The sequence below is a fragment of the Xyrauchen texanus genome, chromosome 1 (assembly GCF_025860055.1).
Source record: "Xyrauchen texanus isolate HMW12.3.18 chromosome 1, RBS_HiC_50CHRs, whole genome shotgun sequence".
NCBI lineage: Eukaryota > Metazoa > Chordata > Actinopteri > Cypriniformes > Catostomidae > Xyrauchen > Xyrauchen texanus.
The window spans coordinates 9095313-9167401 of NC_068276.1; the positions used below are offsets into that span (position 1 = coordinate 9095313).

Genomic DNA, 72089 nt, shown 5'->3' on the forward strand with positions numbered 1-72089 from the left:
GCATGGTAGCTTATGCACATATGGTGGAAAAATATTTTATTTAAAGATGGCTGTTTTTGAGCTATTTAACAAAATTATTTGTGGTCAGAACTGCAGTAGTCTTGTCAAGCTCGTTTAAGATGGTTAGTATCTTAATTAAAATGTTAAGATGAAAAATGTGATTTAAAATTATCTAGTAATGTGTGCTTTCTGTGTTTATCTGAATATAATTCAGTTGTTTATCTAACACACAGACACGGACAGGACAACATCATATCTCTCCACACCCAAATGACTACAAAGGTGATCGTTGACAATCATCAATCACATCAACAGCACCATGAATGGAGCAGGTCAAGATCACGGAGTTGCTTAGTATCCACATCACAGATGACCCATCTTGGTCTATCGACACCACCAACAGAACCTGGCCAAGAAAGTCCAAAAACCTCTGCACTTCCTCCCACAGTTGAGGAAGGCTCATCTCCCACAAATCCATCCTCTTAACTTTCTATAGGGGAATCATAGAGAGCCTCTTCCTTCCACCCCCACCCTCCAATAATCTAAGGGCAGCTGATTGACTCTTGCACAAATACACTGGTAGTTTACACTATGATGCTGCTACATTGGTTTATTTTTTTTATTTTTAAATTTGCTATGAACATTTGACCCCACTTACACACATATTGCACTGCCTTTTGCGACTTGTCATGTCATCCACTTGCACTGAAATACTATATTAATTAGGGATAAGTCACGATTTTCGAATATTCGATTAGTTGATTTTATTATAGAATATTGTGCGGGATGATTGTCTTTAAAAAATCCCCATGTTTTAGTTGTGGTTATAAGTTGCAATCCTAAATTCACATAATATTTTTATACATTTTATAAATATATTCTTAATATTTGTTGTTTTTGTTTCTATGTTTGAGCTTATATATCTCAATATTAATAACAGTCTGGTTAATTTTGAGTTTTGAAATGTAAACTCTCAAGGGTTGGCTTTCTAAATATACGTTGGTTATGTGTATATTCAGAATGACTTCTGAGCAGCAACCTTTTTATTTTGGGGATGTCATGAATGCATCACTTGCCAAAATTGGGGCTGACTAGTAAGGGGTTAAACGTATATAAATGAAACGTTTTATATAACAATTATACATTTGATACAAACCTTCACTGTTGTTAGCTGCATTTTCTATCTTCTTACGTGCTCTTCTTATGTGTTCTTTGTTGGTGAAGAGCATGTAGCATTCTCTGTGAAATCCAACATTAGCCGGCACATCTTGGACGTCTTCGGAATTTAAGTTAAATGCCAATACGGCTTTTTCAGCTACTGTACTCTCTGTGGTTTGCAGGTTCTCACATACATTTGTACATTGAACAATCTTTGCCCAACTTGTCTGGGAAAGGGGGGTTACAGGGCTTTTTACATTTGAGGCTAAATGGATAAAACACCTCATTTTTACCTCAGTATTACTGAACTACAGAACTAAATTTACATTTTTAATGATTTACAGCAAAATTGTAATTTCAAGAACGCAGCTTTCGGGTCATCTGTGTTCATTATTTACATTGGTTGTCAAGGAAACGGGAGGTTTTCTAACGTTATGATTAGTACTCCTGCTTATTTGCCGGTTTAAAAAAGTAAAAGTTTGTAAAGACATTTTGCGTCAAATGTGCAAACAACAAAGTTGGAAACAATGTCTGTAGTACTTATACGATTTTATTACATGACCTCAGCAAAAAAAGACTTACACAGCTGTGAGGTAAGTATTAAATTCATAATTTCGAGGTCCGGCCCAACGCCTACTTTCACCAGGAGTTCACTTTTGATGAGGTCCACAGGTGCTCAGTTCCTTGTCTCTGTCCACGCAGCGGTCATCAGTGAAAACACTCTCTCCACGAACGCGTTGGTAACAGCTCAAACCAAAGATATCAGACCAAAGATATTTTTATAGTGATTTTGTAATTAAAGGACGATGAAATAAAATGATGCCGAAATAATAATAAAGATAAAAAATTATGACTTACGGGACGCGGGACAACGCTTCCAATTTCAGGGCTGTCCCGCAAAATGCGGGAAAGGTGGTCACCCTACCATAAGACCTGCGCCAGACATGCTTGTGTCGCGTCTCGGGTGTGTTGCGTCATAAAAATAAAGTGTTTAGGTCAATGTGTCAAGTTAAATATAGTTTAATACTCAATCTTTAAACACATATTGAGATCCCTAGTTGGCATTTGAACCCTTAGTAACGCATATGTGTTGTTTTCTTCACTGTAACTCTGTGTTGCTCACACAGCTGAAATTTCACTTACTGCCCTCTGGAGTATACAGGTGGTACTACAAGCATGCGATTAATGTGTTATTTTTTTTAACGCGTTATTTTTTTGTATAATTAATCGCGCGATATTAACGCGTTAACTCGACAGCCCTAATATATATATATATATATATATATATATATATATATATATATATATATATATATATATTCTTGCATTTCGTGGTTGCCTAGCATTTGTAACTACAGTACCTCTTTACAAAGCTGATCCTGTTCAGAATGAGGTCTTTTATGCCACTTGCATTGAGCCGCTAATGTAATGAGTTGTTATGTCATTGTCTCCATGCCAACCTGAGGCTTGGGAGTTTATTGTTTATTTTTCATTTTCCCCAAACACTCTTTATCTGTGTTATTTAATTAATGTGCATGAGGACACAGGGAAGTGGGGTAGACTGCTAACCAGAATAAATTGCTTACTGTGCCTCTTGATTATATTGCTTAACTACATTATGTTCCTGGCTGTAACCAGATTGTTTGTCTTCAGCTGCAGCCTTATCAAAGAATGTTCTGTCATTTATTTTATTTTCTGTAACATTTCTCCTTTCTCTTCATATTGTTTAATGTAATATTTTTTTAATGAAACTATAAAACCTGTGTGATGTTACACATAATATACTTCTGTTCATTAACATGGATGAGTTCATTAAATAAATGTTTTTCTGGCATTTCTCCAGGGAACTTTTTTTTAGTTAAAGGCATACAGCAGGCGAGTAAAGAAGTGGAAGAATGGTACGTGGATTGGGGTTTAAAGTTTTCATTATCAAAATACACAATAAATGATATTCACAAAGAAAAAGCAGATTGACCATTTAACATTGAAATTATATGATCAATCATTAGAAAGAGTACCAGTGTTTAAGTACCTTGGCTTATGATTTGACAAAAAGTTGACTTGGAAGTGGCATATAAGTAAAATCGAAACAAAATGTAAAAAGATCACAAGTTGTATGCATACAGTTGCAGATACAATTGAAGAGCTAGTTGTAATTCATTGTTGTGTATATATCAAGCTCTAATACGTTCTTGTTTTGATTATGGTTGCATTGTATATAGATCGGCAACCAAGTCTTTAATGGAAAGACTAGATATTATACAGTATAGGGCATTAAGAAAGTTGTGGAGCAATAGAATCATCCATTACAGTTGCAACTGGGGTAGAAATGGGAGAGATGTCTCTAAATTTTTTAGGAAAAAATTGACAAAGACATTCTGGGTAAATCTTCAAGGATCAGCGAGTAATCATCGTACACACTAAGTACTGGAGGATTGGTAGGAGTATACAGGTGATGGAGGAAATAGTTTTGGGTGGAAGTACAGAGAGTGGGCCAAGGAATGTGACATTGACAATAAGAGTTTCTCTTCTAATGTGCCTCTTTCTGCTGCTATACCATGGAAGGTTCCAGAACTGCTCGTAGACTTGAGTTTAATAGAGGCCTGTGAAATGCCCAAAGAAGGATATAGTGGGAATGAGGTAAATGCTTTTCTGAATGAGAAATTTTATTCAGTATTGCAAATATTTACAGATGGTTCTAAAAAACATACCAGCCAAAGGTTGGAGTAGGGGTATTTGTTCCTAAATGTAAAATAGGAATGAGTTTGAAATTGCCCTATGATCTGTCTCTGTACACTGCAGAATGAACTGTGATAATAGTAGGACTGCAATGGATTGAGAAAGTCAGACTGAACAAGGTGGTAAAATGCTCGGATTCTTCTTTAGCCTTAGTAAGTATACTACATGCAAGATCAGACAGAGAAGACTAATTAATGGAAATATATTCATCGTTACACAGATTGAAAGAGGTTGGTATCATGGTGTATTTTTGTTGGGTGCCGTGCATGTTGGGGTATTTGGGAGTGAGGTTGCTGACAAACTAGCAAAAAAAAGCACAAAATAAAAGGGAGGAGGATGTCAAAGTACCTATTGGAAAGAAAGAGGCAAAATTGGTAATAAAGGAGTTAATAAACAAATGGCAAATAAGATGGGAAAATATTAATACACAAAGGTGGTGTTATAATATCATACAGTCAGTAGGATAGTAAACTGTCAGGGAGAAAACAGAAGGGAAGAAGTATTATCATCTAGATTAAGACTGGGACATACATATGAAGATACATTTGGTGCAAATCAAATGAGCACCTGTGACAGTGTTGTTTGTAGTTGTAGAGATTAGCCACACATGTGTATCAGTAAATTTGAAGTCACAGAGAAGAGTTGCAAGCTTGTAGATTTTTTCTCTCTCCCACAAACACAACACAACAGTTACACCTTGTCAAATTCTTCATTGCAGGTGCACAAATCCTTTTCTACAAATCACAAATTAAGAAACTCATACGCTCACATTTTTGCTACAGTTGTTCCAGTAAATATGGTGTAAAACACATTCACACACCCGCATCAAAAAATGTGAAGTCATGGACAAATTTTGCTCATCTGCAAATCAGTATGTGAATTCATCCAACAAGAGCTGCACACTTGTAGAATATTTTCTCATAAATAATGTTTTTTCTTTGATATTTTTCTCGCACAAACACAAGTACAAAACTGCTTGAATCTGCTGCTACAAGTATCAAACACTGTTTTTCGCATGCTCTCCCTTCTGCACCACATGTCTGCGTAAAATATGGAGCAAAAGTGATTTGTGCATCTGTAGAGGCAGCAGGCTGTACATACAACTGTACAGAGATCAGAGAATTTTGGCCAATCAGAAGAGCTAGTTTGGGCACCTCTCCATTGGCGGAACATGACGCCAATGGAGACTTCAAATTTACTGATACACATGTGTGGCTAATCTCTACAAATACAAATAACACTGTCACAGGTGCTCATTTGATTTGCACCAAATGTATCTTCATACATACAGGATTGAAATCAATGTTGGCATTTATGGGTTTGCACGAAAACCCATATGACGCTACAGAGGTTGGTTCACGTATGACGCTACAGAGGTTGGTTCACTCTCCGTCTCTGTTGTGGATGTAACCCGATCATTCCGACAGGTGAACATCCGTAAAGCCGCGGGTCCAGATGCCATTCCGGGCCATGTCATCAGAGCGTGCGCGAATCAACTGGCTGGTGTTTTTACGGACATTTTCAATCTGTCCCTCTCCCTGTCTGTTGTCCCCACATGCTATAAAACATCAATCATTGTGCCTGTACCGAAGCAAGCTATAATCACTTGCTTAAATGACTGGCGTCCTGTTGCTCTGACCCCCATCATCAGCAAATGCTTCGAGAGGTTAATCAGAGATTACATCTGCACTGTTCTGCCCACCTCTTTGGACCCATTGCAGTTTGCCTACCGCAACAACCGCTCCACTGATGATGCCATTGCATCTACAATACACACTGCTCTCTCCCATCTGGCAAAAAGGAACACATATGTGAGAATGCTGTTTGTAGACTACAGCTCAGCATTCAACACCATAGTGCCCTCCAAGCTTGATGAGAAACTCCGGGCTCTGGGTTTAAACAGCTCGCTGTGCAGCTGGATCCTGGATTTCCTGTCAGGCAGACGTCAGGTGGTTAGAATGGGCAGCAACACCTCCTCATCACTGACCCTCAACACTGGAGCCCCGCAGGGCTGTGTTCTCAGCCTACTCCTGTATTCCCTGTACACACATGACTGTGTGGCAACACATAGCTCCAATACCATCATTAAGTTTGCTGTCGATACAACGGTGGTAGGTCTGATCACTGACAATGATGAAAGAGCCTACAGAGAGGAGGTGCACACTCTGACACGCTGGTGTCGGGAGCACAACCTCTCCCTCAACGTCAGTAAGACCAAGGAGCTTGTAGTGGACTTCAGGAAGAAAGACGGAGAACACAGCCCCAATCACCATTAACGGAGCACCGGTAGAGAGAGTCAGCAGTTTCAAGTTCCTCGGTGTCCACATTACTAAGGAACTCACATGGTCCGTCCACACTGAGGCCGTTGTGAAGAAGGTTCACCAGCGCCTCTTCTTCCTGAGACGGCTGAGGAAGTTTGGAATGAACCAACACATCCTCACACGGTTCTACACTAGTACTGTAGAGAGCATCCTCACTGGCTGCATCACCGCCTGGTACGGCAATAGCACCGCCCACAACTGCAAAGCCCTGCAAAGGGTGGTGCGAACTGCCAGAAACATCATCGGAGGTGAGCTTCCCTCCCTCCAGGACATATATACAAGGCGGTGTGTGAAAAAAGCTCGGAGGATCATCAGAGACTCCAGCCACCCGAGTCATGGTCTGTTCTCACTGCTACCATCAGGCAGGCGGTATCGCAGCATCAGGACCCGCACCAGCCGACTACATGACAGCTTCTTCCCCCGAGCAATCAGACTGTTGAACACTTGATCTATCAGGATCAAGAATTAGCACTGCACTTTATTCATCTATAATCTCACACTGGACTGTCAACATATTCTCCTCAATACAACTACTATATATATTTCATATATTCTTACTTATTGTATATTGTGTATTCTATATTGTGCGTATTGTCTACTGTACATTGTATATAATTATTGTGTTGTGTAAGTATGTGTACATTTGATATGTAAATTGTGTTGTGTATGTTGTTTACTGTAATTGGTATATGTCTCGTCACTGTCATGACTGCTATGTTGCTCGGAACTGCACACAAGAATTTCACCTACTGTTGCACTTGTGTACGTAGTGTGACAATAAAGTGATTTGATTTGATTTGAAATGGGTTATGTGATGTATTTGGTGTATCTGAAACTGTATATCATGTGTTTTTTTTTTTATATGTAGTAACTATAAAGTGCATCATGGTTGTTATTAAGTAGTTTTAAGAATAAGCCAGTGAGGATTGATAATATCTTGGGAACAGGTTTGAAGGACAGACAGGTATATAGCAATGGCGTTGTTAGGCCTGGGCTTCCGGGTCTTCTGCAAGGTTTCCAATTATATATTTGTACTTTGATTATTTACCTGTATATATTTGCTGCACGATTATATACAGACATCTACTTGCGTGTCTTGCAATCATATGAATTTGATCATATTAATTCGCACGACTCCTCCCCTGAACCCCACCCCCCCACCCCACCCCCCATTGTTGATGCTGTTTGGGTGAGACTTCATGTTTAATTGTTTTAAACCATTAATATAGTAGATAATCTGAATAGTGCATAATCTATAAATAAACTGGAGTGAAATTCCAGGGATAACATTAAAGTAATAAAATATTCAATATTTTTATGCATTACAGGATTCCTAAAGTTAACATTTTCTTAATATGTTTAACGTATTTATCCTCATATAGATTCAATGTGGAACTTGTGCAAGATGGTTTCACATACAGTGCCTTGGAATGACAGCAGCACAAATGCCAAACAAAGGTATCACTTGGTATTGTGTGTTGAGCAACAGCCCTAACATAAGAGGACGTAGGAGAGTTTGGTTATCTAACTAGAGTTAGTGAACATTTTCGGCCCTATAAACATTTCCCAGGATTATGCAAAGGCATTTTTTTTCCAACTAAGTGTTGTAGTATAACCAGCAGGAGACCACTGATGTGTGAACTGAATTTGGTGACACTACAATGTGTAACAGTGAAGTTATTGAATATTTTTCCTAATAAAAAAAATCCTCAAAATTATGCAAAATATTTTTTTTCAAAACTAAGTGTTGTAGTATAACCAGCAGGAGACCATTGATGTGTGAACTGAATTTGGGGCCACTACAATCTGTAACAGTGAATTTATTGAATATTTTTGTGGTATCTCTTTTCGGTTTTGCCCTTAGTAGAGGGTCCCTGCGGACTTGTATCTCAGCCGGCTGCATGTAGAGATTAGTGTAATTGGTCCAGCTCGGAGGAAGGCTCGTTTTGATAAAAATGAGGTTGTAGCTCGTTGTCTACATTAATACAGTTGGAAAGAAGTGACTTTACCAGACTCCTAGCTAGAACTTTATATCACTGATGGTTAGTGTATGTACTCACACGTCAAGAAAGTTTTGTTTAAATCTAAAACGGTTTCCATTTAATGATAAAATGTTTTCATATAAACATATGTATATTATTTTTAAATAATATAACTCAAATCACGTATTCAAATCACAAATATTTTGTTTTCTATCATTAACACTAGAACTACCGGAATTCTGTATCTACTAGAATGGTAGATTTTGACTGCTAGATTCTAAACTCTATAATAGTCTCAATTGAAAAAATAAAAAATTGAGAGATTTCATTCAGTTCAGACACTTCTATTTTATTCAACCATTGTACTGATCAGCCAATTTAATCTAGCAATTTGTATATGTGAGCAAATAAGCGATAGCACTCTAGACCGCTAGCAACGTTTCTTTGGCAGAGACGTCCTGTGCTGTGCTGGTAGTTATAGGTATAATTGATCATTATTTTCTTTGTCTTTTGTGCAATATATATATATATATATATATATATATATATATATATATATATATATATATATATATATATATATAAACATTATAAATGAAATTACAGACACTTTTAGGAAAAGTCAGGCACCAGCAGGATTGTATTTTTTTATTTGACAAAGTTATTACTAAAATAATATTTTCATAATATGCAAAAGCATAAACATTTTACTTGGTTCCTTAGGCTCTGCATTTAACTTTAATTGAAAGAAGCAGAGGCAGAATAAATTATTCTATCAGTAGCCTATACAGTATAGTACCTACTGACATGTTGCATTTTTACTTTGCAGATGTGACAAGAGTGAGGGCAGATGATAACAGCAGGCCAATTAAAGACCTAGAGCAGCAGCAGGTGGGGCAACTGTTCAGACCATTACTGATTTAGGAGACACGGACACAGGCCATAAATAAGTAAAGCTACCTCAATATCCCGTTTTGGATGGCAAAACAGGGCCTTTCAACAAAAGTGGTTTGAAATCTTTTATTGGCTTGAATACTCGATCGAGAGGAATTCAGTATTAATTGTCAGTAATGCATTTAGCTGTATTTTGTGCTTGAGGTACGGTGGGTCTGTGTCTGGGCTAAGCCCCTAGTCTCTTCAAACTCTAAAAACACCCCTGGTTATAGGGCACTATTTAAATTTGTATATGGCTCAGATTTAGGATCTAGATTATAGTGTGTATGAATGGGGATGCTCTACCTGATCTGGAGCATGAGGAAATCAGTGTGGATACTAGATGAGCTGAACACGCAGCGCTAGCTGGAGCCTGGGTTCTGATTTGTCCAGGGATATGGGTGGAGTATGACACATCCCAACAGAATTTAATTCAGATGCATCACCCATTTAAGAAATATGGTAATTTGACCAGTTCAGTAGGTGGCGATAATGCTCTTAAAGAGTGGATCGCCATTAAACAAGAAGAAGACGAAGCCTACACTGATGTCTCTTCACGATCCAGCACAGGAGGTGGCGGTATGCACCTAAAGCTGGTTTGCAACACGCCATTTAATTCACTAAAGGAGAAGAGGAAACTCCATGTTGGCGGCAGCGTGTTTTGTTTGAGTGGGAGTATATTGATCTGAGGTCCAAACTAGTGTTTCATAAATTATTCCTCTCAACGGTCAACATGGTGAAGCTGACAGCTGAGTTAATTGAGCAGGCGGCGCAGTACACGAATCCTGTTCGGGACAGAGAGTTAGATCTACGCGGTGAGTACAATACAGGCCCATAATCAACTCATTACACTACATCGGGTGTTCTTAAACTTTCTTGGCCCAGGGTACAAACAATACAATTTGTGTTTACCTGAGACACGCACTTACAAAACCGTGCAATATTCTGTAATTGCTATATGGGTACATTTTGTACTTCTAATAAGTCTACGTTTGAACTGAACTAAACTTAACCCGGTATTTTCAGCTAACTTCTGAAAACATGTACCATTGCAACCATAGTTTCGGCACAAAAATACCACAGTTACAACAGGTATTTAAAAGACAATAACAGCGCGGTAAAGTTTGTTATAGGTTAGATAAATATCTTGTTGGATGTTTTTTTCCTTTTATCCGATGCTACAATCTTACCAAGCACATTTAATTTAAAGAGTATATAACTATAATTTGCTGGTATAAACCATTGTACTCAAAACAGTCGACGTGTGTTGTAACGGCATAATTATGTCTGAAAATGCTCCAATGTAGTGATGTGTTGTCGACTCTAAAAGAGTCGATTCCTCGACTCTGACTCGTCCTAAAATTGGAGTCGACTCTTGATACAGGAATCGATTCTTTTGTTCGACTCCGTAACTTTGCGAACAGGACGTTGTAATTTGCTCAAAATAATGAATTTGCGTTCTTGAAAAACAATCACAAACACCACCTGGTTGGTGGGACACCACCTCATTTATCGTATGTGTTTAAGAGATAATTGTGTGTGTGTGTGTGTGTGTGTGTGTGTGTGTGTGTGTGTGTCTTTGTCTGTGCAAGAGAGAGGGGGTGTGAGCGATTTTAAAATTTTCGGTTGGATAAGTGGATTCTCCCAATTTGTCTAGTTTCTAGATGACACTACGTTTCCATCCAAGGATTTTTTTGCGAACAAAGTTCTCTTACGAGAGGTTCTCTTGTATTGCGTAAGCTAGCTTACGCTACGGGAAAGATTAATCTTTTCTGAGATATTGAAGCCAAAAAATTATCCTTAATTTTGTATCCATTGTCAACGCAGTGCAGCAGCTGCATACCTTGAGCGGGCTAGCTAGCGAGCTCATTGGTTGCTCTGCGGCAATTGCTGCAGCCTATTCGCTATGTGCACAGGTGACGCGACGAATGTTCGAAATCTGTGTGGTGGGCGGGGGGACTTCCGGTTTAGGTTACTACCGGTATTTCCGATGTAGATGTTGTGGAAGAGTGAGTGGCAAGCTATCAGTGAGTACCGTATGTAAAATGTTAACAGTAAATAAGAGACGTCTTACATATCAGTATCAAATTGGCAACTCTAAATTACATTGTAGTGTTCCTCGATGTACCGTTTCATCGAGGTATAATTCTGAAGTTTTCATCGTTTTCCGCATCAGCCTGAGGTACGAGCTCAGTGGCTAGTCAAGATAAGACGCGAGAACTTCACTCCTACCGATAACACCCAGGTATGCAGTCGACATTTTAAGCTAGATTTCATCATAACCACAGGACGCCGACAACTTGTTGAAGGAGCTGTGCCATGTCTATTTGAGTGGAACAATTTTTGTTTACCAGCGCCAAGGACTGTATTTTTCTCTATGAGCTTCCATATACTGCTTATATATTTTGTAATTTACTATGCTGTTTGTTTTTTGTATCTTGTGATATACCTTTCAGAAAATTGTCTGAAATATTGACAATGTTTACATTTGTCATTTATTGTCTTTTACACTGCCAGGAGGAACACAAATACATGAGTTAATTCAGACATTTATTATACAAAGACACAAGCTGTCATACTACACTCAACAATAACATGGCTCCTATAATTGTAACATTGTGATGCAACGTTTGACATTTTGTATGAGTTAGTAAATAACTAGTCCACATAACTGCACATAATACAGTACTCAACAGTACTTTAATGCTTCTTTGCACTTCTGGTTGTATGTCAACTGCATTTCATTGGCTCTGTACCTGTACTCTGCTAAATGACAATAAAATTTAATGTAATCTAATAACTACTAACACTGAATTCATAATAACAAAAGGTACCTTGTATAGGTTTGTTGTTTATGTATATACATGTGCATTTCTTAAAGAGAACTATTTACATTGATTTTCACACAAACATGTTTTGTACAGTCTGATACAGTAATGCAACATTATGATTGCATAAGGCTCTGCCAGCCACACAGGAGCACTCGACCTCATAGAGCTGAACAGGGGTGGAGTCTTCAAGGACAATCTTTTAAAAAACAAAAAAGTGTGTTATAATCAGCAGAGATCACAAACTGATCAGATATCTCAAAGTCAAAAGTGCATTTTGCATTAGTTTTCAAGTTAGCTACTATGAGTTAGAGAATGAGGTTACTTTAGGGTTAGTAAGAAAGTAAGTAAGTAAGTTAAACAAAACACAATATAAACAGCAAAGCAACTGTCTCAACAACCAGCTTCTGGGGTTTCATATAGGAATGGTAGGTCTACTAGAACACTAATAGGGCAGGCAAGTGTCATCATAGTGTTACCTACTTCAAACGTTTGGCTAGCTAGTTAGAAAATAACTGGAACAGAACTGGTTGGATCAGACGAACAACTGAACTGTCTTTCATCCTACTCTGATGGTGTGAGGTTTCTCATGTTTCCTCAAAGATCTATGACAGGTAGCACGGATGCTGACTCTCCCTGTCTGTCTTTACTTGATACTGGGGATAACCAAATACTCTCAATACATGTAACTGAACAACACAAGTCATTAGTATATGGGTGATTCTTAGAATATGGGCACTTTTATGTACTTTGTAACCAAAAATGTCATTTTTTAAAAATATGACCAAAGTACAATTGATATGGATTGCAAGAGTAGATTTGTGTAATACTTTTTATATTATAATATTATAATACATTATAATACTTTTTATATTTAGATTATAATATTATTTTTATTTCTAAATTATACTTTTATATTAATTGATTTCATTTAGATGAATGAAAATTCGATTTTGTTGCATCATTTATTGCTTATATTTTTGCCTTGCCATAAGTTGTGTCAGTTATTTACAGTATGCACTGTAACCGTTCATCTGTGAGACAAATCAGTTGTATACATCAAACTCAGCACTACACTAAAAACAGTTGTGGTTATGTTTAATGACTTTGTGAATTGAGTTTACTGAGTGTGATGAGTTTAATTGTTTTTCTAATAAACATCTCCACTGTTTCTCTACATTCACGTTAATTCATTGTCATTTCCATCACCACCCACATTTTTTAAAAATATTTAAAAAGTTCTCATCACACATTAAAAATGTATCCACAATTTACGAGATCATGCTCTACTTAATATAAAAATGCAAGTCATTTATTTTCTAATAAGCTCTTGCCTAAACCAATATTACATTTCAGAGTGTGAGAGGTGTACTGTTCACCGTTTGGTCCTTAGGGCAGTTAATTTATCTCATTGACAAATGTATAATTATTGTACATTGTGGAAAAACTGATAAAACTAGTTACAAAAATGATCCTAGACAATTCTTGACTGACATAAGTTATTCTGTTTTTAAATAACGGCATTGAGATGTGGTGGAAGTGACATTTCACTGCTGTTATCTAAAAACAGAATAACTCATAACTTCTTAGTTATGAGACTAACACAGTCTCATAACTTCTCTTGTAATCTAAGTTTGTCCTCTTACAGACCTTAAAACTAGACAGATTATTTAAATTTATGAGACGGTGTTACGTGACTTTTGAACAAGTTTTTTTATTCAACTTCACAAACCTAAAAGTGCCCCTTGTTGAAGAAACGCCCATACATTTATTCAATGTCAGATAGTAAAATGAACATATAATAAACCACATGTGACCAACAACTAAAATTAATCGTTTAAGTATTTTGTAAAGGTTACTTTCTAGCCTAACGTCACCTAGCATCATCGCTAACGTTAGGGCTACAGCTAGCTAAAGACATAGCATAACTTACCTTCATAATTGTCAATGAATGAAGAGACGTATATCTTGAAACCCTTTTCCCTCTTGCTCTTGGAAGCCGATGATGACGCTTGAATTATTCGGTGTAAGTCATTTATCGTTATCCTTGGCAGATGTTGAAGGGATCTGGTGTAGAAAGCCATGTTTATCTGGTCCTAGTCTTACCTGACAGTTACCGGCGTCGTCGATGAACCTAACGTAGCGTTAGACCGGAAATATCATCGCCCACCAGTGACGTCTGACAATCATGGAACGTTCGTAAAATCAACTAGCCAATAGACGAACTTGAGTGAACTCGCGTCCAATGAGAGGCGCTCGCGCCGTCACTGTATCAAAGCCCGCCAGAATGGGCGTGGCTAGAGTGAATATAAGCGTAAGTTCGTAGGCTGGAACCCTGGTTTTCATTGAATGAAGCGAAAGTCGCTCGTGGCGCGAGCACGGCCGGCTACGCAATACTCGTTCCCTCATCTAGAGAGAACCAAGGTTACGTCAGGCTCCCAAGCCGCCTCCTCAGCCCAGGAATCCAGCAGGACCCGCGCCGGAGTCGAAGAAGAACAAACGCGCCTCCTCACACAGGCCGTCGACCGCCTCGGGCTCGATTGGTCACCGCCCTCTGAGCAGGCGCCCAACAGACTCGACGGCTGCTTTCTTCAGAGCCGTCGCCGCGCCCGCGGCCCGGGACGCTCCCTTCCTGCCGGAAGTAGATGCCCTCAGCTGACAGCTTCATTGAATTCTACCTGCTCAACACCAGTTTTATGTACAACCGTAAATAGAAGACTCAGGGTTGCAGGCCTTATGGGAAGAATTGTAAAGGAAAAGACACTTTTGAAACGGAAATAGAAAAGGTTAGAGTGGGCAAAGAAACCCCTACATTGGACAGCAATATTTTGGAAAAGTGTGTTATTGATCTTAACCTTTTGGTACGCAATTTCACCGCACTCGGGAGTGACATCACTCTGCTTACATTTACAATATAATTTACAATACAGCCACATCTATGGCAAGTGCTAAAGGAAGCGTGGGGTGAAATGTCACCCGAGTATCTGGATAAAGTGACAGCTAGAATGCCAAGGATCTGCATGTAGATGATTTTTTTTTTTTTTTTTTATGAGAACCCTTTGAAGTAGTTTAAGAAGTTTTGCATTTGTTTTCAAATAGTAATTTTTCAAGTTATTAATGTCCTGACTATACATTGTAATCAGTTGAATGTCACTTTTGTGAATAAAAGTATCAATTTCCTTCCATAAGAACAAAATCTGTACGTTATTCCAAACTTTTGGCCGCCAGTGTATATTCATGTAGATATTATGTTATAAGCTTATAATTAGCTTTATTTGAGAAAGATAAACAACACTCTTTTATATTAAAATGATTGTTTTTTTTATCCACTACACGATACACATTTATGTTTGTTTGTAATCTCAATTTAAGAGGTGAAACTTGTGAAATGGCCGATACGAGTTCAATTGGTACATTGGTACAATTAAACACTATCAGGGTTTTTCCTGGGTGGTGGCTGACGTTCATCACGATGCAGTTTTATTAAAAAAAATTTAATACGTAATTGCAATTAATTTTTAAAATATGTTGTTGCTTTTCATGTTTGTAATGAATATTTATTTTTGATCACCTGCATGTATCTGGAAACAGTTTTCCCTAACATTAAAATTCTCTATTTACTCACCCTCTTGCCATCCCAGATGTGTATGACTCTTTCATCTGCTGAACTCAAATAAAGATTATTATTATAATTTTTTTTTTAAGAATTTCTCAGCTCTTTTGGTCCATTGTGAAAAATCGCTAATCGGCATGAAAGTAGCCTAATTTATATGACTCCAGTGGTTAAATCAACATCTGTAATTGTGTTTTGTTTGGCTTACTGGGCTTTTTAATGTAGTTTTAGTCAATGAAAACTGTAAACATTTTAGCCATAAGAGTATTATTGATAAGCATTTGTCAATCTTGTCTATCCAAAACCTATATATATATATATATATATATATATATTTGATCTTATCAAATGACAGTTGACAGAATGACAGTTTTGGAGTTTGTGCTTATTTACATGTCTCGCTCCCGTATTATATGAACTTTAAGGATGAAATAAAGATGTATTGCCAAGCTGTGATCGGTGTTATATTTCCTGGCCACCAGTTCAGTGCTGATTTCCACGCTGCACACCAGAAACTAACATGACATGACTGCATGTGCCACTCCCTAAACTGAGACTGACTGGTCATCTTTTTATTAGTAGTGTAGAAAATGGGCAAACAGCTCTCAGAGAGAATGGGCTGTCACGTCCATACCTGCAGTTTTTTATTTATTTAATAAAATCGCAGCATTTTGCCGTCATATAATCGCACAGGCTGACATCGCGATTGCGATATGATTAATCGTGCAGCACTACTTCTAATTTGTTTTCTCCTGTTTTCTTTGTCAGTGCTCTTTAGAATGTGGGGCTGTTTGTTTTAAGCTAGTTTCATCACCAAGACAAGAGTTTTGCAATAGACAATTCTGTAACGCAATCCCTGCTGAGCAGCTCACTGGTTCTCAAGCGCTTTTAAAATGGTCTGTTGTTTGGTTGAGACCAGTCTGCAAATTACCACACCTGCTCTGCCCTCATGCTGCCATTATTAAGCCGTGTTGATAATTGACCTGTGTAGTGTCGTTTCATTATGCTTTTGAAGCGCACAAAATGCGCTCTAATGAATACTGATGTCAGGGAAAGGCTTATTTATATTCACTAGGAAAACACTAACTAAATGGTCAGTGAAACGTTGCGATCCTCTCCCATCCTACGTTTCAGAAATTAGCTGGAGAGGCACTTGAAATGAAGCGAGTTTGACATGTTATGTGGTGATATTACTGAGTGCAATGTAGGAAGCGCAATGATGACGGGCTGGCAAGTGATATGTTGCATCAAGAATATTAAAGTAACCAACTCATAATTCAGCAGTGGTTCAGCACTGCCCCAAAATGCATATAGGGGAAACACTATGTTTGGAACAGATTATTTTTCATTTATCAGACTCAATGATTTAGGAATCCAAACATCATCTGGAAATATATTACACTTGACTTTCTTAAAGGTCCAAAATTTTATTCTACATTGTAGCCTACTTGCCCTTGTTTACCACAGTTAAAACCATGGATTTCTCCTCAGTTCCCTAGTTAGGTAGTCTTTATTAAAAAATAAGCTTTTAGTTTATGAAAAATAATAGCCTAAACACATTTAAAAATGTAACTTTAGTACAACTACCACAGCTATAATGAAAAAAATCTATTAAAGTTTACTGTGATAAATGTTGGTAAGGGTGTTTTCTCTCTACCTTTTCAGTGCTGTTCAGAATGTCAATGTAGTAACCGTTTGTATTGGTTGAATTGCTCAGTAGTGATTTAAAATAGACAATTCTCATATAGAATTCAAATGGGTTGCATGAGGTTTGTTATCCGCCATGATATCAAGGGAAGCCCAGTTTAAGCATGCGTGTGATCTGCTCTGTGCTATCCTGTTACCTGTTATCAAGGGAAGCATGGTTGACGTGCGCGGACCGGCGTGCTCCAGTATACAGTAGTAAAACAGAGAAGAGAGGTATGGCTTATCTCGATATTTTCAGCAAACTGACGATATTCGATCAAAATACATTTATTTATTAGGGGTGCAATGATCCACTCTGCTCACGATTCGATACATATCAAGATATTTTGAACAAAATTCAAAAATGAAACCTTAAACACGTGTGTGTGTGTGTGTGCGTGCACGTCTGTGTGCGTGTACATACATACATACACACACACACATTATATATATATATATATATATATATATATATATATATATATATATATATATATATATATATATATATATATAATATACATTATAATATATATATACATAGGGCTGGGACGGTTACCTGCACATGTGTGCACGTTGTGTCTAATGACATGGATTCGTTGTGTCTAATGACATGGATTCATTGATTCTAATGATATGGATTATGTCTAATGATATTAGCCTACATGGATTCAAGGTTTTCTAAACAAAACTTATCAAAATATGGAGCAAATCCGACCTTTCGCGAGTTGGGGAGCGCAATGTTCCATGACACATAATAACATTCCATTTGTATTAGAGATGCTGCGGATGGGCTATTATTATTTAATCACAACCGCATCACAAAACTCATCTGTCCGCACCAACGTTTTTTGATAAATTTTCAAAACCGCATCCATGGCGCTGACTGTTTTAAGGTCTGAGCGATGCAAGGCGCTGCTGCCGTGAGGCTAGAAAGCTCTTGGCTGTTCTAGAAAGGAGACTGATCCAATGCAGCAAAGATATTTTAAAGGCTAAAGTCCCTAGTAGGCTATAGCCTATTGGCTATTTTGTATCCCCAGAATATCAGCAGTGAAGTCCGTTTCGATTGGCACAGGGATAAAAATAAATAAATAAATAGTAACGCACATCGGCAAACCTGACTACTAGGCTACTGTAGCCTAAAATTTTATCATTTTGTTTTGAATTTTGTTTAAAATGCATTTTAAGAGTTCTATTGTCTGTGTCTGTGAGGCAGTAGGCCTAGCCGCCGAGTTTCGGTTCATTTATGAGAGAGCTCACGCGCAAGAGATCGCATCGGCGCTTCCACGTCCTGCTGCTGATCACTGACGTGCGGTCTGGGTAGGCAAACTAGGCACTGCCTACCCTGCCAAAATTCAAAAATAAAATGTTTATTAAATAATAAACTTGTATTTATATTTTTACTTTTTATTCTTGTGATTTTTATATATGCAATATGTGTGTTATTCCAATTGTTTAGACGTTATGATGACAAATGTAGCAGTTACGCATAATCAACTAAAAACAAATGGTAGAATAAGCAGTGCTTTTACGGTCCATTCATTGCAGGCGACAAGCGGAAAACCCATGTTGCGCATGCGCACTTCGATCCTGTATTCTTTAACATGTACGGCAAAAAGCACAAATCTGCTGTGCCTTTTGGCGTAAATATGTTATGCCCGTAATCATCTCCGTTACGTTATCAGACATGGACCAATTAAAATCGAGATATTCCTGGACATTTGCGTAGCTAACGTCATTACACAACAGCTAGCGTACATGCCTAATCCCCGCCAAATTCAAAATCAAAATGACAGCACCGGCTGTAATCACGGAATTAAGACATTTTTCCAAGCTCGATTTTAATTCCAAATATGAGTTAATTGCAAGAGGGAGGTCTACGCCAGCCTTAGATGGACTAGTACAGCAAAAGGGCCCAAAAATTATCCGATCATTTCAAACTGATTGGTATGTAAGAAAAGATTGGCTACACGCTTGTGTGTGTGTGTGTGTAGAGAGAGAGAGAGAGAGAGAGAGAATACACGATATACATCCTGATTTGTACATTTCTTGATATGCCGCGCTTGTGCGTAACGTTCACTGTTATTACGTATTATTAGCTTAAACAATACATCAGGTAATCTGGCTTTCATAACTCACTGCCTAGCCTCTTTAAGACATCACCGCACGTCACTGCTGCTGATTATATGTCTGCTATATGTCTGCTATATTTGCTTCTTATTTATTAATTCCAGGCAATTAGTTAATGAAACAGTGATTTAAATTAAGATACAATTTATACAAAACAAAATTTTAAGTTTAAGAAAGGCTTTCTACAAAACAAAACTTAATAAAGTGGTCAAAATCATGTCTGACCCATCTTCAATGCGAATGTATCTGAGAATAATCTTAAATAAGGAAATCTATACAGTGATTAGTTCATGCCAAATTACTGCTTGATGAAAATTTGACTATTTAAAATTGTGCTCTTTTTTTTTTTCTTCGGATGTAGGTGACAATATTTAAAGTCTGTCTATCAAAAGCGACTTCTGATGTGTGCGCCAAAGTCTGTCGGGGGGGACTTCTCTGATCCAATGTAATGTATTTAATGCGGTTTACCGCTATACCATGATAATATCTTGCTTTTCAACCGCGGTTAGAAAAAATCCATACCGCCCCAGCCCTACATATACATTATATATATATATATATATATATATATATATATATATATATATATATATATATTAGTGTTGTCAAAAATTTCGATAAATATCGATACTGAAATATCTGAACGGTACCAATACTAATTTCCCTAAGTATCGATACTAGCCGAGCTTTCACTTCTCTCCAAAGGCGCGTTGACAAACACCACACACACTCGCACTCCTCTCATTCGCTCTGGTTAAATAGCAAAAGTGAAGTGAATGTAAAGATGGCGAGTGCATGCGGCGCCCAGCGACCAGTTTTGTTTGATAAAGAACACAGCAGGAGTGCTATCTGGAAATATTTTTGATATGAAGCCAGACATCCCAAGTCTCCGGAAGTTCCGGGAGTCTCGCACATATTGATAGCTTCTCCCTGATGCCCGCAATTTAGTTCAAATCTCCGGAATCTATAGCGCACATGCGAGACAGAACATACTGCACGCATAACATAGATAGCGCGCACACAACATACATATCGCGTGCACGGCAGAGAGGAGAGAGCGAGAGACCTTATGAAAGCTAGTCAACCCCAACCCCCTTGACGTTTAAGTATCTTTTGTTGACATTGAGATTGGATTTGATTTGACTTGGAAATACAAAAGATTGCACTTTTATTTACTTGCACTTTATTGGTTTTTGAATATATGGCAATCTGAGAGGCTTTTGAACAAGTGCAATACCTCAGGACATTTTGTTCATGTAAAATATACCTCATTGTCATGTTCTAGACAGTTCTACCCTCTTAATATTGTGGCAGTTTTTTTTCTCTGTGGTATCGAAAATGGTATCGAATATCGATATTTTTCAAGGTATCGTATCGAAGTTAGAAATTCTAGTATCGTGACAACACTTATATATATATATATATATATATATATGTATATATATATATATATATATATATATATATATGCATATATATATGCATATACATGTGTATATATATATATATACAGTATGTGTATATGTATATGCATATACGTATATATATATATATGCATATATATGCATATACGTGTATATATATATATATATATATATATGCATATATATGCATATACGTAGTGTATATATATATATATACAGTATGTGTATATGTATATGCATATACATGTATATATATATATATGCATATATATGCATATATACGTGTATATATATGTATATATACAGTATGTGTATATGTATATGCATATACGTATATATATATGTATATGCATATACGTATATATATATATACATATACGTATATATGTATATGTGTATGTATGTGTATATATGTGTATGTATACGTATGTGTATGTATATATATGTATATGCATATACGTATATATGTATATGCATATACGTGTATATGCATATACTATGTATATATGTATACATATATGTGTATGTATACGTATATATATATATATGTGTATGTATATATATGTATATGTATATATGTATATGTATGTATATGTATGTGTATGTATATATATATATATGCATATATATATATATATATATGCATATACATATATATGTATATGCATATACGTATATATATATGTATATGCATATACGTATATATATATGTATATGCATATACGTATATATATATGTATATGCATATACGTATATATATATGTATATGCATATACGTATATATATGTATATGCATATACGTATATATATATGTATATGCATATATATATATATATGTATATGTATATATATATATGTATGTATATGTATATATATATATGTATATATATATATGTATATGCATATACGTATATATATATATATATGTATATGCATATATATATATATATATGTATATGCATATATATATATATATATGTATATGCATATACGTGTATATATATGTATATGCATATACGTGTATATATATGTATATGCATATACGTGTATATATATGTATATGCATATACGTATATATATGTATATGCATATACGTATATATATGTATATGCATATACGTATATATATGTATATGCATATACGTATATGTATATGCATATACGTATATGTATATGCGTATATGTATATATATATATATATATATATATATATATATATCGTATATATGTATATATGTATATATGTATATGCATATATATATATATATATATATGTATATATGTATATGCATATATGTATATATGTATATATGTATATGCGTATACGTATATGTATATATGTATATGCGTATATATGTATATGTGCATACGTATATATGTATATGCGTATACGTATATGTATATATGTATATGCGTATACGTATATGTATATATGTATATGCGTATACGTATATGTATATGCGTATGCGTATATGTATATGTATATGCGTGTACGTATATGCATATACGTATACGTATATATATGTATATGCATATACGTATACGTATATATATGTATATGCATATACGTATACGCGTATACGCATATGCATACATATATATATATATATATATATATGTATGTATATGTATATATGTGTATATATATATATATATGTGTGTATATAAATACTGTGTACTATAAATATTTCGCATAGATTTATTGGTATGTTGATTCTACCCATAGTTTAAGAAACACTGAACTACATCATATGTCAAGTACTGATCTTTATGTATTTTACTGTACAATAACTTCAGCTTGTGACTTTGTAGGTTACAAGATCCCTGTCCTGGAGAACCTGGGAGCCACACTCGATCAGTTTGATACTATTGATTTCTCTGAAAATGAGATCAGGAAACTGGATGGATTTCCACTGCTGAAAAGACTCAAAACACTCATGATGAACAATAACAGGATCTGGTCAGTGAAACACATTACATGAGAAACTACTGGATCTGGCCGCATTTTTCTCTAAACATGTCTAGTGATCTGGGTAATTTCTTGTTATCCAGTACTTTTGAAGTATTTAAAAGAATATTTCTGTAATTTATTTTATAAAAAGCTATGAGCATTTCCCCTTGGATTTTTTTGAGCAGTGGCGCTGTTGTGCACTCGTTTAGGAGTCTGCAAACCCTGACCTGTATTTATGTGCTTTGTTGGAGGAATAAGTTAAAATTACCTTGAAATGATTATAGATTGATTATTCATGTTCGCCTTGTCATCTGTGTTTATTTACTGGGAGCTTTTGACACTTGAAGGGCTCTGAAAGCCCTGATAGCTACAGTAATAACTGTAAAATAATGAAATGCCTCAACACGGTAAATTACTTGTTCTATTTTTATGAAACAAATACAAATTAATAATAACTTATTTAACAGAACATACACGTATATCAAATATCAACACTACTGAATCAATACACTTGTGGTTCTCAATTGGTTTTTCTTCATGGACCCAGATTTTACATTTGACCTTACATTGGACCTCTATTTAATGTAGCCTAACGTTAAGTTAGCTATATTTATTTGTATTGCACTTTTCAAAACACACATAGTTTCAAAGCAGCTTTACAGAAAATTATGCTCTATGTAGAAAAAAATCATGCTAAAGTCCTCCTTGTGTGATTTATAATGAAAAACAATATAAAAAATCTTCTTAGAATCTTTAGGCCCCCATTGAGCAAGCCGAAAGTGACTCTGGCTTAGAACATTAACATTTCCTCTCTGGCTGTTCCCCTAAACTGTAAATTCTGGATCACATTTTAATCTTAATCTTGCATAGTTTTTAGGGGTGTGGGAAAATACATTTCAGTGATTCATACTCAAACGATTCTGAATCGATTCTCAAAAGAATCAGAATTGATTCTGAGTTCAGTTTAAATTATGGCAGAGCAGTTGCAAAGACAGATGTTGAAACAAAGATGGGAGTGAAGTGCATACACAAGTCAAGTGCACAACCACAACTGTTTGCAGACCAGCTGTATCAAACACATTACCATTTGTGCCAGAATGAAACTGCGATCCCTAAATTCTTACACACGCTTACACAACTGCGCTATTTAAACCGCTTTACTATCACCTATGCAGGTGAGGAGAGGGGAAGCTGACAGCTGCACACTCATAGAATCAGATATATCACTCATCCTGGACCAGCAACTTCAAGTTGTGGTTAAAAGTTTGAATGGCATGGCATATTATTTAATTTTAAATAATTAAATACTATTAAATGATTTACAATGCTTAAACTAAAATAATATATTCAGTTGAAATAAGTGTTTGAGAACCATAATTTTTTTTTTTTTGTGTGCTTTTAAGAGTTTTTTTTTTTTGGTAAGGTTCTAAAGAAGAAAAAAAACGAGATACTCTTTTAAATTATAGAACCATTTATTTCATCTTGTGGATGTTCCATGCTTTGTCCACTGCTCGCACTGAATGTAAAAGGCCAGTTTATGGAATGTGACTCGTTCTGATTTTTTTAAAACGGCTGTTAAATTAAAAGCTGAAGGGGAAAAAAATTGAGTAAAAAATACATTTTGAAGAAACTGGGGGAAAAAAAATGAAATTGAACGAGATGCTTCGTGATACTTCGAGAATTGTTTTATAATTGAATTGTTACCCTTTGAATCGTAATCGAATTGTGCTGATGTCAAGATGATGTTTTTTTTAGTAAGGTTTGTGATTGTTTTGGTGCATAGCGTTGCTCTTTTTCTCCTCAGTGCTGTTTAGAATGTTGGGGCTGTCTGCTGTTTGAGATACGAGGAAAGCCCGCATGCCGATGTGTGCACTCCAGAGATACAGAGCAGATAATTGCCGTGAGTGGTTCTATGATGGCTCGTTTGAAAACCAGGCTTTAATCGCATTGTGGAAATATCACATTGCAGATAAGCATATTTGGTGTGTATGAAGTGTAGGACTCAGTATTATCATTAAATATGCCTCAGTGGCTTGACATTTCCCTTGGGCGGTCACTGACTATTTCTTAGTAGAGGGGAAAACATGGCATTGTTTTTTTCCCTGCTGTCTGCGACCCTATCCGAACATCAAGAATTTTAATGAACCATGTGAAATTTCAGCAGTGGCACTAATAATTTAGCAGCGGCACTGAAAACACATAGGGGAGACACTGCCATACTTTCAGAAATGTGCTCTGGTCAAGGTCAGGTACTTAATTTACAGTGGCAAGAAAAGGAATTGGATGGAAATAAAAGATTCTTTGTTACTCTCGTAACCTTGGTTCCCTAAAAGGAGAAAACAAGATGCTACATCAGAAACTGAGACTGTGTCAGAACCGTTCAAGGAGTGGGAATTTGAAACCATGTATCATGACAATTCGATTGTCTGGTGAAGCTTGGTGCTCCTCTTATGCTGAAGTTATCTTGAGCATATAAACTGGAGACCAGCTTAACACATCAGGATTTTCTGACTGATTGTAGGAGAGCGTATCTCTAGTCCCATAGCTGTGAAAAATCTGCGGCTGTGCAGTGTCTCATTCCTTCCTTTCATGGAATCAAGGTTAGGTAGCTTTGTTGCTGGGAGCCGTACACATAACACTGTAGCACTGATGTGCAATACCTACTAGCCATATCAGTGTAGTCAAAGGTATTGCAATAGCCACCCCTACGGATTGAGAAATAGAAAGTAAAGTGGGGAAAAATAAACCAACCAAGTCAAAGACACTAGCCATGCTGGGTAATGGGGCAATATCTCAATACAGATTCCAGTTTAGCAGGAAGGAATGGAGCAGAGTGATTGCCTTTGGTACAATGACACTAGCGAAAGGGTAGTGAAACATTCCACACCTGCTCTAATTAACACCAGTGGGAAAAGAGGCCATAGTACTGGTGTTAGATAATAAAAAAAAACTAACCAATTGATAACTGATCAACCCTCTTCCTTTGAGAATAGTCTGGAGGAGAAGGAATATACAAGCAGGTTATAAAACCTGGCAAAGGTGTTATGGGAAGCCCAACCTGTAGAAATCCTGACACCATGACAAAAGTATCCACTCCGCTGTTCAGGTGGTCGGTGACATGTGTTGCGCACATGGGTTGGAGATATAACTCGCTTCAGATGAGAATTCTGTCCACCAGGTTCAGCATTTGGAGTGGCCTCACTCCTCTTGATTTATGTACGCCACGACTGCTGTGTTGGCCAAGCGAATCTTAACATGAGACCCCTTAATGTATGATTGAAAGGCTTTCAGAGCCATGAGGACCTAGCAGCTCCAGGTGATTTATATGCCACCCAGTTCATGCACCAGTCCAGGAGCCAAACACCAGCACACCATTTTGACGAGTATTAAACCATTCCAATAAAATTCAGTCCTCCTCGAAATAGCTTGCATGGCTAAACAGCGACATGTCATTCAGAGTAGCGGTGTCCATGTTGCCAGGCGTGATGAGGGACCCTCAGGCTGAGCCAGCACTTGAGAGGTCTCATCTCTAGCAAGCCTAGCAGGGTTAAGGCGGCTGCCGCATCCACAGAACCCAGCACTCCCTTGAAATTCAAGTGTAGGAGAATGGACTGAATGTGCTCATCACTAAAAAAAGCTGACATGGCTACCGAGTCATGTTTTTTTTTTTTTTCCTTGGAAGGAAAGTTGCTGATTGACGACCACTTAATTTTTTTTTTTTATTCCTTTTATTTTTGTTCCAGTTGACCCAACTTGAGTTCCAACAGCTCCAGATGCATGAGCAACTGATCTCAGTGCTTGCACGCCTGTGACAGTTAATCATTGAGGTAATATCCATTCACTGCTCTGCTTCAGCTGAGCCAGCACAGCATCAACACATTTTGTGAATGTGCAAGGAGCCAGGGACAACCCAAAGGGTAGGTCCTTGAACTGGGCTGTAGTCCCCTCAGAGGCAAACCTCAAGAATGGCCTGTGACTAGAGGCAATCTGCACATGAAAGTATACCTCTTTTAGATCGAAGGATACAAACCAGTGCAGAGGGGGACATGAGACTTGAATGGAGACTTCCTGAGAGTCCGTTTCAAGAGTCTCATGTCCAGGATGGCAGCAACCCACCAAGCCTTTCTGCTCTTTGCCTGTTGGTAAGCTCTGTATCGCATCTTTGGAGAGGAGAATCTGTACCTCTGAGTGTGGATTTGGCACACCTCACTCTGGTATGGCGGAGGAGTGAATGCTGCTAATGTGTGGCGGCTAAATTGAACTGAAGCATATACTGTATCCATTCTGGATTGTGCTCTGTTCCCAGCTGAAAATTCCTGGAAGACTCCACCTTGGGTCCAGATAGCGAGTCAGAGGACACAGAGGTTGGTCTGTTACTTGTGTGGGCTGAGTGCCACCTTCCCTCAGGAGGCGGCCGTTCAGAATAACTGGGTTAGTTATAGCTGCAAATTTGCCCATTTTTGTGAAGTTGTTTGTGCTTCAAGCAACCATAGTGGTGTTTGCAAACTTTATTTGTTGATATGCACATTGGTCACTGAGCCAACAAAAACAGACATTATTTTGATCTTGATCCTGGCATGGAGAGGGAGATGAGTACTGTGGGGACATTGTGAAATGGTCTGAGCAGACTGGTCATTTTACAAGCAATCCCGTTTTGGGAAGAAACAGGGTTAGAGATTGAAACACCATGTCTTGACACTGGAAAAAATGCTTGGGGGTTCTGGATTCTATAATAACAATTTGTCTAGTCAAGAATGCTTGTGCATATCAGTAATGATCCATTCGAGCTAAAGTCTCTGGACTGCCCGGCTGAAAAACCCTGTTTAATTCTGCTTCAGAAGCAGATTAAGCTCTGAATCTTTTTTTTATTTTGTGGAAAAATTTAATGAACAATATGCATTAATATAAATGTACATCTCTCAACCAACACCTCAACATGTATCCACAGCTCCCCCTAGTGGACTCGATTGTAACTGAGATTTGGTGAGAGATTCAGGGGAAAAATTTTATAATTCAGTGCTGCTCACAGCAGGCAAATTCTGAAATGAAAATTAATTTAAATAATTAGTAATTAATTATTAATTAAATTAAATATTATTTAAAGTATTTTTAATACTGGATTAAAAGTTGCAGAACAATTTCTCAATTGTTTGTGCACATCCCTAATTTCCACCTGTCTGGGGAAAATACAGACACTCTGCTCATCCACTTAGCCCGACCAGGTCTCCGCATTAGAGGCCTCCAGCTATACTTCATCACCTTGTTTGCTGATACCTGTCACACGTGTGATCTTCAATATTCAAACCTAATAACAGCCGGTTTCTACAGTCAAAAAAAAAAGAACTGACATAATTTTAGGAGTATTTCACTAGTATAATTTTTTATTTTTATTTGCATATTTCACAAAAGTAGCTTCTGCACTGCGGTGTGTCACGGTTTTCCTGTTGTCTCATGGGTCTTGTACATATGAGGTCATTGTTAATCACATTTGGCCACATATAGGGCTGGGCAGTATGACTATATATACCGCTAAGAAGATATAAAATGTCAACCGCAACAGATTTTTCCATTCCGTCTATACCACGGTATGTAAATAGCCATTGCTAACTTAGTCTCACTTGCAGCGCTCCTACATGTGAGACAAATATACAATGGAGAAAGACACCGACCAGGAGGACCCACAAGTGAATCCAAAGCAGGAGGAACTTTTAATTAAAAGAGCTGTGACATCTGTGGTGTGGAAATGATTTGGGTTTACAAAAGCTGACAACGAGCATGTGATTTGCAAACTATGCTGCGAGAATGTACTCCCTAGCAGCGGTAGTACAAGCAACCTGTTTAATCACCTCAATCAAGCATGCAAAATAATATTTTGAAAGCCAAAAGATGCATTCCGCATCAAGTGGCCTATCAACCTCCGGTGCTAAAAGCAATACAAAAAAACGATCACCTCAGATTCAAACTAGTTTGGGAGAATCTTTTACTAGAGGCACTTTGTATGAGAAAAGTTTGAGATGGAAAGACATGACACAGGCCATTACACTGCATATCTATAAAGACATGGAAGGGTTTCATTTTGATATTTTCTACAAGAAAATTTGGTATTTATATTTGGTATTTGCGTTTTTGTTTTTCTCTTCGTGTTTACATTTATATATTTTCAGCAAGAATTTTTTTTTTTTTTTCCTGTTATGTGTTATTTTCTTTATTTTATTGCTTTAAGAAGATGTTACTAGACGAAAGTTAATAATAATGAGGTCTATCCACATCATACAGTGAAATGTGGCATTTTGTGAAATGTATTGTTATGGTAAGGTTGATCTAAAGGTTGAGTGTCTTTTGTTTACTATTTTCATGAAGTTCCAAATAAAAGAAAGTTATCAAGATGAAACGCTTTTCATTTCTAAAGTATTTAAGTGACTGGATTATCCCAAACTAGCCATTTCCACATGGTTATTTAATATATAAAGCCCTCTTTGGGGAGGCGCTTCCGGCACCGAATGGAGTGAACGTGTTTTTTTTATAGCTCTCCACAAGTCTGTCATATTGTCTGTTAAAATACCTTGTAGCCGCTTAAATATCACAAGTTATTAATTCCAAACATCCTGAGCAATGCCGACAAAACATAAGAAAACTGAAAAATCGAATACTGAGGAGCCAGGAGGTACAGATAATGTCCACGAGTTGTCGCCGGCTAAGGCTAATCAAGCTAACGTTAGCGTTGAAGCAACAGTGCCGACGAACACAGACATTATGGAAGCAATAGCGAAACTGAGCAGCACCTTTGACAGAAAGTTCGATGTCCTTTCATCTACTTTATCCGAGGTGAATGTATCACTTGCTAATATTTCCACCAGAGTAGCAGCAACTGAAGAGGCAGCAAAAGTTCACGAGGCCCGCATCGAATCACTGGAGAAATTATGTGCACACCTGGAGACCGAATGTGAAAAGCTTAAGGAAAAGTCCTGTGACTTAGAATCAAGATCTCGACGACAAAACGTTTGAATTATCGGCATAAAGGAAGGCGCTGAAAATGGCAAACCTACTGATATTGTGACAAATCTTCTGGCTCAGGTGTTGGGTGAGGAGAACTTTGACCGACCAATTCAGATTGACAGGGCACACCGCTCGCCACAACCCATAAGAGAAGGCCTCTCTCGGGCGTTCATTGTACGACTTCATTATTATCAAGTGAAAGAACGCATTCTGCGCCTGGCAAGATCGAAACCTCTGCAATACGATGGAAAAGCGATGCATATCTTTCCAGATCTCGCCGCTGACATCTTGAAACTGAGACAGAAGCATGAAGTGAGATGCGGATTTCGTTTCCCTTCTAAGTTCATAGTGACCGTGAGGGATAAAGAAACGAAAACTTTTGATTCATCCGAGTCGGCGAAGTATATCTACGGGGCGCGGTGGAAAACTGGTGAAATTGCTACGTTGGACAGCGGAGTCAGAAGAGACTTGTGCTTAATTCCATTTGATATATTGAAAAGACTACAAGGTATCGTTTTTGTTGTTTTTTGTAAGATGATTGGTGGGCTATATTAACGGAAGAATGCCAGGTGGCATCGAGGGTGAGCTGACAGATGCAAATGTTATTTTCTCAGGGGTGGGCATCCATAATGTTCGTGTGGGAATGGGATGCAGTAGTGGGTGGGTTGGGAGGGGGGATCTGCTTTAATTCACAAGGTTCGTAATGTTCAATTTCATGGGAAGGTTACATTTTTTAAGTTGGAAGGTTTAATGCACAGTTTTTATTTAACTCTTTCCCCGCCAAACACAGAATTTTCCGTGTTTTATGAAAAAACGCTTCCCCGCCAAACACGGAATTTTCCGTGTTTTAGGTGTTATACGGTAAGGAAGACCCCTGCGCATGTTTTAAAAGAGTACGCAACTCTTTGATCAAAGAAACAGACTGCGATCGTCTCAAACATGAAGAAGTGGAGTATGAGAAGCTCAAAATATCAGACATAAACATGCCTTTTTCTCAGCTTTTTGTCTGAAATGTTGTTTTTTGACAAAACCTACCTCTGTTCAAGTCGCAATAAAAAAAGAACAAATGAAGATAAACTCGTTTTTTTTTTTTTGCCTAAAAGCAGACGCCCAGATCTTTATTTTGATATATAGCATCTTCATATATTCATGGAAGAAAATATTCTGCGGGCCATTAAAGTTTAGCGAAAATCGTCAAAAACCCTGGCGGCGGCTGGCAACTTTTTTTTTAAAACGCTGGCGGGGAAAGAGTTAAGGTGTTCAGGCAAAATACGTTTTATTTCATATACTGAGTAACGGATTGAGAACTCGCGGTAGCGGGACACTGAATTTATTAAGTTGGAATGTGCGTGGAATTAATAGCCCAGTTAAAAGAGGAAAGGTTTATGCACATCTTAAGAAATGGATGCGTTTTTCTTCAAGAAACGCATATCAAAAGTACAGCGAAGTTTAGCATTAAGGCTCCATGGATGTCTCAGGTCTACCAGTCAAATTTCTCTACTAAAACTAGAGTAGTAGCAATTATCATTAAGAAATCGGTCCCCTTTATACATAAGCAGACAATTAAGGATAGGAATGGCAGGTACTTAGTTGTGTGTGGGGAGATAAATTCATTACCCATCACTTTAGTGAATGTATATGGTCCTAACTTCGATGACCCTTCATTTTTTGAAAATGTCTTTAAAATCATACCTGCATTCACGAGTCATCATAGCAGGTGATTACAATTGCGTGTTAAATGCTAGGTTAGACACGCATCCCCGCCGAACCATAACAAATAAATCGGCTGGTGTACTAAGCAATTACATGCAAAAGTTAAATCTAATCGATAGCTGGAGAGCTTTGCATCCCAAGGACAGAGGTGTATAAAGTACTCAAAATTGTTACTCAAGTGGAAGTACAAGTACTGAGGGAAAATTTTACTGAATTAAAAGTAAAAGTATCTGGCCAGAATCATACTTGAGTAAAAGTAAAAAAGTACCACATTAAAATTGTACATGAGTATTAAAGAAGTAAAAGTAACAGCAAGAATGAAAACTAGAGATTCCTGTTTAAGCTTTTAATCTCTTAAAACAAAGTGAATGAACCACATACAAGGTTTTATCCTGCTTTAGAACTGTATTTAGTTATCAAACTTTAAGACTGCTATCTAATGCCAGTACGCAACATGCTACTCAAAGTTGTAAATCCTCGCATTTAACTTAAGCAGAAGCTGATTCTCAAAATTGTAAGTGTGAAGCCTAGCTCTTTTGGGGCTGAAAAGAAATCCTGCAGTGCTGAAAAGCCTCTCACAGGCAGCCGATGCAGGAAGAGGCATATTAGTCTTGATAGAGAGCCTGCAAATAGCAGGGAACTTGAGCAGAGACTCCCTGGTGTCTGAAACACTGGCCAGATATCCATCCAACTCTTTGCTGGCTTCATGTGTTGTCGGTTTCAAAGAAGCGAAAAAATCTTCATCTTCAGATGAACTGTTGGCCAATTCCTTATTGTGGTGGTCCAAAGGCTCGAGATGCAGTCTGATGCCTACAAGCAGAGTGAGCAGACACAGAGAAAGGTTTGGTTGAGAGGCTTCTGGGAACAAATTTTATGGGTTTTGTCATTAACTACATTTACGTGCAGTCATCTACATCTAAATGTCTAAAATCATGCAAATCCCTTATTTTAGCATAAATTCTAGCAGCATTTCCAAGCCACATATGATATGAGAGTTTTCTTTCAAGAAACACTGAGGGATAACTACAACCTCCTGCATGAATACTATACATCAATATTCATATTGGGATTACTGCCAAAGAACGGCTCATAATATTCCTAAAAAGTGCAAAAAAATTAATATTGGTATGGCTCAAATGTTGCCCAGATTAGACTTTGTCAAGTGTATGTTCCTTGCATTAATATACCTCGTTTTATGATGGTTTCATCCTTTGTCCAAGAGGTCCGAAATTTAGGGAGAAGGATGGCAGCTGCGATGATCTCAGGATCTTCAAACATATGCTTGAATCGTGTTTGGATTCCTTGTTGTAGGGCATCCACAAGGTGGCCACAGTACCTGAGAGAATGGTGGATTCGCTGAAGTTTCAAGCTTAACTGATGGACACTAGGCAGCAACCACCCCAGCTGTGTATTCGTTTCCGCCTTGCAAGATGTTGAGTACTTTTGCAACTGGACGCATTGTGTTGGCCCACTCTGTCAAGAACAGCATTTCTGCTGGATTAAACCTACAGGAGAAATCAGCATAATCAGAGTATACAACAACCCAAATTTGTTTACATCAATAGAGGGGAAAAACACTTACATTGGAACCTCAAGAGAGGTGCATATATTCCTAAGTGCGCCTTGTCCTGCCTCTTTGCAAATTTGAAGAATTCTGTCGACAGCCATGTAAGTTGAATTCCACCGTGTTTGGTTTGGCCTTAAAAGCTGAAGCCTGCTTTCTGCTTCAACAGCTTCAGCTGCTAGAGCCGATCGGCTGCTTTTATTCCATAAAGCTTGGCACTTGCCAAAGACAGATCTGTAGAGTTTCTTGTAGTGTTCATTTGAGAGAGCTTTTTGGGCATCAACACTTGAGACTAGGTTAAGTATGTGGCACAGGCACACTTTTGATGTTTTGGTAGCTGGAATCCGAAGCCATCGTCATGGTCCAGGACTCGAGAGGCATCTTGGAATTCCACACCATCACTTCCCTCACCACAGCCTTCAGAATCGGTGTCATCACTTTCACAACTTCTTGCCTCAATATCATTGTTTTCCACGCCAAAAACTTGAAAGCCTTCGGGAAGTTGGAACCACTGTCTGTGGTTGTGCAAACAACCTTGTCACGCATTTCATACTCTGAGTGGATATCATTCAGAGCACCGGCCAGTACCTCAAACGTATGAGAGCCCTTTAATCTTTTGCAGGCAAGTGCAGCTGAATGTCTTTCAAGACTTTCAGGGTTGATCCAGTGAGCAGTTACACCAATGAATGACTTTCTATGTGCAGTCCAACAATCCACTGTGGTTGCAATCCATTCAACTTCACTCATGGCAGCAGTCACTTTCTGTTTCATGATCAGAGCAGCTTCAGCTATCTTGGAGCGTAAAGGCCTTGTAATGACAGAACTGCCAGGCTGCAGTGTACTAATCAGCTCTTTAAATGATGGCAGATCAGCAGTGCTGAAAGGATGAAGTCCTTGAATGATGTACCTTAATATAGCATTGTTCACAGTGACTGGAGACACATGTTTGACTGGGAAAACTGAGTCAACTTTCAGTTGCTTGCTGCTGGAAGCATGGGTGGAGGTCCCGATCTTTCTCTTCTGTGCTGTCAATTTAGAGTAGTTTGAGAGGTAATTTGGGTGCATTCTCTGTAAAAACAACAAATAAATATTTAAAAAGAAGTCTTTATATTGTATACAATATAAATGTAACAATTACACTTATGCACTCTCTGATTACAGCATTAATAAAATAAATAAAATAAAACTGCCATTTGCAGCCAATTGCAAACTTTATAATGTTAAATACTTGTTGATTTTAGAAATACAGTAGCATTCAGTGACTCTCAAACATGAATTTTTGGATTGTAAACACAGGACTGTAAGGCTGACATGTAACAGGGTTAATTTATTTCATTACATTAGTTTTGACAATACAACATGATTTTTAGTAATCCAGGTCTTGTAGCAGAAACTCATTTTCTCGCTTGGTCAATCAGTTCACGGATATCTTTTCTTGTGTTGTGTATGAATTCAAACACAATGAGAGCGCGGAACGATAATGATGATTCAAAGCAATACTGCTATAGGCGCCAAATTTCCCTTGGAGCTACTAACGTTACCATAGCAAATAATTTACAGACAATTACAAATGCATTCCTAACATTTTATTACATGAGCCTTATATCGTCAATCAATTGCATGCATTAGTGAAAATAGGCCTACTAAACATATAAGGCACGCCGTCATGGTCAAAACATGCAAAAAAAAAAAAAAAAAACGTATCAGTCTCACAAAACACAAAGTTCTTACCTCAATATGCTTCCTCAGGTTTGATGGCGAACATTTGAAGGCCGATATTTCCTTATTTAGCGTAAGACAAAGGACACATTTCATCTTGAATGAATCCTTACTAACACTACTAAAATAAAAGAATTCACTTAGGTACAGCCACGGGTGCTCCTGATGTGGCACAGTTTGAACTGTGCTCGTAGTCGCAGCTGAATCACTTTCTTCCTCCATTTTTTTCCCACTGATTGACTTATAATTTCTCTAATTTCCAGGTCAAGGTGCTGTGCATTGTGGTATTAGATGCAACATGACGTCACTTCCAAAGGACCAATGAACATGTCTGAACAATTTAATGGAATTTGAAAACGAATCTCATTGGCAGAATAAATAACATTTAAAATTAAACTGGGCAACAGCGCAATTCAATTGGTTTGGTAATAGCAAGGGAAAATAGAATGAAGTGATCTCCAAAAAATAAGTACTTTTTGACTAAATTAAATTGTAAGGAGTAAAAAGTACTTTTTTTTCTTAAAAAATTTTATTAAGTAAAAGTATTGATTTTTAATTGTACTTAAGTACAGTAATCAAGTAAAATTACTGAAGTACTTTACACCTCTGCCCACGGATCATGACTTTTCATTCTACTCCTCAGTCCATAAAACATACTCAAGAATTGACTTTTTCCTAATAGATTCAAGATTGTTGCAATATGTAGTTTCAACTCAATATCATAATAGATTATTATCAGACCATGCCCCTGTTTCTCTTAATTTAAGTATACAATTTAATAGAGGAAATTATGCCTGGAAATTTGATATGTTATTAAATGTCAAATTTTGTGAATATATTTCTAACAAGTTTACATTATTTTTAGAAAACAACGATAAAGGAGATGTATCTGACTCGGTCCTGTGGGAGGCAATGAAGGCAGTTATCAGAGGTGATATTATAGCATATCAAACCGCAAAGAATAGAGCGAATAGAGTCAAATTGAATAATATTGACACACAAATAACAAATTTTGAGATGGAATACAGATCAACCAGTTGTGAAACTATACTTAAGAAAATAGCTGCGCTGCGAAGCGAATATAACTCGATTCTTTCTAAGAATATTTCAAGACAACTCATGTATATTAGGCAAAGGCAGTTTGAAATAGGTGATAAACCCCAAAAACTACTTGCACGCCAATTAAAGCATTCTCAGGCAACTCGTGCAATACATAAAATAAAGTCGGATAATGGGAAGATAATTGTTGATCCTAAGGAAATTAATTGTTGCTTTGCTGATTTCTATAGAGACGTCTATGAATCAAAATGTGAAACAAGCTCGGAAGTAATAGAAGAATTTTTTTTCTGATTTGGACCTTCCTATTCATAGCACTGAAGCAAAACAATTTTTAAATCACACTGGAAGAAATAAATGAAGTGATATCACAGTTACCTAATAATAAATCGGCTGGACCTGATGGCTTTAGTGCTGAATTCTTAAAAAAATTCAGGAATAATCTTGTACCTATAATCCAAAGATTGATTAAAAATACAACAACACAATGTAAATTTCTGCCAACAATGTACCGTGCGAGTATAGTATTAATTCCAAAACCAGGACGGGATAAACTGCAGATGTCTTCCTATCGACCGATTTCTCTTATTCCCATTGAATCTAAGAATATAAACAAAATTATTGCGAATAGGCTGAAAAAGTACATTTGTTCAATAATTCATTAGGACCAGACTGGTTTTATGCTCAATAGGCTTATATATTTTAATTTGAGACGGCTGTTTAACATAATTTATAACAAAAAAAACATAAAGACATGTGTAATTTCACTAGACGCTCAACGAGCCTTTGACCAATTAGAGTGGAAATATATGATTGCTGTTCTAAAGAAATTTGGATTCGGTTCAGAATTTGTTAAATGGATTGAAATGATTTATGCGCATCCAGTAGCTTCTGTTATTACTAACCAAGACGTTTCAAATTAATTTCAGTTATCTTGTGGCACACGACAGGGATGCCCCCTATCCCCTTTTTTGTTTTCCATATCGATGGAACTTAGATCAGGCAACAAGGATCAGGCAACATCTTAACATAGCGCCTATAATGATTAAGGGCAGACCCCAACATCTTTCGCTGTATGCGGACGATATTCTATTGTACATTTCTAACCCTGAAATGTCTATTCCACCATTACTTGCGCTTATTGAAAAATTTGGCAGTCTTTCCAGATTCACGATAAATTGGGGAAAAAAAGTGAATTACTGCCAGTCTCTGACGATCTAGATAAAACATTTTTAGCCAGTACCAAATTTAAAATTGCAAACAACTCCTTTAAATATTTGGGTGTGTTGATCACTAAAAACCCTGAAATGTTATTAAAATTGAATTGGAAAAAGAAAATTGATCAGCTTAAAGATAATATAATTTTTTGGAAGACACTCCCCATGTCCATGGTAGGCAGGATAAACGCTATAAAAATGGTCGTACTTCCAAGATTTTTGTATGTATTTCAATGTATTCCTTTCTTTATTCCCCTTTATCATTTTAAACAGCTAGAATCTATTATAACCAGCTCCATATGGGCCAACAAGACTGCTAGGATTAACAAACATCTAAATAAACTTAAGGATCAAGGAGGGTTTGGGCTTCCCAATTTTAAATATTATTATTGGGCAGCTAATTTATGTACTTTAGCATGGTGGAGGAAATTCGGATTGGTGGAGTTAGGTGACAAGCCAGAGTGGTTAGCAATTGAAGAAGCTTGTTGCAATAAGACTTCATTAATGGCTCTGCTTAATAGTCCCATTAAAATTGATGCCAAAAGTATCAACGGAAACATAGTTATTTCTAACTTAAAGTGTGGAAACAAATTAAGGTATATTTGAAAATTCCAGGTATATATCTGGACTCTCCAATTTGTAATAATCATGCTTTTCCTCCGGGGTTACATGATAAGCTCTTTTTTCAATGGAAACACATGGGTATAGTAACAATTCAGGATCTTTATAGAGAAGGTACATTTAGCTCTTTTGAACAGCTAAAACAAAACTATGCTGTTGTTTCTGCATACTTCTTCCGATATTTGCAAGTTAGAGACTTTGTCAGAAAGCACATTCCAAACTTTGAAGTTTTGAATTTGAATCCCACCTTAGAGAGAATTGTTAATGTACATCCTGGTATGAGTGGTAGTGTGTCAAACTTTTACAAATTACCTCTAGAAAATGTGGACAGTAACACAGAGAAAATAAAACATGAGTGGGAGGAGGAAATTGGTTTTAACATTCATGAAAACATGTGGGATGCATGCTTGAGAAACATACATACATGTTCTGTGAATGCTAGACACAATTTGATTCAGTTCAAGGTAATTCATAGGCTTCATTATTCTAAGTCAAAACTTCATAAAATATATCCCACGATTTCTCCACTATGTAATAAGTGTAAAATGTCAGAAGGCACACTGTTTCATTCTTTATGGTCATGTAGTAAAATTCAGCCATTTTGGGAATGTATATTTAAATTTATTTCTGATGCAAATTCTATTGATTTGGAGCCTGAGCCTTGCACTGGACTTTTAGGAGCAGAGAATGCTTTTTGTAATAAATATCAGACACAAAATCAGATGTTGGCAAAAAGACTTCTTTTACAAATGTGGAAAGCAGATTCTGTCCCCACTTTTGAGATGTGGGCTAGGGAACTGGGAAATATGTTGTACTTGGAAGAACTGAGATTTATATTAAAAGACAAAATTATACATTTTCATTAAGATTTGGGAACCAATAAGAAAATTCTTACAGATGGACTGAACAAACTTTGTGTTATTTTAATTTCTGTTGTTGCCATTCACTAGGATAAAAGATTGTGTATGTTCATTCTTTGCCCATTTACAAAATGTTTTTGTTTGAAGAGCACTTGAAGACACCTTCTACAATCATTGCAATATTGTGGGGGGGAGGGATGTTCTAATTTAAAAGCTGTAAGTACCTAGCTCAATGTAGCATGTACAATGGTACTGCTTAGAAAGTATATTTTATTTTACTCCTGTATAGTTACTGTTTTGGTGGCATTGTGCATGTGGATTGTCTTCATGAAAATAAAGGGATAAAAAAAAAAAAAAAAAATATATATATATATATATATATATATATATATATATATATATATATATATATATATATATATATATATATATATATAAGCCCTTTTTGTTGATTTTTCCAGAATAACTGTGATATATCGTTACTGTGAAACAGAATTTTGGTCATATTGCCCACCCTTATATCAATCAAAGCGATTGCACTTAGAAAATTTAAAACGGCTCTTTGTTCATATTTTCTGCAATTAATTTGTGAAAAATTTCAATCTATCAACAGCAGCTGTGGGGTTCTATTTAGAGCAGCAGATGTGATAACAATGCCGGTGATCCATGAAATATCATAAATCATATAAAACCTTGGGTTTATCCTGATCCATCAATCCTGATGGCAATTTAAAAGAGCCCAAACCTACAATATTCTTTAGGAAACCGGGAGTTTCAACCCCACAAACAACTTCACCAAAGTGCCCATAGACAGCAGTCCTTTTGTGCGCTGTCAAAAGAACCTGGGAGTGCTAGAGTTAGTTTGGTTTTAAACGGTAACTTCGTCTATACATTATTCATGTTTTTTTAATGCTACTGCTCAGTGAAAGTTGCTTCATCACCAGGCGCTTGCTGCCTAGATAGATATTATTACGGATGTGGCTGGCATGAGTGTGTCAAAATAATGGTGCATTCTTAAAAAAATACACAGTGAGCCGCAAGCACAGCGTCCTGAGCACCATGTGTTAAAAATGAATACAATCAGACCCCATTGGCGCTGCTTCATCGTGAGCTCGTCGGTTACGTGGATGTATCGCACGAGGTGGAAACCTCTTGCGAATCATTGTCTGCCTATTAAAGGAATAGATCACCTAAAAATTGTAATCCTCATTTACTCACCCTCTTGTCATCCCAGATGTATATGACTTTAGTTCATTTGCTGAACACAAATTAAGATTTTTAGAAGAGTCCAGTATCTATACAAATATTTTACACCTCTAAAATAATGAAATATCCAAACATGGACATCTCTTAGGCCACGGCAGAGTCTAAACCAAGTTGTCAGATGCAGTGGTATAATAGAGCAAGTTTAAACCTAAATACAAATATCGATAAAATAAGACGCGTTCATTATACTGTGCATTCAGCTAGTTTTCAGACCCCTTAATTTTTTCACATTGTTGCAACCTTATGCATAATGCTTTAAATTATTATTTTTTTACATCAATCTACACTCCATACCCCATAACGACAAAGCAAAAAACAGATTTCGGATGACTTCGCAAATTTTGTAAAAATTATTTTTTTTTTTTAAATATTACATTGACATAAGTTTTCAGATCCTTAACTCAGTACATGGTTGAAGCACCTTTGGCAGCGATTACAGCCTTAAGTATATTTGGGTACGATGCAACATACTTTTACACCTGGATTTGGGGATTTTCTGACATTTGTTCTTTGCAGATCCTCTCAAACTCTGTCAGGTTGGATGGGGACGGTCAGTAAACAGCCATTTTTAGGTCTCTCCAGAGATGTTTGATTGGGTTCAAGTCCAGGCTTTGGCTGGGCCACTCAAGGGCATTCACAGAGTTGTCCCTAAGCCACTCTTGGGTTGTCTTGACTGTGTGCTTAGTGTCGTTGTCCTGTTGGAAGGTGAACCTTCAGCCCAGTCTGAGGTCCTGAATGAAAACCTGGTCCAGGGCACTAAGTATATCTCTGTTTTTTGCTGCATTCAGCTTTCCTTCGACCCTGACAAATCCCCCAGTCTCTGCCATAAAAACACCCCTCAGCATGATGCTACCATCACCATGCTTCACAGTTGGGTTGGTATTGCACAGGTGATGAGGGGTGCCTTGATTCCTCCAGACATGATGCTAATTGGGAATCAGGTTTCTCTCATTCAGAGAGTCCTTGAGGTGCTTTCTTTGTGTCTTGCACTGAGGAGAGGCTTCCGTACTGTGAACATTTTGTAGCCTTCCACAGATCTGTACCTCGACACAATTGTGTCCCTGAGCTCTGCAGGCAGTTTCTTTGACCTCATGGCTTGCTTTTTGCTCTGATATTTTCAGCTGTGAGATCTTTTATAGACAGATATGTGCTTTTCCAAATAACGTTCAATCAATTGAATTTGCCACAGGTGGACTCCATTCAAGGTGTAGAAACATCTCAAAGATGATCCAGAGAAATGGGATGCATTTTAGCTAAATTTCAAATGTCATAGCAAAAGGTTTGAGTACTTATGTGATATTTCAGGTTTTTATTTTATTTTTTTTATCAAAATTTATAAAAAATCTGGTTTTGATTTGTCATTATGGGGTATGGAGTGTAGATTAATGTGAAAATAATAATTTAATGAATTTTATCTCAAGTTTGCAACAATGTTCATAATGTGAACAAAATGAAGAGGTATGAATACTTTCTGAACGCACTGTGCTCAAATGATGAATGTTGAGTTAGATGTTAACATGATGTTAAAAAAATCTGTCCTGGCTGATCACACTGTGAAGGCACATTGGAAAAAATCTGATACTTACAGATTTATTTCCTCATATGAAAGTGGCCCAAATTGGATTTGAAAATGTCGATCGCGATCTACTAGTCGATCGCTAAGGCAATGCTGGTAGATCGCACACAATTTAAACGTGCTTTAGTTAAATTGTTATAAAAAAAATTTATAATGTCTTTCCTCCTCTTAGTTTCTGTTTGACTTGCACTCGACGAGTACATTTTGAACAGGCGAAATTTGTTTATTCAGTTGCCATGACAACTAGGTTCATGCCTTCCAAGGGCTTCTGAGAACAGAGTGCGAAATTGCGAAGCTAGCAGTGTTTGAGGCTAGCTACCAGCAGCTACTACCCGGATTATGCAAAACTGTCTGATTCCATTCAGTGCAAGTCATCAGAATAAGGTAAATGCCCTGGCTCTTGTAATCTATTGTGCTGTAGGTGTGTTGGGTTTAGTGTTCAAACTGAATGATATCAACATTGAACATTATTATATATTTTTTTAAATTGGTTAGAAGATGAATTCCATGTATGGATACATGCAATAGTCCCTTCAAGCATTTTTTTAAAAACTTTTTTTTTTTTAAGTTGGTAGATCTTATTGAGTTGGTCATTTAAAAGTAGATCATCACACAAAAAAGTGTGGACACCCCTGTTGTAGATCTTTCCATACTCGATTACTCCTGGTTCCATTTGTGAGCTTGTTATCAGGCCTTTAATGGGCTGCATCAGCTGTGGAAGATCACTTATTAATGACTAATCTTTTAAGAAAAGAAAATAATCCAAGAAGATATTTTGTATAGATATTTTGAAGTGTTCTGGAAAATAATTATTTGTCCTGGAATCTTTTAGTATAATAAAACTGTTTGATTTTGCCGCTGACAAGGTCTTTGTACAAGTATTCATATAGTGCATTTTTTCCCCATCCCAACACTGCTTTAGTGTTAACTAAAACATTTGAATTGTCTAAAGTTTACTCAAACAATGACGGTCGGACCGCAGATGAAAAAAAAAGAAATTCACATCCCGAAGTGGTAGCAGGTTAATGTAGCCTTTACACCTCGATATGTAGATTAATTTTCAATAATTTAATGATCAGAGTCTGCTTGCACATCCTTTACCACATGTAGGGCCCTATGATTTCTGCGATGCTGAAAACTGACAAAGTCACTGAATCCAGTCATAAATTGCATTAGCTGTAAAATGCGGATTATAGCAGAACTTTACATATTTCTGACAAAATTAATGGTTGAATGCATAATTTATTTAATTCAAAATTTATTTAAATCTTGATTTATTAATCTGCAAAAGGTTGCAAATTAATGTTTTTGTATAAAATGTACATATGCTGTTTACTTTAAAATGAATGTCTTCTGCTGAGAACACTGGGACGAGTAGCAGAATGTCTCGGAGGTGAGAAGCTACAGTCAAAAACACCGAAATGGCAAAATAAAATCTCAATCTAAATGGACACGTGAAATGGGGAAAATATTTATTTTCTTCAGGTGCAGCATTCAAATCTCTTTTTGTTCAATTAAGTTGGTAGATATCAGTTCACTTCATTCACACAGATATTTTTTGGAACCCATTCAACTTAAATTTGTAAACATAATAATCGCAATCGTGCACCTTTTGTCTTTAAAACCATCTGGCTTTTATTTTAACATTCTGAACTCTCCAGGAAGTCCTGTATGTATCTGTTTGTAGGCAAGTTCAGTCGTTTAATTCGCTTATTACATTTCTGGTTAAATGCTCCTCCGGTACCATTCTAAATGCATATTATTTGCATATTTGTTCACACAGAGTATTAAAATGCAAATGTTTTAAGTTTTTAAAAAAAATATTCTCACTTTTTTACACTTTTGATGTTCCTGGTCACAAATGACTCTGTTCCCTGTGCATGAGGCTCTTGATCACATCCTTGATCATGACACTAGACCACTTGCCCTGGTTCATTTCAATATGAAAGTTTGTTTTCTGTGATCTTCCCCATTCCTTTTCAGTTTCCAGTCATTTTTGTCTGGGAACACCACAAGTGAGACTTTCTGCCTTTTTTTTTTTTTTTTTTTTCAAAATAAGTGCTTCAAAACAAACTTCCCTGTGAAACATTAAAACAAACTAGTGTGTAATGTTTATAGCACAGAAGTTTTTTATGGTATTTATTTTAGACAAAATAACCCAAAGAATTATATATATTTTTTTCACTCAAAACCTGAGGTGTAAGCTTATGTCAATGAGGCCTGTGATCAATAAGTTCCAAAAAGAAATACAAAACCTGTCCTAATTGAAAGAAAACAAGTTGACAAAAATACCTAATCCAATATTTGTTGATAATGTAGCATAATGTGAGATTTGTAAGCAATTTTAATAGGCCAGTCATTTGTGCAATTATTTACTAAAGTGTTTCAAAATAAACTTCCTTTTTAAACATTAAAGCATGCTGGTGTGATGAATAGTACAGCATGTTTATATATTTTATTTAATATTGCCAAAATTATCCACAAATAATGCTTTTTGTTTCATTAAAATGAGGTGTGTAAGCTCAGGTCAAGGAGTTTAAAACAGCAATACAAAATCTGTGCTATTTGAAAGAAAACAAGCTGACAAAAAGATCTAATCAAATTTTTTGTGATAATATAGCATAATAGGTTCTCGGTAAAAAAATGAACCTTAAGGTTCGCCAACCACAGTTTGGTAAGCATTTGCTTAGCGGTTCATCCCTAGTTTAATAACGCATCTGGATGCTACAGTTTGGTGAAGAAAATAAAGCACCAAATAGACTCCGCTAATGCACCTGTATAGCTCTGTAGATGGACACAATCCTCCTGTATTTCACGTTGTCAACTTTCTACAGAGAAGCTGTCCTATTAACTGAGTATGTTAAATCATTTGATGACATCACAGTCCTGCACGCATTAGTTGGCAAAATGGCAAGTGGAGAAAACAAGCCGCAAGAGAGAAGCCCCTGCGTCATTTAAGTCTCCTGTCTGGGAACTTTTTCTTTATGCAGTCAATTACAACAGCGATGGTCAAAAAACATTTACCTAAACAGGCACCGTTTGCAGGATTTGGCGATCATATATTTTTTCCCCTGAACATAAATACTGAACAGTACAGAAACCTTGACCTTAAAATCGTGATACAAACAGAACTGTGAGACATTTGAGCCGCTATACCCATATAGCATAATGAGAGATTTATAAGCCATTTTTAGTAGGCTGGTCATTTTTGACTAGGATCACCAAATTAGGTAATAAATAAATAAGACAACTCAAGGGTTAAGGATTTACTTTTTTCTCTTATTGCAGCCGAATTGGAGAGAACCTGGAGCAATCTTTACCAAATCTGAAGGAGCTTGTTCTTACAAGTAACAATATTCAAGAGCTGGTGAGTTCAATTAAAAAATGCGCCTCGACACACATTGAGTCTGAGTTTCCAAGTTTTGTTTCGTTCAATGTAAAGTTATGCTTTCTGGTGCTTAACAGGGCGATTTGGATCCTCTTGCTACAGTGAAATCGCTGACCCTGCTCAGGTTATCTGCAAATTGCTGTTTTGAGTTGTATAGTATTTTAATTTATAAATTAAAATAAATGTAATTAAATAGAATTACATTTGTTTCCTGATGTGTAGTCTTCTCCGGAATCCAGTTACCAACAAGAAGTATTACAGATTATATGTCATCAACAAAATCCCACAGATCTGTGTTCTGGACTTTCAAAAGGTCAAACTGAAGGTATGATTTGACACTTAATTGGCTTTGTTCTTAACTATAGGATGCTTTAATGCATAACGTGACGGGTGAGGAAAAGGAAATGCTTGTGTAATAAATTTTTGCTTTCATGTTTGTTGTCATCTCACTTAGGATCTTAAACAATTTTCTTGCAAATTATTATATTTACTTTATGTAGTAAGTAATATTAAACAATCATTGGGCAGTATTTGTGAAGGAGATGGGATTCTTTTTAATAATGCTATGTCATGCAAATAAACCATTAGTTTTAACTTCAGTTAATATTAGGATAGGATTGGTATAATGGATTCATAATGGTACAAAATTAGTAAAAAAGTGCTATATATATATATATATATATATATATATATATATACACGTTCCCATAACACAAATGAAGATATACATATATATATATATATATATATATATACACACACCAAAAGTTTGGAATTATATACAGATTTTGATCTTATGGAAAGGAATTGTTACTTTTATTTACCAAAGTGGCATACAACTGATCACACTGTATAGTCAGGACATTAATAACATGAAACATTTCTATTACAATTTGGGGGAAAAATAAATATCCTTGGTATTCTAGCTGTCAGTTTGTTCAGCTACTCAGGTGACATTTCACCCCACGCTTCCTGTAGCTGTCTTGTCGGGCACTTCTCACGCACCTTACAGTCTAGCTGATCCCACAAGAGCTCAATTGGGTTAAGATCCATAACACTCTTTTCCAATTATCTGTTGTCCAATGTCTGTGTTTTTGCCCACTCTAATTTGTACAAAAGTGACTTTTTTTGCCCATAAGACCTGCACCTGTATTTTTTTATTTTTCTTAGTCCAGACCAGTACGAGTCCCACACTGCATTACACACTTATGATAAAATGTGGAAAATGCAAATTGATCTGAAAGATCCACGTTCCCATAACACAAATGAAGATTCCTCTTCATTCACTTTTTTATTTTTGTGTGTTTGCACATGAGAAATAATCAAAAGGATTTGCAGAGGTGAATGTTATGTGTGAATTTTCCTTTTATTTTCTATGAGTAAACAAACACTAAGAAGCTGAGATCAACTTAACCATCTTTATTCAACACTCCTTTTCCAACACTCCTTTTCCAAGTTTTACCATCCACCTAAAACAAAATTTTTATGCAAGCATCACATCAGGTTTTCTGGATGACTCTTCCCCTAGAAACATCATTAAGTACAGAATATATAAAATATTATTCAGTGCTTAAGTCTTCACTTTTCTCTGTTTTAAACATTATAGTAAGTTTTTTGTTGTTTTTGAACCAACATCAAGCCTTGTATAAATGTGGTCAGTTTGCTAACCACATAGCTACATCTAGAAAATAGAACAAAAAATGCCAAACATAAGAAAAGCAGCCTATTTCAAATTTATATTTTTCATATAAGTGGAGGTGCATTACTCTTTCATTCAAGTTAGGGAGCGTTACTGCGGCATGTAGCATTTATGTTGGAGCTGACATTAGCTAACGTTGATGTATGATAACTTTTTAAACATTAGCTACATAGCTTTATGTGGCCTGTCTCATCGTTGTTTATCACAAGCAAAAACGTAACTGGGGAACAACAATTTGTCACTACATGCCCTGTCCCCTCAATCTCTCACTAAATTAACACTGCATTAGCTACATCTCTCAATATATGTTATCTAAATAAGGTAGCTTGCGCACAGACTTAGGTGGCAAATAGCTGGCAAGCAACTGCAATTGCATTACAGAATTTGCATACTGCTGTGTTTTCTTCTAGATGCTTTTTTGCAGATGAACTCTGTGGATTAGGTCAGTGTTTCCCAAAATTTTTCTGCCACAGCACACTTTTTACAATTCAAAAAAAATCCATGGCACACCACTTTCCCACATTGCCATCATCAATTTTCTTTTCAAGTGCTTGTCCATGTTTTCTGTCTAAAATGCAAGTAACATAGGTACGCTGTATATTGAGGTCAAAGATTCCAAGAGCGCTATTGGGATAATAAGAAACCATCGAATTTGTAGATTTGTTTTTGCAAATTAATTCTTGCAACGGCACAGCAAATAATTTTATTATTTACTGTATTTTCCGGAAATAAAGTCACACTGGGTAAAATAGCTTTTAGTCTGAATAAAACAATACACCTGTTGTATTCTATTCATTCGGTTCACTGACTGAATGTTTTTACCTTGTGCAATGTGCGATGATGAAGCATCATTTTGTGGGCATGTGAGGAGTTGTTTGACAGCAGACTTGAGTTTGTTAGAACAATAATTTTATAATGGACTAAATATTTAAACGGATTTCATAAAATACTTTGTTTTGTATTTTTATTCATTTTTATTTTTTAGGATATCAGTAATCAGAAATGTTCTGACTACTTTGTGATCAGTTGAATGCCACTTTGGTGAATTAAAGTACCAGTTTCCTTCCGAAATTGCTAAATCTGTACATAATTCCAAACTTTTGGGTGCCTGTGTTGTGTATATGTGTATATATATGAATATGTGGGTGTGCAGCTGTGGCCAAAAGTATTGGCAGTGACATAAATTGTTTTGCAAAGTTTTCTGCTTCAGTTGTTGTTGATTCACATTGTTTCTAGATTATTGTGCAGAGTGATCAGATGCATTTTAAATAATTGCAAAAAGCTTCATTGGCCAAAAAATTTTACTTAATCACAAAAAACGAAATCTCACTTTTTTTGGCCCTGGCACAAAATGACCAGCTAACATAATTTCAATAATCATATCAGCAGCACCTGGGAAAGTGTGAATGAGTACGAGTCAGGTGACTCGTACTCATTCGTTTTGATTGGATTATAAGACCAGACTGTTTGCAATAAAAGGAGGGAAGTGCTTCCAATCATTGTTCTTGTTAGCAATGGTTACCTCTAAAGAAAGTTGTGCAGCCATCATCGCTTTGCATCAAAATGGCCTCACATTCAAGGAAATTGCTGCAAAGAATATTGCACCTGATAGAACAATTTACCGGATCATCATGAACTTCAAGGAGAGAGATTTAACTGCAGTGAAGAAGGCTTCAGGACATCCCGGAGTGTCCAGCAAGCGCCAAGACCGTCTCCTCCTGAGGAGTCAGCTACGGAATCGTGTCACTACCAGTGCAGAGCTTGATCAATATTGATAGCAGATTGGTGAGTTCATCTGCACGCACAGTGAGGTTAAGACTTTTGGACAATGGCCTGGTGTCAAGAAGGGCAGCAAAGAAGCCACTTCTCTGCAAGAAAAACATCAAGGACTGACTGAAGAATTGGCCTGGTCTGGTGCAAAGTTATTTTCTCTGAGGAACCGTTTTCTTCCGACTTTTTGGGACATCTGGAAAATCGATAGTCTGGAGAAGAAAAGGTGAACGCTACCATGAGTCCTGTGTCGTGCCAAAAGAAGCATCCTGAGACCTTCCATGTGTGGGGTTGCTTTTCATCCAAAAGATTGGGCTCTCTCACAATTCTGCCCAAAAACACTGCCATGAATAAAGAAAGATATCAAAACATTCTTCAAGAGCAACTTCTCCCAACGATCCTGGAGCAATTTGGTGGTGATCCGTGCATTTTCCAGCGTGATGGAGCACCACTTCACAAGGCAAGAGTAATAATGAAGTGGCTTGGAGATCATTACATTTGAAATTTTACATTTGTGGCCAGGCAACTCCCCGGATCTTAATCCCATATAGAACCTGTGGTCAATCCTCAAAAGGCGAGTGGACAAGCAGAAGCCCACAAATTATGATCAACTCCGAACACTAATAAGGCAGGAATGGATCGCTATCAGTCAGGTTTTGGCCCAGAAGCTGATATCCAGCATGCCAGAGCAAATTGCAGAGGTTATGAAGAACAAGGGTCAACACTGTAAATATTGACTCTGCATATATAGAATATTTTTGCCAATAAAAGCCTTTAAAACTTGTGAAATGCTTATCATTGTTTTCCAGTATACAATTAAATCATGTGAAAAAAATTATCTACAAATACTGAAGCAGCAAACTTTGCAAAACACAAAATTTATGTCACTGACAATACTTTTGGCCTTGTGTGTGTGTGTGTGTGTGTCTATATATATATATATATATATATATATATATATATATATATTAGCAAACTATAGTTTATAGTTAACCCTAAGCATACTCCAAAGTTGGAGTTAAAATGTATTTGGCTAATGTTTATGTAAACTTCTGACTTCAATTGTATACACTAATTAACTACAATATTAAAACCACTTGCCTAATATTGTGTAGTCACTAGAATTTACTCAGAATGGTGCCAAAAACTAAAAAAATCCTGTGAGGGGCAGTGCTGTGGATGAAGATGCCTCGTTGAAGAGAGAAGTAAACCGAGAATGGCCAGAATGGTTCGAACTGACAACGTCTATGGTAACTCTGACCGCTAACTGCTCTATACAATTGTGGTGAAAAGAATATCATTTCGGAGTGCTATTCTGAGATGTGGGTTGGTGCTGTTTTGGCAGCACGAGGGGGACCTATACAATATTAGGCAGGTGGTTTAATGATGTGGCTGATCTGTGTGTGTGTGTGTGTGTGTGTGTATATATATATATATATATATATATATATATATATATATATATATATATATATATTATATTATACACTTATAGCTTTAATTTGAGGGTATTTACATCCAAATCAGGTGAATGGTGTAGGAATTACAACAGTTTGTATATGTGCCTCCCACTTTTTAAGGGACCAAAAGTAATGGGACAGATTAACAATCATAAATCAAACTTTCACTTTTTAATACTTGGTTGCAAATCCTTTGCAGTCAATTACAGCCCGAAGTCTGGAACGCATAGACATCACCAGACACTGGGTTTCATCCCTGGTGATGCTCTGCCAGGCCTCTACTGCAAGCTCTACCTGTCTTCAGTTCCTGCTTGTTCTTGGGGCATTTTCCCTTCAGTTTTGTCTTCAGCAAGTGAAATGCATGCTCAATCGGATTCAGGTCAGGTGATTGACTTGGCCATTGCATAACATTCCACTTCTTTCCCTTAAACTCGTTGGTTGCTTTCGCAGTATGCTTCGGGTCATTGTCCAATGAGTTCTGAAGCATTTGGCTGAATATGAGCAGATAATATTGCCCGAAACACTTCAGAATTCATCCTGCTGCTTTTGTCAGCAGTCACATCATCAATAAATACAAGAGAACCAGTTCCATTGGCAGCCATACATGCCCACGCCATGACACTACCACCACCATGCTTCACTGATGAGGTGGTATGCTTTGGATCATGAGCAGTTCCTTTCCTTCTCCATACTCTTCTCTTCCCATCACTCTGGTACAAGTTGTTCTTTGTCTCATCTGTCCATAGGATTTTGTTCCAGAACTGTGAAGGCTTTTTTAGATGTTGTTTGGCAAACTCTAATCTGGCCTTCCTGTTTTTGAGGCTCACCAATGGTTTACATCTTGTGGTGAACCCTCTGTATTCACTCTGGTGAAGTCTTCTCTTGATTGTTGACTTTGACACACATACACCTACCTCCTGGAGAGTGTTCTTGATCTGGCCAACTGTTGTGAAGGGTGTTTTCTTCACCAGGGAGAAGAATTCTTCGGTCATCCACCAGTTGTTTTCTGTGGTCTTCCGGGTCTTGTGGTGTTGCTGAGCTCACCGGTGCGTTCTTTCTTTTTAAGAATGTTCCAAACAGTTGATTTGGCCACACCTAATGTTTTTGCTATCTCTCTGATGGGTTTGTTTTGATTTTTCAGCCTAATGATGGCTTGCTTCACTGATAGTGACAGCTCTTTGGATCTCATATTGAGAGTTGACCGCAACAGATTCCAAATGGAAATAGCACACTTGAAATGAACTCTGGACATTTGATCTGCTCCTTGTAAATGGGATAATGAGGGAATAACACACACCTGGCCATGGAACAGCTGAGCAGCCAATTGTCCCATTACTTTTGGTCCCTTAAAAAGTGGGAGGCACATATACAAACTGTTGTAATTCCTACACTGATTTGGATGTAAATACCCTCAAATTAAAGCTGAAAGTCTGCAGTTAAAGCACATCGTGTTTGTTTCATTTCAAATCCATTGTGGTGGTGTATAGAGCCAAAAAGATTAGAATTGTGTCAATGTCCCAATATTTATATATATTATACATACACACTTTTTGTATTTACTTTTTGTATTTTTTGGACCAAATATTCCTTTGAATAGTTAACCCAAAAAGGATAATTCCCTCATCATTTACTTACATTTATGTGCATATTTTATGTAGTTGTTTCGATGGCAGATGCAGTTAACAAATGTTTGAAAGACACACCTTCTCATAGAGCTTTTATTTTTATTTATTTTTTCTCGTTATGATGGCTTTTCAGTTTTTAACAGTGAACAGTCAGCATGGTAAAACCCTCTGCAAGAAGATTTGTCCCTTCAGTGGTTTAGTCCTTAATCATTACTACTGTTATAGCCATCAAAGCACCAGATTAACTGTACATTTCAAGACAATCACTGTTGGACTTTAAATCATTTGATGTGATGAGTTTTATTAATTTGAGAAATGTTCCCATATTTGTGAGGTGTTGTGGAGAGATTAAAAGTTCATTGCTGATTCTGTCATGTTTGAATGGTTGCCATAAAAAATATTTAAACTGCTGAATGCCATGAAACTAGATGTTTGTCCACAAGGGTTGCACATTTTATTAAAAAAAATTTAATCTACAATCGTTAATGAATGAAAACTGATTAATCAGTAACGATAATAAACGGTAAGTGGAGAACAGCTTGAAACGTAAAAAATACAAGACATATTCTACAATCAAAGCTTTATACAAAGTGAGAATTTTGACTGATCAATTGTTCTAATGCAAACTTGAAAACGTCAACATTGCATCGTTGAACAATTCCTTACTGTAGAAGGATTCATGAAAACTTGATCTTTTATTTGGCGTACCAGAAATCAGGTTGCTTGCCAATGTATCAGTTCTTCTTGTACATAACTTGTAAGCCAGATTAAGTGAACGTGGGGAAGAGTCTATTGAAAGGTGTATCTTATACATCAATGATTATGCGTTGAACTGATGACATTGCATTTTTGGTTATTTGATTGATGCATCAATCCAGATCGATGGATTGTTACACCACTGTTATTTATTAAAATCTCTAGTATCCGCAATAAAATTAAGTTATGCACTTTTGAATGTGGCGTGAGGATCGCCCTGAGACTTCATTTGAGATGACATAATGTAAATGATGAGAGAATTATTTCTAATTTGTTTTAACTATTTCTGAAAAGATTTTTGTTTGTTGCAAAGGATCATATGGACAGCTTGTGTCTGATAGATCATAATTCATTGCTTAACATTTTGCTGTCCATCTACTTGGCACTGTTGTATGCAGTAGCACCCTGGTTCAAGTCCAAGTGTGTTGTCAATATTTACTTTAACTTTTTAATGTATCACTGTAGGAACGTCAGGAGGCTGAAAAAATGTTCAAAGGCAAACAAGGTGCTCAGCTTGCAAAGGATATTGCCAAGCGAACAAAAACGTAAGATGAAACACCTCAATCAAGCACAGCTCTCCCGAATGACTGGACTGTGGTTATGAACTCCACATCGTGAAGAATAAAAAAATGGCAATGAATTGGTTGTTAAAAACCAAGTTCCATCTTAAATAGGGCTGGGGTTTGACACTAATTTACCAATTCGATTCTGATTTATATGGTCATGATTCAATTTCTATTAAATTTGATATCGATTCAGTTAGCAATATTTAATTTAAAATGTTAATTTTGTACAAATGGAATCCACATTCAAATATAAATGCTGGAAAGTGGTAACTGAAACATGTTTACATATTAACAACAGGGTTCACACTTATGTTCAATTACTTTTTACTTTTGAGTAACACATTGTAACAAGAAAATAATAATTATGCACACATGGAAAGCACAAACTGCTCATTATTGTTAAAAAAGAAAAGGAAATAAAAAGCTGATTGACATGGTCTGACATAAGGCAGCTTCTTTGTGCTGTGACTATTTCGCCAGCTGTTGAGAAAATTCTCTCTGCAGGAACACTGAGATACCACTTTGCTTGGCGTGCTAAAAGAGGATACACTTCAGCATGCATCTTCCACCATATTAGGGGGTTTTCAGTGAGTGGAACAGGTTTGACGTTCCTGTATCTTGCCACTTCCTCTCTTACACTGTCAGTCAGTTTTCTTTGATGCTCTGGCTGCTGGTTTGTAAACTGGTCCAAGGAGATCCATCAGTGCAGAAGATGTCTTTGACTTCTTGGGTGATGTTGGGGCTTCTGCATGATCCACACCATCAGGACCCAGGGAGTTGTCCTTCTGCTGAACGGGCACAGTGGGTTCACCATCAACACCATCAGTTCCTTGCTGCTTAAAGATGAAAAAATTAAACGATAAAATGTATTTAAAGCAATGAATACATTATTAAATACAGTCTTAAAAATGTGTCATCACGGTCACCTTCAGACAAGAAGGGAAGGGCCTTGAAACGAGGATCCAATGCCAATGCTGTATTCAACTTTTCCTTCAGACCAGCATATCTCATGGAGATTATACACATTTCAATCACTTTTTGTCATATGCAGTCATACAATCAAACACAAGCAAATTCATGTTGTATTAATTTGTAATGTGGTGTTGATTGCATTGCATTATGTAGTCTTATTCTTCAAATTAGCTAGAAACTCATGCATTTAATTTTATAAACAATGCTTAAGGTCTCTGCTTATTATAACTCAACACTACTACAGTCAGAATAAAATTTTGTAAACCTACCTTGACATTAGATTGTCATGCATAGCGGATTTGAAGTCCTTGATCATTGTGCAGTTGATGGGTGCAATTCTCATCTCATGTAACAGCTGTGCATGCAGAGAAGCTATGACTGAATTTTGGAGCACTCAGACATGGCCAGTGTGGCAACTTTCATGGGCCTCAGAGCCTTCATCACATCTTCTGCTGCCGTTCTGTCAGCCTCCTGCGCACCTCAGGTGAGAGGAGCGCTGCGGATATGGCTGGCTGCTGTTCCAGGAAGCACTCCAGGATCTCCAGCGCAATGTTCCACTGAGTTACAGTGCCAGTCTTCAGCTTATGTGGGGGTAGATCGGGTAACTTATTTTTAACTTTCAGAGTATGTCTGGCGGTGTTGCTTCGGTGAAAAGCCTGTGATTTCGTCTGATTCTGCCAAGCAAGTGAGAAACTTTTGGGAGTTTGAGTGCCGCTTACCAAGCAAGTTCAGTGTATTTGCAAAGCAACCAACCGGCTGTTTTTTTCCATGTCATTTCCAATTCATGTAAAGCCTCATTCAACAATGCTGTGATGTTACTTGCTATGCAACTGGTGTGGACCGCCTGGGTTTCCAAAACATGCAACAAGAATGTCCAGTCACTTGCGATGTATTGACATGGTGACATGAGAGTCAGTCGCCCTGGATGTCCAGCTAACACAGGTAAGGGCAACACTTTCTGCCGACTGGATAGACGCTGCAACGTTCTTTTTCAGTATTGCCATTTCAAAGAGGTACTTGCGTGTTGCCATTACATACCATGGCTCCAATACATTAATAAGATTTCGAAAGCCCTCGTTCTCAACTATGCTATAGGGGCATAAATCCTTGCAAATTAGCATTACAATGGAGTCTGCAATTTTCTGAGAGCGTGGTGAATTTGACAGTAGTTTGCAGACAAATGCATTGTCTAGTCGTTGTTGTCCAGAACCACACAACAGGGCAGGAGCTTAGCTCTCACGCTGACACGTTTAGACGTGTCAGCGTGATGTCTGAGCAGTATTTTAACTCTTGCAGGCATAACTTGCAAACAACGGTGGTTTAGTCGACCGCATCCTTCCCGTCAAGGCTTTTGAACACAATAGTTCCACACATCAGACTTCAATTTCACGCTGGCGCTGGTTTTAGTTGACTACCGTGACCTTCCGCCATGATCCTCTGATTTTGTAAACTTATGTAGCCTTATCCTAGTCGTCTTACACTCATGAGCATCTTTGGGCGAGAAGGCAAAGTACAGATAACGTTCAAACATCCTCTGAAGTATAACGCACACTTTAAAAAAATATCGATAACGGTTCGTTAAAATGAGGACCGATTAATCGATATTTTCAGCTCAGCCCTAATTTAAATTTAGATCCAAGTTTAAGCAAGCTTAAAAAATCATAACCCAGCAGTGTTTCTCAGGGGAGCTGGCTCAAGGCATTTCTGTCTTGTATCAGTATATTAATAATGATAAGATTCCCAAGATACTACACTGATTGTGAGAACAGTGGTTGAAAGGCTGCAGAGACCATCTTGAACACTGGCACATAGTTTGAACCCCATATTTACTTGTTTTCAGATTCACTCCAGGAGCTGGGCTTCAGCCTGAGAAGAAAATGGGACCTTCTGCTGCAGATGTCGAAGCCATCAAGGCATGTAACAGTTGTTATATATCAGATTTTTGTATTTACTGAACAATTTGCAGTTTTTTTTTTTTTATTTACATAGGCTCATTCCCTGTGATAATATCTACATTTAAAAAAAAAAAATTTACATGTAGAATGCTATTGCTAATGCTACATCACTGGCTGAAGTGGAGCGGTTGAAGGGACTTCTTCAGTCTGGACAAATACCAGGAAGAGCGATGAAATCAGGTGGGATGATCTCCAAAAAGCTGTTTTGATACAGCCAAAGAAAATTAATAACAGTAATTTAAGTGATGGACATTCCTGTATTGAATAATTTTATTTTTTTGTTCATTCTCAACTCTAAAATATTTTTACAGCTAGAAACTTCTCTTTGCGAGTGCAATCCCTAAAACCCCTTTCCCAGTAATCACAAACTAATAGAAAAGTCATGGAAATTCATTGGTCAAAAAGAGTGGGAACCCTAGGATAGACATTTTTAGAAATTTGTCCACTCCGTTTAAATTGTCAGACTTGGTAGAACAGAATTTAGTGTTTACGAGTTTCACACATTTCTGAAACATTAAACTTGTATGCTATGAAACAACATTTAGATTAGAAGTAATAGGACATATTCAGTTTCCTTTTAAGAACTAAAAATTATTAAGGCTGCTGTGAAAGGAATAGGTTATCAAAAATTATTCTCTCAACATTTACTCATCTCAAATTCCTATGACTTTCTGCTGTGGAACACAAATTAAGATTTCTTTTTTTTTAAGGATGTATGATGTGTTTTTGTCCAGACAATGTAAATCAATGGGATCCAAAACTGTTAAGCTCCAAAAAGGACAAAGGCAGCATATAATTAATCCATTTGACTTGAGTGGTTTAATCTGTCTTCTGAAGTGGTAAAATCGCTTTGGGTGAGAGACGGAGCAAAAAAGCAATCCTCATTCACCAAATAGCTTCACTTCCACCCACAACATAACCATTTTAGTCGTATGGATTGATTTTATCCATTGTCCTTTTCAGCATTAAAGTTTTGGACCCTATTAACTTAACATCGTATAAACAAAAACACATCATACTACTTTCTGAAGATCTTTGTGTTCTGCAAAAGAAAGTCATACAAGTTTGAGCTGGTAAGAGGGTGAGTAAATAAAGAGAACCTTTGCATTTTTGGGTGAACTATGCCTTTTAAGTCTTCTGGTTTCCCCTATTTAGATACTGCTAACATGGCTGAAGAAGAGGAGGACATCCAAGAGGGAATGCTGGAATCCTTCCCAATGTATGATGACATGCATGGCATGGTAGAGGAGGGAGGGAACAGAGAAGATGATAACATGCAGGAAGACATGCACGTTAATGGATCATAGTTATTTTAGTTTATTGATGTTTAAGAATCATTGATGCCTGATGTTTTTGATGTTATGTGGGGCACAGTACTTGTATGGATAAGTGTAATTTGTTTTGTAAATCAAATTCCTTTAAACATTTAGTTTTAATGAACAATAATTTGAAGTTATATCTGAACCTGGTCCAACAATTAAAAACGTATACATCAAAAACAGAATAATAACCAGTTAATCCTGATGTGAATATCCTAATAAAGAAAACTCAAGAAGTCTTTTTGTCTTTTGCGAAGAGTTTATTTTGGCCATTCAATCAATTAGCGTGTTTGCCTGCATGTTCTTACACTTATTATGCTTAAGCAGACAATGCATGTGGTCATGTAAACGCAATAAACAGAGTTCCTTCATAGATGTAAGGTCAGAAACGGCATAAGAATAAACCGATCGACAGGTAAATATTTGCTCATTATGGCAATTTCACATGGAATGTGTACACCTTAACCAGCGTTCTTGCCTGCTCATCCAATGTGCGCACACGTTGAGCGCATGTCTCTTCACGGTTTGATGTCAAAAGCAGAGGATAATGTGATTATTTCAAGTGTCATGTTAAAGATGAGGTTACGACTGTAACCATGGTTCCCTGAAATGGGGGAATGAATGCTGCGCCATAGCTGACACTATGGGGTTATCACCACAGGCGTAGCCAATCTCTGAAACACTTTTAAATCTTGACAATTTTAATTGGCAGATAGCACTTTGTGCACCGCTTCCCTCGTGTGCATCAGAAGGCACATACTGTATATTGCCAGTGCAGAGTGCTATCAGAATGATGCCTACTAACCAAATGGGGTCATAAAAAGCACCAATAGAGTCTCCTTCGTGTTGCAATAGGAGGGAGAGGCAGAATGTTTAATATACATAGCGATGACACTAACCAGTTCGGGTAGCACAGTCATCGCAGGATGAATTAAATCATCATGTGTGGAAAAAGTATATACTGGTGGCCAAATGTTTGGAAAAATGTAAAGATTTTGCTCTTATGGATGAAATTGGTACTTTTGTTCACCAAAGTGGCTTTCAACTGATCACAATGGATTGTCAGAACATTAATAACCTGAACAATTACTATTAAAATATGAATTTTTTTTTGGGAACTTCTTAAACTTCTATAAAAGCAATGACAGCTTTACAGATCTTTGGCATTCTAGCTGTCACTTTGTCCAGATATTCAGGTGACATTTCACCCCACACTTCCTGTAGCACTTGGCATAGATGTGGCTGTCTTGTTAGGCACTTCTCGTGCACCTTACAGTCTAGCTGATCCCACAAAAGATCAATGGGGTTAAGATCCATAACATTCTTTTCCAATTATCTGTTGTCCAATGTTTGTTTCTTTGCCCACCCTAACATCCTCACACTTCCAACTGCTTTTAGTTTCAGCAAACTTAACGTGTAAATATTTGAATGAACATAAAAAGATTCAACAGCTAAGACATAAACTGAACAAGTTTCACTGACATGTGACTAACAGAAAATGAATGTGTCCCTGAACAAAGGGGGGAGGGGGTCAAAAGTAACAGTATCAAGCATAAAAACATGGTAACGATCGAACCGAACATCAGCGGTTAAGGGCGCTTACACCCTCATGATTGATTACAGCAGCAGCCAATCGTGTACTTGGTAATCATGGTCCAACCGAGCCAGATCTCTTGATTGGTTAACGCTACGACCCATTGCATGCTTTGCTTCATGGTGCATGCAAAGTATGAAGCGCCATTCGTGAAACTTGAACTTTTCATTAAAAAAGTATCCTGATACTTGTACTGACCGACTAAATGAGAGGGGCATGTTGTTCGTTTACTTCAGTATCGGCGTGTGAGTCTACCTTGTTCATCTTGGAAAGAAAAGGGCAGAAGAGCTATTAATGTGTAAAAGTGACTATTTCTGCACGTTGAGGGGACAGACATGATTGTGTCAGTGCTACCGAATACATTGAAGTCTATGAAGGGACGCATCGGCACAACCTCAGCTCCAACTTCACACCAAAGTGTTTTTCACTCACGTTTTGACTCACAAATGATGTCTTTAAGAGTTCAAAGCTACATTAAATATTTGAAAATGGTTGCAAGTTATGAAGAGATGTTGAACGTCTCATAATTTCCCTCTTCGTCCCTCCGGCATACCATCCCCATTTAAATTAATGCATTCACAGCATTCTCTGACGCAGCATAAAATAATAGTCAGTGTGTAGGCACCCTAATGTGGAGGACAAAGCACCGCTTGACGCTGATGTTTAGCGGAGCTTTTACGCCTCGACTCATGTGAAATGAATTTTACAATGACGAAGGGACGGCACTGAAATTCTAAATTATTGTTATTATTCTATAAATGTTGTCTTTTCTGAAAAAGTCATGTTCAGCAGTTTAAATACTGTAGGAAAAGCTCTGATCTATATATATATATATATATATATATATATATATAGATTGCTCATAGAATTCTAAACTGCCAGCAGTAGGTGAAGCCACCGGAAGTGCTCTGGCGGCCATTTTACTATTCCCAACCGACAGAGGGCATCGCGGCATGTGCAGCGTTTAACCGCGCTATACAACACTCATTAAAGGATGTGGCACAAGTGCCGACAGGTTGTAATTTATACAAACTATACCTATTGAGCACAAATTAAACATTATCCCCATGTAGAGTGGGCATAACGACCATAATCTTTAATAATCAATAGTAAAAATCCAAAATCAAAGTGTGTGTGTATCTATCTATATATATATATATATATATATATATATATATACACTTGTGCCACATATATATACCCCTTTTTGAAGCAAAAGTATCCAATAGCAATATCTGCAGATTGTTACAAGATGCAAAGTTTCTCTGCCTTCATAGTTTAAACCTGTTGATGCTCTGTTCATAATGTTTACAAATTATAAATCTGCACAATTTGCCAAAATTTTGTACTTTTTTATTTATTTAAAATATATATTTTACTAGATTTATATAGTAAATGTGAACTCGTCAAAGTGACAGTCGTTCTAGGTAGGGGGCACAAAGTTTCAAAATTGTTAATAAAAATTACTAGCTTTGTGTTGATATTGTAACTAGACAGTACATCTTCAGAATAAATCCAGAAGAACCAAATATAAAAATTTAGTATAGTATACACACACAAGTTCATATGCAGTATATTTAAGTAATATCATACGAGCAAGAGTGCGATATGACTCTACATCAGCACTGCTGTGATTCGGCCACAGGCACGAGGCCGCAGACCGAGTGCCATAGGTAATTACAGCAGTGCTGATGTAGGGCCATATAGCATGATTGCGAGTGTGATATTGCTTATATACAACAGTTCAATGAACTATTAAATGTAAAATAAATTAGGAAAAACCGAGTAAGGTCATAAAAAAGCATTTGTGCATGGAACTACTTTATTACGCTACGGATCAGAATCTGCCATTGCTGGTTCAAAACAAATGATGCTTCCAAACCTCCGTTAGTAATTAAAAAAAGTTCACTTTTAAAATAGTATCACGGTTTGCGCTGTTTCTAACAAGTTATTGGTTAAACAAGGATGGATTGATGGGTGTGTGTGTGTGTTTTAGAGAGAGAGACACGGAGCATGTGTGATCAACTGTTGCCACTCCCAAGCAGATATGCTGTCAGCGTTCTGAAGGTCAGCTTTCTCAGTGGAAAAATAGTGTCCAAGCGGGGGTATTTCTCCCTTTTTCGTGGTATGCGCAAGAGTCATTCACTACAGAAACAGCGATGTCCTCCACCATTTTTAAACCATGTATATCCAACTCTGTAAGCACCTCAAGTTCTGTAATCAAACAGTCCTTTGTGTCTCTCAGCTGCAATGAGCCTTAATCCTGAAATAGTTCATTTAAAGCTGTTTAAAACAATATCCTATCTTAAGTAATGCAGTGGTAATATGAGCGATCACAGAGCGCTGTTCCATGTAAACAATGACTAACGGATTCACATTACGTCACTTTGGCAGGGCGGATGGCGGGGCCGGGTCGTGATCCTACGCACCCGGTCCCGTATTAGGCTAATCAAGCCTCCGAGGTATAAAGGTCGACTGCAGGGTGTCGTGCGGGAGAGAGAGATCGTTAGCGGACATGAACGTCATGTGTGTGTTTATGTCTTCTTTTAAAATTCTCATTAAAACTATTATTTATATTGAAAAGCCGGTTCTCGCAGCCTCCTTGCCCATCATTAACTCCTTTACAGTCACCAACTCCCTTTTGTGTGACTATATTTCTCAGTAGCGAGGTGGTAGCTTAGCTGTTTTTTGAATCAAGCTTTTCAGTAGTGAAAGCTGACAAAAGCTACAATGCTACATCATGCCGTGTACCCAGTGTTTACTCTTAAAAAAAAAAAAAAAAATAAAAAAAAAAAAAATAATAATAATAATAATTTAATTCAGAAGTAAAGAAGTCTGATTCACAAAAGTGGCACTCTTTTGAATCAGTTCTCTTACGAGAGGTTCTCTCGTATTGCGTAAGCTAGCTTACGCTACGGGAAAGATTCATCTTTTCTGAGATATTGAAGCCAAAAAATTATCCTTAATTTTGTATCATTTGTCAACGCAGTGCAGCAACTGCAGACCTTGAGCGGGCTAGCTAGCGAGCTCATTGGTTGCTCTGCGGCAACTGCTGCAGCCTATAGACGAACTTGGGCGAACTCGCGTCCAATGAGAGGCGTCCGCGCGCTTACTGCATCAAAGCCCGCCAAAATGGGCGTGGCTAGATTGCATATAAGTGTAGTTCGTAGGCTGGAACCCTGATTTTCATCTCTTCAGCGAAGCTCTTCGCATCTCTGAACTGGAAGCCGCGTCGCCGTTCGAGGGGCATCTAGCAAGCTTGGACAGCGCTCGAAGAAGCCGGCCGTCTCCGCCACCTTCAGCCATCGTGCGAGCTACGCCATCCGGCGACGTATCCTTTTTTAGAGCAAGCTAGTTCTTAACGAGCGTCTTTTTTATGATGCCTCGCACCACTTGCGCTTCATGCCACGCCCCTCTCAGCGCCGGAGACCGCCACATCATCTGCGCTCTCTGCCTGGGACTGGGGCATGCAGAGCTCGCCCTCTCTGAAGGCGGATGAGACCTCTGCGAGGAGCTTTCGATGTCGACCCTGCGGGCTCGACTCGAAGCGCGCAGAACCGAAGCCGCCGCGCGCCTTCCGTTCCGCCAGCAGGAAAAGCGCCGCTCCCAAAGGCTGCCAGAACCGGTGATAGAAGCGACTGCTTCGCCAGAGCCTCTCCTCGAAGCATCGCTCTCACCCTCCCGCCCCGGGACAAGCAGTTGCCACCCAGCGGCCGCGACTGCGGCCATCTCGGAGGACGAGGCGGAGGATAAGGGCTGTTCCATCATGGCTTCGGACAGCGAGGAGTGGTCAGGCTCCCACGCCTCCTCGCCCAGGAATCCAGCAGGACCCGCGCCGAGTCGAAGGGGAACTAACACGCCTCCTCACACAGGCCGTCGACCGCCTCGGGCTCGAGTGGTCACCGCCCCTGAGCAGGCTCCCAACAGACTCGACGGCTGCTTTCTTCAGAGCCGCCGCCACAGCAACACGCTGCCCGGCCGCCCCTTCCTGCCGGAACTCCACACTGAGCTTGCAAAGTCGTGGAACGCGCCTTTCTCGGCCAGGATCCGTTCCCACGTCTCCACCCCTCTCGCTTCGGTGGACGGCGCCACCGAGAAGGGCTAAACCTCCATCCCCCCGGTCGAGGAATCGGTAGCAGCACACCTTTGCCCGCCCTCCGTGAGATGGCGGTCTAAGCCAGTGCTCCCGTCTAAGGCCTGCAGAGCGACTTCCGCCTATGTTGGCTGCACCTATTCCGCCACCGGCCAAGCCGCATCTGCTCTGCACTCCATGGCCGTCTTACAGATCCTCCAAGCGGACCTTCTTCGGGAGTGGGATGAGAAAGGCAGGCACCCAGAGGCTGTTACAGATCTAAGAAGCGTGACAGACCTCGCCCTTCGCGCCACCAAAGCTGCAGCCCAAGCTCTAGGGAAGTGCATGGCCTCGCTGACTGTGACCGAGAGACACCTGTGGCTAACGCTAGCTGACATGGGAGAAGCAGAGCGCTCCACGTTCCTCAACGCACCGCTCTCTCCGACCGGTCTCTTCGGCTCCGTGGTGAGTGGCATTGTTGACTGCTTTTCAGAAGTCCAGAAAACTACCCAAGCCATGAACCTCTTCCTGCCGCGTTGCGCTAGCTCCTCTGCAGGCCACCCACGTGACCAGCCTCCTGCACGAGCCTCTTCACAGCGCCCAGCTCAACAAAGTCAGACTTCTCAGCGTCGACAGGGCGGCCGCCCTCGATCAGGCTCAGACAGCCGCCGCAGACCGCCGCCTCGCGGGCCTCGGTCTAAGGTTGCGCTGAAACCTGAGCAACCGAAGTCCTCCTAGCCTTGTTGAAAAAACGACAGCTCAGTCCGCCGCGGCCGACCACCGTCAAAGCTTCGCCCCTGTCAGTCCCCTCTCTCAGGCTACTACAGTGGTGGATTCAGCAGCCAACAAGCCAGTGATACTGCCCGCTTGCTCTGCACTCAAACGCCGCTTTCACGGCGACCCAAAGAAATCTTGTAAAGAGCAAACATGCCTTATGTGTAGAAAATGTGCCCACAATCCAGTGTTCACCCTACACACAAGCATTACACTTCCCGTGTTCCTATCAGAGCCCACTCACATAAAGCGGACACAGCCCGCTCGAGTGTTAGAGTCAATAAACGCGCTCACCGAATCCGTGCGGCGCCCTTTCTCTGGCCGCTCTGTCACACGACCAGCCTTATGTGTAGAAAATGTGCCCACAATCCAGTGTTCACCTCTACACACAAGCATTACACTTCCCGTGTCCCGATCAGAGCCCACTCACATAAAGCGGACACAGCCCGCTCGAGTGTTAGAGTCAATAAACGCGCCACCTAATACGCGCGCTACGCCCATTCTCTGCCCGCTCTGTCACACGGCCAGCAAACACTTCTCTGTATGTAAGTCCCGTGCCCGTGACTATGCTCAAGCATCACTTAACAGATGTGACTCTTTCCCCATTCACCTCAATCGGGAAGTCACTCACAGAACAGCCTGTCCCTGCTGTCTGCGAGCAGTCATGCATAAGCACAGTAAGCGCGCTCACACATTCTGTTCAGCGAGCTGTGTGCAGCAATCAAGGCGATTTGGCCATTCACCCTCTAGCGTTACGCTTCAAAGCGTGGGAAGCTATCCCAGGGATATCCAAATGGGTGTTAAGCACAATAAAACAGGGCTATTTGCTACAGTTCGATCGCCGCTCTCCCCGCTTCAGAGCGCGGCTCGAAACTATTTTGAACACAGAAGCAGCCTGCATGCTTCGTTCAGAAATAGCAAACCTTCTGTGCAAAAGGGTCATAGAGAAAGTGCCGCCTTCGCTGAGCGAGTCGGGGTTTTACAGCCGTTATTTTCTTGTTCCCAAGAAAGACGGCGGCCTCAGACCAATATTAGATCTCAAGGGTTTAAACAAGGTGCTTGCAAAAAGACTGTTCAAAATGCTTACAATCAGGAAACTCCTCGCGCATACGCGCCAGGGGACTGGTTTATCTCTCTCGATCTGAAAGATGCCTACTTTCAGATTCAGATAAATCCCGTCACAGGCCATTCTTGAGATTCGCTTCGACGGCCAGGTTTATCAATACACCGCCCTTCCGCTTGGCCTGTCTTTAGCACCTCGTACTTTCACGAAGTGCATGGATGCGGCGCCGCACTCCCTGCGGAGTCAGGGCTTGCGAATTCTGAACTATTTGTACGACTGGCTGATTATGGCACAGTCACATACGGAGCTTCTGTCTCACAGAACAGTTCTCCTCAGCCTTCTGAACAGTTTGGGTCTTGCAGTCAATTGGACCAAGAGCTCACTACAGCCCAGTCAGGCAATTTCCTTCCTTGGAATAGAACTAGACTCCGTGGCAATGACGGCTCGCTTATCTGCACAGCGCGCGCCGTGTTCAGCGACTAGCCGCGTCCTTTCAGATGAACAGCCTCACGCCTCTGAAAAAATTTCTACTAGGTTACATGGCCTCAGCCGCAGCAGTACTTCAGCTGGGTTTACTGCGCATGCGCCCGCTTCAGCATTGGCTAAACACCCGCGCGTCTCGCCGGGCTTGGGCCACAGGCTGCCAGCCGATCAAGGTGACTCAGACCTGTATTTCAGCTCTGCAGCCCTGGACAGTGGCCGAATGGTATCAGCGGGGAGTGACGATGGGAGCTGTATCTCGCTGAAAAGTCATCTCGACAGACGCGTCCAACACGGGTTGGGGCGCGGTCTGCGAGGGCTTTCCGGTTTTTGGCCTATGGTCAGTTCTCATATCAGCAGCATCAAAAAAAGCTCCTTCACATAAATTGTCTGGAAATGATAGCGGTCGAGTACGCGCTTGTGCACTTTCTCCCGGTCATTCAGGGTCACCACGTCCTGGTCCGTTCGGACAACAGATCTGTGGTATCCTACCTAAACCGTCAGGGCGGTTTCAGATCCAGGAACCTCTTCCATCTGACGAAACGCATACTGAGTTGGTCCCAGTGCCACCTGCGCCGCTGAGGGCGACGCACGTGCCAGGCCACCTGAACGACGGCCCAGACAGACTGTCCAGAGACAATATTCCTCCAGGGGAATGGTCCCTGCATGCTCAAACAGTCCAGAAGTTATGGCGCATATTCGGCAGAGCAGAGCTAGACCTCTTTGCGTCAGAAGAGAACTCTCACTGCCCAATATTTTTCTCAAAAAGCGAGGATGCGCTGGCCCAGGACTGGCCCAACCGCCCGCTTTACGCCTTCCCTCCCATCTCGCTATTGCCACAGGTAATGCAGAGGATCAGGGAAACACGTCACTCGGTGCTCCTCATAGCCCCGAGTTGGGAGAATCAGACATGGTTCCCGGAGCTTACGCAGCTGTCACTGACAGCGGCGTGGCCCATCCCAGTGAGAGCAGATCTCCTCTCTCAAGCTCGCGGCACGATCTGGCATCCCCACCCAGAGCGCTGGGCGCTGCACGCATGGGTGATCAACGACTACCTGTCGCTCTGCCAGAAGGGGTAATAAACACCATCATACACGCTAGAGCCCCTTCCACGAGAAGACTCTATGCGTCAAAATGGTCTGTGTTTTCAAAATGGTGCACCGACAGAGACCTGGACCCACGGACATGTGGGGTGTCGTCGCTGCTCGTGTTTTTACAAGAGCTGCTGGATAAGGGCAGATCCCCATCCACGCTCAAAGTGTATGTGGCGGCCGTCGCAGCGTTCGCTGAACCCCTGCACGGCCAGTCACTGGGAAAAAACGAGCTGGTCATCCGTTTCCTCAAGGGAGCTAGAAGGATGAACCCCCCGCACCCCCCATCGGTTCCTATCTGGGATCTTTCTATAGTTCTCGAAACTATGAAAGCCCCCCCTTTCGAACTGCTTCAATCCGTGGATTTGAAATACCTTTCACTCAAAACCGTTTTTCTGACTGCCCTGTCATCAGTCAAACGTGTGGGAGACCTTCACGCGCTGTCTGTCAGCGCTGCGTGTCTTGAGTTCGGATCAAGTGACTCCAAGGTCATTTTAAAGCCTAGACACGGCTATGTTCCCAAGGTGATCGGTACTCCTTTCAGAGCACAGGTCATTTCCCTATCGGCGCTACCAGCATCCGATAGCGAACGCGACGCCAATCTCCTTTGCCCAGTCAGAGCACTGAGATTGTATACTGCGCGCTCCGCCTCTTTCAGACGCTCTGAGCAGCTTTTCGTTTCGTTCGGAGGGTGCACCAAAGGTCTCGCCGCCTCGAAACAGACACTGTCTAGATGGATAGTGGACGCTATTGCTGCCGCATACGCGTCAAAAGACCTGCCATGCCCGTTGGGCATTAGGGCTCACTCCACTAGAGGCATGGCCTCATCGTGGGCATGGTCCAGCGGGATTTCCATTCACGACATATGTGTGGCAGCGGGCTGGGCTTCCCCCTCTACCTTTGTCAGATTTTACAATCTGGAAGTGCCCGCCCTGCAGGCAAAACTACTAGCGGTTTAATACGCTACAGCTCCCCTGGTGAGCTGCACTGATGGGACTCATTCCACACAGACCGGCACCGCCGCTCTGTCGTTCCCTTCCCACTATGTGCTTATGTATTACACACACACTGGCCCGCACTCTTGCCGGCCAAATATTATTTCCCCACTCACAAGGGCTCCCTCGGGTCCCCCCACCCCCGGGGCTCATGCAGTGGATGCTTGGCGCGCACGGCTTTGACAATGGGTTCCCGTAGCGTAAGCTAGCTTACGCAATACGAGAGAACCTCTCGTAAGAGAACGAATCAGTTACCTAACGTAACCTCGGTTCTCTCTAGATGAGGGAACGAGTATTGCGTAGCCGGCCGTGCTTCGCGCCACGGCGACTTTCGCTTCATTTAATGAAAACCAGGGTTCCAGCCTCACTGAACTACGCTTATATGCACTCTAGCCACGCCCATTTTGGCGGGCTTTGATGCAGTAGCGCGCGGACGCCTCTCATTGGACGCGAGTTCGCCCAAGTTCGTCTATAGGCTGCAGCAGTTGCCGCAGAGCAACCAATGAGCTCGCTAGCTAGCCCGCTCAAGGTCTGCAGTTGCTGCACTGCGTTGACAAATGATACAAAATTAAGGATAATATTTTGGCTTCATTATCTCAGAAAAGATGAATCTTTCCCGTAGCGTAAGCTAGCTTACGCAATACTCGTTCCCTCATCTAGAGAGAACCGAGGTTACGTTAGGTAACCGATTCGTTCTTCACAATGAATTGGTCACACAAGGAATTTGGCCACTGAACAGAAGCTTCCAGTACTCAGAGAGAAACATCCATAGAGTTGTTATATACAGGAATGTGCATAGGAAATTATGTGCAAAAATGTATAGGTTTGTACATGTAGTATAAATATGAAAAAAAATAAAAAATACATTTATAAAAATACAACCTGTGTTGAGGATCAAAGTCATCATTGAGTGAACCTATTTGTAAAGAACAATTATTGTGGGTGTTTAAAAGGGGAGAAAAAAAATGTGGGCTGCTTTTTCCCTTGAGAAAGATAAAGTTGGAAATATACCAGCTCAGCCCATAGGATCCACAGTGAAAATATGGGTCGCATTGTGTCATTTGTGGCAGGCTAATCCACTGGCACCAAACAAAACAGTGGGACCAGTTATTGGCCTGGAGGTAGATTGTGAGGAGGAAAATAGAGACTTAGGAAATGGACACCCCTATGGAAATATATGACTTGTCACCAAATAAACTTTTATTTCAATTTGTGTCATCTCATTCAGCTCTGATTAGGATTGTTGAGGTTCCACCGGCTTTGTTGTCAATAGACAATCAGTTTTCAAAAATCAGTTAAATTGTAAGGGGGGTAATGTTCACAAACACTTCACAAATAAAACTGTTTTTTCCACCTTCTGCTACTAATACCTACTACAAAAATAAGAGCAGTTAGAATAGCTAAATATATGGGGGAGCATTGTTTAAGATATGAGCTTATTGCAATAAAACATGTAGCACTTGAATGTATAATGTTTACTCAGTGACATTAAATTAGACATGATTTAAGAGAAAATGTTTAATCTTGTTTATGTCTTAAAAGGTTACATCAGATGGTAACAATTTAAATTAAATAGTTTTTACTTCCATAAATGTGTATTATTACTAGTCAAAATTGCATTGCAGATATCTGGAATTTAAAATTTGACTAGTCAAAACTGAATTACGACTAGTCAAGCATTGGGCTTTATTATGCAAATTCAGCTTGCCATACGTATCATCCCATTTGGAACGCAGGGCCTGTGACCACATTATCTTAAAACCGATTGGCTGCGTCATCGTTACGGAAACATATCAGTGCATGTAGCTATTAGGTTAGCTTTAGTCAGTGGAAGTGAACAGGATTTTTTAAACATGCGATGATTATTATATATTCTCATATCAGCAGCATCAAAAAACTTGAGAAAGCGATTTTATAATGGAGGCAGACGGTGGTGTCCATGTGAGAAATGAAGACGTGCCACCGCAGAATCAGGATATAAGTTTCATCCTGCCATCTGGTATGTAAACATGATCCACTGGTTTCACTTTATTGTCATTTGACTGACCTGCCAGTAGTGTTTACAAACAACAAAAGAACATACTCAGTGTTATATCTTCTCTATAGTTATCAGTAATAAAATGACTTTAATGTGGTCATGGACATCACACTTTGCTGGAGTGACGCAGATCTTATAAGGTCATGACTTGCGCACGTAAAACATTATAACGATACATTTATACACCGGGTAGGGGTTTACGCGGGAAGCATTGAAACCATATAGACCAGGGGCATTCAATTAAAGTTCCAAGAGGTCCGGTCTCGACATTTCCTTCCCACAAAAGATCCGGAAAATAATAATAATAATACATGTATATGTATGTATATATATATATGTGTGGGTGTGGGTATATGTGTGTGTGGGGGTATATGTGTGTGTGTGTGTGGGTGTATATGTGTATATGTATGCGCGTGTGTGTGTGTGTATATATATATATATATATATATATATATATATATATATATATATATATATATATTATACATACATACATACAGGCATATGCAAAAGTTTAGGCACCCCTGACAATTTCCATGATTTTCATTTATAAATAATTGGGTGTTTGGATCAGCAATTTCATTTTGATCTATCAAATAACTGAAGGACACAGTAATATTTCAGTACTGAAATTAGGTTCATTGGATGAACAGAAAATGTGCAATATGCATCAAAACTAAATTAGACCGGTGCATAAATTTGGGCACCCCAACAGAAATATCACATCAATATTTAGTTGAGCCTTCTTTAGCAGAAATAACAGCCTCTAGATGCTTCCTATAACCTGTAATGAGTGTCTGGATTCTGGATGAAGGTATTTTGGACCATTCCTCCTTGCAAAACATCTCCATTTCAGTTTGGTTTGATGGTTGCAGAGCATGGACAGCCCGCTTCAAATCACCCCACAGATTTTTAATGATATTCAGGTCTTGGGAATGGGATGGCCATTCCAGAACATTGTACTTGTTCCTCTGCATAAATGCCAGAGTAGATTTTGAGCAGTGTTTTGGGTCGTTGTCTTGTTGAAATATCCAGCCCCGGTGTAACTTCAACTTTGTGACTGATTCCTCTACATTATTCTCAAGTATCTGCTGATATTGAGTGGAATCCATGCGACCCTCAACTTTAACAATATTCACAATACCGGCACTGGCCACACAGCCCCACAGCATGATGGAACCTCCACCAAATTTTACTGTGGGTAGCAAGTGTTTGTTTTGGAACGCTGTGTTCTTTTGCCTCCATGCATAACGCCCCTTGTTATGACCAAATAACTCTATCTTTGTTTCATCAGTTCACAGCACCTTCTTCCAAAATGAAGCTGGCTTGTCCAAATGTGCGTTTGCATACCTCAAGCGACTGTTTGTGGCGTGTGTGCAGAAAAGGCTTCTTCCACATCACTCTTCCATACAGCTTCTCCTTGTGCAAAGTGCGCTGAATTGTTGAACGATGCACAGTGACACCATCTGCAGCAAGATGATGTTGTAGGTCATTGGAGGTGGTCTGTGGGCTGTTTTTGACTGTTCTCACCATCCTTCGCCTTTGCCTCTCCGATATTTTGCTTGGCCTGCCACTTCTGGCCTTAACAAGAACTGTGCCTGTGGTCTTCCATTTCCTCACTATGTTCCTCACAGTGGACACTGACAGATTAAATCTCTGCGATAGCTTTTTTTAGCCTTCCCCTAAACCATAATGTTGAACAATCTTTGTTTTCAGGTCATTTGAGAGTGGTTTTGAGGCCCCCATGTTGCCACTCTTCATAAGAGAGTCAAAGAGAACACCAACATGCAATTGGCCCCCTTAAATACCTTTTCTCATGATTGGATGCACCTGCAGGGCTCTACAGTGCGAGTATTTCACTCGCATTTGCCCCTAAAAATAGATATGTGCGAACTGGAAAAATTATTTACGAGCACAGTGTGCGATTTAAAGATTACAAACGTAACCCCCCCTTTTTAAGATATTTGTTTAAAAATTGCAAAACCCACATTCCACAAGTGGAGTTTTCTGTGATGACGCGGTCCAGTCGGAGAGAGAAAGGTGAATGATGGAAAAAAAGTAGCGGTATAGGCGACATCGCATTTTATTTTAAGCGAAAAAGAGATGAGGAGAAAGAGGAATTTGGCAAGGGGGATTCACAAGGTTCAACTAATGAAGTCTCTTCAGAAGGTTTACCGGAGACGGCTAACGTTAGGGATGCTGAGAGCAAAGCTACCATGACCACAGCTTTCACTTCAACGTCCACTGTAGCCGGTGAAGGGAGAACATATAGATTCAATGCAAATTGGCTCAAAATGTTTCCATAGCTAGAGTTTGAAAACAACGTCATGTTCTGCAAATATTTTAGAGGGCAGAAACAGGTGGGCATCTCGTCCTTCGTGACAGGAAACACGCATCTGAAATAGTGATGGGTCGTTTGCGAACGAGTCGGCTCTTGTAGGTGAACGTTGGGAGCCGGCTCGCATATCAGAATCTGTTTATAAAAATATTTAAAAACAAATTAAGATGCGAATAATCAAAAGATTTAAAAATAACGATAAATAATATAGGCCTCAATGCTCAAGCGCACACATTAGTTCTGACTGTCTGCTCAGACTAAAAGCCTCACCTGTTGTTCCTGTCAATCAGACACGCAGTGTCAACCAATGAACCAAAAGATGCGTGAGGGAGGGCGGAGCCAACTTATGTTGTTCAGATTGTATTTGAATTGTTACATTTATATGCACTTTGTTATGTACATTGAAAAGTTATACTTTAAATGCACACGTGAAATAACATAATTCTTTTTTACTTTTATTTCAATTTGTGGGATGCTGCAGTTTTGCTAATTATTTATTTTCTTTGATATGGTGCATTATTCTATTATCAGTACCGCCGCTACCTACATGCATACTATGCAGTTTGCGTAGGGCATCAACTACCTAGGGGGGCACCATCTTACATAGGATGGCACCAGAAAGTCCACCGGCTGCCCTTACTCGCTCGCTATACGTTATTCAAGGACCCAAAAGCAGTTGCGGAACACAGACAATTGCTTCACGCTCATATCACGTGTAGGCATCAATTTGGACAGCGGTGACCCTGTCTATTATGCTGTTCAGACTGTATTCGTTTTGAATG

The 72089-nt window shown here is 38.8% G+C and overlaps 3 protein-coding genes across 4 annotated transcripts in view; 2 read left to right on the plus strand and 1 right to left on the minus strand.

Annotated features, from left to right (window-relative positions):
* Positions 1-2224, minus strand: part of LOC127650294 (uncharacterized) — a 19766-nt gene extending 17542 nt beyond the window's left edge. For both annotated transcript variants that reach the window (XM_052135623.1, XM_052135628.1), the window contains exon 1: positions 2017-2224. The gene's annotated coding sequence lies outside the window, so the exon portion shown is untranslated. The remainder of the gene's footprint in view (positions 1-2016) is intronic.
* A 7519-nt stretch (positions 2225-9743) lies between these two features.
* snrpa1 (small nuclear ribonucleoprotein polypeptide A') lies at positions 9744-57095 on the plus strand. Its single transcript, XM_052134052.1, has 9 exons — positions 9744-9948; positions 22626-22773; positions 44641-44719; positions 44818-44864; positions 44963-45065; positions 52516-52595; positions 55429-55501; positions 55630-55723; positions 56699-57095. The coding sequence occupies exons 1-9, from the start codon at positions 9867-9869 to the stop codon at positions 56848-56850; spliced, it is 858 nt and encodes a 285-aa protein (XP_051990012.1). The 5' UTR covers positions 9744-9866; the 3' UTR covers positions 56851-57095.
* An 11597-nt stretch (positions 57096-68692) lies between these two features.
* selenos (selenoprotein S) overlaps positions 68693-72089 on the plus strand; it is a 55691-nt gene continuing 52294 nt past the window's right edge. Inside the window, exon 1 of the mRNA XM_052133760.1 lies at positions 68693-68930. Coding sequence (XP_051989720.1) covers positions 68849-68930 — 82 coding nt within the window. The 5' untranslated portion in view covers positions 68693-68848. The remainder of the gene's footprint in view (positions 68931-72089) is intronic.

What these genes read in the sequence shown, in the direction of transcription:
- snrpa1 (XM_052134052.1), top strand. Translation starts at nt 9,867, where the DNA reads ATGGTGAAGCTGACAGCTGAGTTAATTGAGCAGGCGGCGCAGTACACG. An exon ending in AAATCGCTGACCCTGCTCAG is followed by an intron (nt 44,865 to 44,962) that starts GTTATCTGCAAA and finishes CCTGATGTGTAG; the next exon opens with TCTTCTCCGGAATCCAGTTA. An exon ending in CAGATGTCGAAGCCATCAAG is followed by an intron (nt 55,502 to 55,629) that starts GCATGTAACAGT and finishes ATTTACATGTAG; the next exon opens with AATGCTATTGCTAATGCTAC.